Here is a 72,089-nt window from a genome sequence, read left to right on the forward strand (position 1 = left end):
TGGCCACCCAGAGTTGTGTTGGAAACTCTCAGTCCTTGTAGGCCCAGCAGGAATCTCCTGGTGTGTAGACTGTAAAGACCATGGCAGAAGTGCAATATCTGAACTGGAGTACCAGAGTGGATGGGAAAGTACCTGATGGCCTCCATTGTGTAGGAGGGGTATCCTCCAGCACATTGCACTTCCTGGGTGAGGCAGCGCCCCATCCTGCCTTGGTTTACCTTCTTTGGGCTACATAAACTCTCCAACCAGTCCCATTGAGATGAACCTTGTACTTTGGTTGGAAATTAGGAGATCACTCACCTTCTGCATTGCTCTCACTGGAATCTGCACTTTAGAGTTCATACTCAGCCATCTTTGCAGAAGTCCCCTTTATCATTTATAGTGATTTTTAAATCTTGAAATCTATTTTGTTTGGTATAAGTATAGTGACTTCTGCTCTTCTTTGGTTTCCATTGGCATGAAGTATCTTGTTCTGCATTTTTATTTTTAGCCTATGTGTGTCTTTATAGATAAAGTGTGTTTCTTGTAGGCAACAGATCAATGAGTCTTCTTTTTGTATCCATTTTATTTACTTTCTGTTTTTTGATTGGCGGGTTTAGTTCATTTACATATAATGTTATTATTAATAAGTAAGGACTTACTCTTGCCATATTGTAATTTGTTTTCTGGTCTTTGTTTTCTTCTTGTCTTCTACTAGTCAAGGTGATTTTCTCCAGTGATATAATTTAGTTTCTAGCTTTTTATCTTTTGTGTGTCCATTGTAGGTTTTCTGATATGAGGTTGCCATGAGACTTGGGAATACTATTTTATAACCTAGTTTTTAACCTGGTAACAACTTAATACTATGTGCATGAACAAACAAATAAGAAGAAAACTATTAATTAAAAACTCTAACTTAAAAACTGTAATTTCCCCTTTTTTAATATTTTGTTGTTTCTATTTATATCTTATTGTACTTATGTTTGAAAAGTTGTTGTAGTTATTAGTTTTGATTTGCTCATTGTTTACTTCATCTACTTATGATAAGAGTAGTTTATATACCACAGTTACAGCACTACAAAATTCTGTTTTTTGTGTACTTACTAGTGACAGTGAGTTTTATACTTTCAGGTGATTATGTATTGCTCATTAATGTCCTTTTCTTTCTGATTGAAATATAATATTTGTTGTGTGACAGGTCTGGTATTGATAAAATCCCTCAGTTTTTGTTTGTCTGGAAAATTCTTTATTTCTCTTTCATGTTTGAAGAATATTTTCACTGTTATACTATTCTAGGGTAAAACATTCTTTTTCTTTAGCACTTGAAATATATCATTTCATTATCTCCTGGCCTTTAATATTTCCACTGAAATTTCTGCTGCCAAAAATACTGGAGCACCTTTATATGTTGTTTATTTTTCTTGTTGCTTTTAGAATCTTTTCTTTATCTCTCATGTTTTGGAGTTTGATAATTCAATACATTGAGGTAGTCTTCTTTGAGTTAAATTCTCTATAATCTGTTCTTTAACTTTCTTAGACTTGAATATTTATTTATTTTTTCTAGTTTTGTCAAGCTCTCTGTTATTATCTGTTTGAATAAGGTTTCTACCACTATAATTTACTCTACTTTCTTTTTAAGGCAAAAAACTCTTAGCTTGTCCTTTTGAGAATATTTATTAATTCTATAGGCATGCTTTGTTGTATTTTATTTGTGTGTGTGTGTGTGTTCTCTGACTGTGTATTTTCGAGCAGCCTATCTGAAGGTCACAGATTCTTTTTCTGTTTGATCAGTTCTGCTACTAAAGAATTCTGATGCATTCTTTAGTGTCAATTAAATTTCTTAGCTCCAGGATTTCTGTTTGATTCTTCTTAATTATTTAAATCTGTTTGTTAAATTTATCTGACAGAATTACAAATTCCATCTTTGTGTTATCTTGAATTTATTTGAGTTTTATCACCACAACTATTTGGAATTTTTTGTATTAAAATTCATGTATCTCTGTTTCTCCAGGATTGGACTTTGGTGCCTTATTTAGTTGATTTGGTGAGGTCATGTTTTCCCGAATTGTATTTGTGCTAGTAAAGGTTCTTTGATGTCTGGGAATTGAAGAGTTAGGCACTTATTGTAGTCTTTGCTGTCTGTGCTTATTTGTAGTTGACCCTCTATGGAAGGCTTTACAGATATTTGACAAGACTTGGGTGTTGTGGTCTAAATCATATCTGCTTTAGGGAGCACCCAAAGTGCAGTAATTATGTGGTTCTTTCAGCCTGGTGAGGTATTGACTTGATGGTCTTATTATTTTGATGGTATTACCCTGACAATATCTGGGAGATGTCTATGTATTACGCTCACAGGCTCTTGTAGTCTTCACTTACTTTTTACCATACACACAAATTCCCTCTCTATGTTCTGAGCCACCTAGAGCTGGGGGTGCAGTGACAAAAGCACTTCTGTGTCCATCACCACTATAACTGCACTGGATCAGACCTGAAGCCAGCATAGCAGTGGGTCTCACCCCAAACCTGTGTTAATTACTCTTTGGCTACTGCCTATGTTTGTTCAAAGCCTTGGGGCTTTACAATTAGCAGGTGGCAAAAACAGCCAGGCCTGTGATTTTCCCTTCAGATCAATGATGTCCCCCAGGATCCAGGCACGTCCTGAAGTGCCATGAAGAAGTTCAAGTCCAGAATTCAAGACTACCTGGTGTTCTATTGTACTGCAGCTGAAATTACACTCAAATTGCAAGATGCAGATCTTTTCACTCTTTCCTCCCCTTTCCAAAGGCAGTGGAGACTGACCTCATAGCCACCACCCGCCCTGGCCATGATGAGCTTTGACAGACTACTGCTGATATTCCCTTAAAACCCATGGTCTTTTAAATCAGCTCTTGGTAAAGGTTGCCTGGCCTGGGACTCACCTTTTATGGCAATGAGCTCCCCTTTGGCTTATGGCAAATACACAAATGCCATCCAAGTGTCAATTCCTGAAATTGTAAACTTCAAGACCCTTTTTGGTGCACTACCTAAAGCCACAAAGTCTCAAAGCCTCCCTGAAGGAGCTCAATGTAGCACCTGGATAACACTGCTGGTTACTCTGGTCTCAAGTGTTCTTCAGTTAGCAGGTGATAGATGCTGCCAGGACTGGATTTTTTCTTTAAGGCAGTGGGTTCGCTTCTGGCCCAATATGTGTCTAGAGATTTTATCTGGGAGCTAGCGCCTGAAATGGAGGCCTCGTGACTCTGACTGTTAGCCTATCATGCTGTGGCTGAGTTGGTATTCTGATTTTTGGTCCTTACAAAGGTGTTTTTAATTTGTAGACAGTTGTTAACTTGTGGGTTGTTTTGGTGGGAGGAAAATTGATGGTTTTCTATGCCATAATCTTGCTCCTATCCTGTCATAAGATTCTATCATCTTCTTCCTATTCTGTGATAGAAACTTCATCAATTGTTTTCTCTTTGTCTTTTGGAACACCAAAAATTCCAATATCTATCTATCATTTATCTATCTATCTATCTATCTATCATCTATCTATCTATCTATCTATCATCTATCTATCTATCTATTATCTATCATTTATCTATCTATCTATCGATTGATCTATCTATCTATCTATCTATCTATCTATCTATCTATCTATCAATCATCATCTATCTATCTTTAGTCAAAGTCTCACTCTGTCTCCCAGGCCGAAGTGCTCTGGTGCTACCTCAGCTCACTGTAGCCTCCACCTCTGGGTTCAAGCAGCTCTTGTGCATCAGCTTCCCAGGTATCTGAGATTACAGGCTTTCACCACCACGGCTGGCTAATTTGTGTGTTTCTAGTAGAGGCAGGGTTTCACCATTTTCCCCAGGCTGGACTTGAACTCCTAAGCTTAAGCAAGCCACTCACACTGGCCCTCAAAAGTGCTGGGATTACAGGTGTGAGCCACTACATCTGGCCTGCCTTTATGTAAATTATTTGGATGAAAGAGTATCAGTGGTGTCTGTAACTTCCTCAGTGGCTTGGGGTATTGCTAGCGGAGGTCATGGTAAAGTTTTTTTCTTTTTTTTTAATTTTTTATTGGATTTTAGGTTTTGGGGTACATGAGCAGAGCATGCAAGACAGTTGCGTAGGAACACACATGGCAGTGTGCTTTTCTTTCCTTCTCCCCTTCACCCACATTTGGCATTTCTCCCCAGGCTATCCCTCCCCAACTCCCCCTCCCACTGGCCCTCCCCTTTCCCCCCCAATAGACCCCAGTGTTTAGTACTCCCCTCTCTGTGTCCATGTGCTCTCATTTTTCATCTCCCACCTATGAGTGAGAATATGCGGTGTTTCATTTTCTGTTCTTGTGTCAGTTTGCTGAGGATGACGTTCTCCAGATTCATCCATGTCCCTACAAATGACACAAACTCATCATTTCTGATTGCTGCATAATATTCCATGGTGTATATGTGCCACATTTTTCCAATCCAGTCTATCATATGGGCATTTGGGTTGATTCCAGGTCTTTGCTACTGTAAACAGTGCTGCAATGAACATTCGTGTACATGTGTCCTTATAGTAGAACGATTTATAGTCTTTTGGATATATACCCAGTAATGGGATTGCTGGGTCAAATGAAATTTCTATTTCTAAGGCCTTGAGGAATCGCCACACTGTCTTCCACAATGGTTGAACGAATTTACACTCCCACCAACAGTGTAAAAGTGTTCCTTTTTCTCCACATCCTCTCCAGCATCTGTTGTCTCCAGACTTTTTAATGATCGCCATTCTAACTGGCGTGAGATGGTATCTCAATGTGGTTTTGATTTGCATCCCTCTAATGACCAGTGACGATGACCATTTTTTCATATGATTGTTGGCCTCATATATGTCTTCTTTCGTAAAGTGTCTGTTCATATCCTTTGCCCACTTTTGAATGGGCTTGTTTGTTTTTTTCCTGTAAATCCGTTTGAGTTCTTTGTAAATTCTGGATATCAGCCCTTTGTCAGATGAGTAAACTGCAAAAATTTTTTCCCATTCTGTTGGTTGCCGATCCACTCTAGTGACTGTTTCTTTTGCCGTGCAGAAGCTGTGGAGTTTCATTAGGTCCCATTTGTCTATTATGGCTTTTGTTGCCAATGCTTTTGGTGTTTTGGTCATGAAGTCCTTGCCTACTCCTATGTCCTGGGTAGTTTTGCCTAGATTTCCTTCTAGGGTTTTTACCGTGCCAGGTGTTATGTTTAAGTCTTTAATCCATCTGGAGTTAATTTTAGTGTAAGGTGTCAGGAAGGGGTCTAGTTTCTGCATTCTGCACATGGCTAGCCAGTTTTCCCAACACCATTTGTTAAACAGGGAATCCTTTCCCCATTGCTTGTTTTTCTCAGGTTTATCAAAGATTGTATAGTTATAGATATGTTGTGTTGCCTCCGGTGCCTCTGTTTTGTTCCATTGGTCTATATCTCTGTTTTGGTACCAGTACCATGCTGTTTTGATTACTGTTGCCTTGTAGTATAGTTTGAAACCCGGTAGTGTGATGCCCCCCGCTGTGTTCTTTTTGCTTAGAATTGACTTGGCTATGCGGGCTCTCTTTTGGTTCCATATGAATTTCCAGTTCTGTGAAGAAAGTCAATGGTAGCTTGATGGGGATAGCGTTGATTCTGTAAATTACTTTGGGCAGTATAGCCATTTTCACGATATTAATTCTTCCTAACCATGAACATGGAATGTTTCTCCATCTGTTTGTGTCCTCTCTGATTTCGTTGAGCAGTGGTTTGTAGTTCTCCTTGAAGAGGTCCCTTACGTTCCTTGTGAGTTGTATTCCTAGGTATTTTATTCTTTTTGTAGCAATTGTGAATGGCAGTTCGTTCTTGATTGGGCTTTCTTTAAGTCTGTTATTGGTGTAGACAAATGCTTGTGATTTTTGCACATTGATTTTATATCCTGAGACTTTGCTGAAGTTGCTTATCAGTTTCAGGAGTTTTTGGGCTGAGGTGATGGGGTCTTCTAGGTATACTATCATGTCGTCTGCAAATAGAGACAATTTGGCTTCCACCTTTCCTATTTGAATACCCTTTATTTCTTTTTCTTGCCTGATTGCTCTGGCTAGAACTTCCAGAACTATATTGAATAGGAGTGGTGAAAGAGGGCATCCTTGTCTAGTGCCAGATTTCAAAGGGAATGCTTCCAGTTTTTGCCCATTCAGTATGATATTGGCTGTTGGTTTGTCATAAATAGCTTTTATTACTTTGAGATACGTTCCATCGATACCGAGTTTATTGAGGGTTTTTAGCATAAAGGGCTGTTGAATTTTGTCAAATGCCTTCTCTGCGTCAATTGAGATAATCATGTGGTTTTTGTATTTGGTTCTGTTTATGTGGTGAATTATGTTTATAGACTTGTGTACGTTGAACCAGCCTTGCATCCCCGGGATGAATCCTACTTGATCATGATGAATAAGTTTTTTTATTTGCTGTTGCTTTCGGCTTGCCAATATTTTATTGAAGATTTTTGCATCTATGTTCATCATGGATATTGGCCTGAAGTTTTCTTTTCTTGTTGGGTCTCTGCCGGGTTTTGGTATCAGAATGATGTCGGTCTCATAAAATGATTTGGGAAGGATTCCCTCGTTTTGGATTGTTTGAAATAGTTTTAGAAGAAATGGTACCAGCTCCTCTTTGTGTGTCTGGTAGAATTCGGCTGTGAACCCGTCTGGACCTGGGCTTTTTTTGTGCGGTAGGCTCCTAATTGCTGCCTCGACTTCTGACCTTGTTATTGGTCTATTCATAGTTTCAGCTTCCTCCTGGTTTAGGCTTGGGAGGATGCAGGAGTCCAGGAATTTATCCATTTCTTCCAGGTTTACTAGTTTATGTGCATAGAGTTGCTCGTAATATTCTCTGATGATGGTTTGAATTTCTGTGGAATCTGTGGTGATTTCCCCTTTATCATTTTTTATTGCATCTATTTGGTTGTTCTCTCTTTTCTTTTTAATCAATCGGTATAGTGGTCTGTCTATTTTCTTGATCTTTTCAAAAAACCAGCTCTTGGATTTATTGATTTTTTGAAGGGTTTTTCGTGTCTCAATCTCCTTCAGTTCAGCTCTGATCTTAGTTATTTCTTGTCTTCTGCTGGGTTTTGAGTTTTTTTGATCTTGCTCCTCTAGCTCTTTCAATTTTGACGATAGGGTGTCAATTTTGGATCTCTCCATTCTCCTCATATGGGCACTTATTGCTATATACTTTCCTCTAGAGACTGCTTTAAATGTGTCCCAGAGATTCTGGCATGTTGTGTCTTCGTTCTCATTGGTTTCGAAGAACTTGTTTATTTCTGTCTTCATTTCATTGTTTATCCAGTCAACATTCAAGAGCCTGTTGTTCAGTTTCCATGACGCTGTGCGGTTCTGGGTTGGTTTCTGAATTCTGAGTTGTAACTTGATTGCACTATGGTCTGAGAGGCTGTTTGTTATGATTTCAGTTGTTTTGCATTTGTTGAGCAGTGCTTTACTTCCAATTATGTGGTCAATTTTCGAGTAGGTGTGATGTGGTGCTGAGAAGAATGTATATTCTGTGGATTTTGGGTGGAGAGTTCTGTAAATGTCTATCAGGTTTGCTTGCTCCAGGTCTGAGTTCAAGCCCTGGATATCCTTGTTGATTTTCTGTCTGGTTGATCTTTCTAATATTGACAGTGGAGTGTTAAAGTCTCCCACTATTATTGTGTGGGAGTCTAAGTCTCTTTGTAAGTCATTAACAACTTGCCTTATGTATCTGGGTGCTCCTGTGTTGGGTCCATATATGTTTAGGATCGTTAGCTCTTCTTGTTTTATCGATCCTTTTACCATTATGTAATGGCCTTCTTCGTCTCTTTTGATCTTTGTTGCTTTAAAGTCTATTTCATCAGAGATGAGAATTGCAACTCCTGGTTTTTTTTGCTCTCCATTTGCTTGGTAAATCTTCCTCCATCCCTTTATTTTGAGCCTTTGTGTATCCTTGCATGTGAGATGGGTTTCCTGGATACAGCACACTGATGGGTTTTGGATTTTTATGCAGTTTGCAAGTCTGTGTCTTTTGATTGGTGCATTTAGTCCATTTACATTTAGGGTTAATATTGTTATTTGTGAATTTGATACTGCCATTTTGATGCTAAGTGGCTGTTTGCCTGTTAGTTGTTGTAGATTCGTCATTATGTTGATGCTCTTTAGCATTTAGTGTGATTTTGGAATGGCTGGTACTGGTTGTTCCTTTCTATATGTAGTGCCTCTTTCAGGAGCTCTTGTAAAGCAGGCCCGGTGGTGACAAAATCTCTGAGTACTTGCTTGTTCACAAAGGATTTTATTTTTCCTTCACTTATGAAGCTCAGTTTGGCTGGATATGAAATTCTTGGTTGAAAATTCTTTTCTTTAAGGATGTTGAATATTGGCCCCCACTCTCTTCTGGCTTGTAGTGTTTCTGCCGAGAGATCTGCTATGAGTCTGATGGGCTTCCCTTTGTTGGTGACCTGACCTTCTCTCTGGCTGCCCTTAGCATTTTCTCCTTTATTTCAACCTTGTTGAATCTGACGATTATGTGCCTTGGGGTTGCTCTTCTTGTGGAATATCTTTGTGGTGTTCTCTGTGTTTCCTGTAAATGAGTGTTGGCCTGTCTTGCTAGGTGGGGGAAATTTTTCTGGATAATGTACTGAAGAGTATTTTTCAGCTTGGATTCATTCTCTTTGTCCCCTTCTGGTACATCTATCAAACGTAGGTTAGGTGGCTTCACATACTCCCACATTTCTTGGAGACTTTGTTCATTTCTTTTTGTGCTTTTTTCTCTGATGTTGGTTTTTTGTTTTATTTCATTGAGTTGATCTTCGACTTCTGATATTCTTTCTTCTGCTTGGTCAATTCGGCTATTGAAACTTGTGCATGCTTCGCGAAGTTCTCATATTGTGTATTTCAGCTCTTTTAAGTTATTCATATTCCTCTCTAAGTTATCCATTCTTGTTATCATTTCCTCGAATCTTTTTTTATATTTTTTTCAAGGTTCTTAGTTTCTTTGCATTGATTTAAAACATTTTCTTTTAGCTCACAAAAGTTTCTCATTATCCATTTTCTGAAGTCTAATTCTGTCATTTCATCACAGCCGTTCTCCGTCCAGCTTTGTTCCCTTGCTGGTGAGGAGTTTTGGTCCTTTCTAGGAGGTGAGGTGTTCTGGTTTCGGGTGTTTTCCTCCTTTTTGCGCTGGTTTCTTTCCATCTTTGTGGAATTATCCACCTGTCGTCTGGGTAGTTGCTGACTTTTTGATTGGGTCTCTGAATGGACACCCAGATTGTTGATGATGAATTATTTCTGTTACTTGGTTTTCCTTCTACCAGTCTAGCCCCTTCACTGTATGACTGCTGAGGTCCACTCCAGGCCCTGCTTGTCTGGGATGCACCTATAGCAGCTGTGGAACAGTGAGGGGTGCTACCAGTTTCTTTTTCTGCTATCTTTGTCCTAGAATAATGCCTGCCAAATATCAGTCTTTTGGATATAGAGGGGTCAGGGAGCTGCTTGAGGAGACACTCTGTACTTTATATGAGCTCAATTGCTGAGCTGTGAGCTCTATTCTTCATTCAGGGCTGTTAGGCTGCTATGTTTAATTCTGATGCAACAGAACTCATAATAAAACCCTTTTTTTCCCAGCTGCTCTTTCTTAAGGGGTTGGGGCTTTATTTTTGAGTGTTTGCTGTGCTGTTCTGCCCCGCTAGGAGGCAGTCTAGTCACTATTTGCCTGCTGAGGCTCCACCCTGCTGGTGTGAGGTTCGCCCTGTTTCTGCAGGCTCTACCCTTCTGCTGCAGTCTCTGCCCTGCTGCCACAGGCTACGCCCTGTGGCAGAGTCTCTCTGTTGTATCAGGTTGCCTCGGCAATGGCAGGCTGTGTCAGCAGTGGGCGTGTACCTCAGTAGGGGCTGATTGCCTCGTAATGGCGGATGCCCCTCCCCCACGGTGCTGCGTTTTGAGGGAACCTCCTCACCGGGAGCGTTTGGAATCGCTGTTTTGTTTGTCGCACTGCGCTACCCCAAACGCTGTTTCCCTGGGATTTCCTGGGCTGGCTCACTGTCCAAGTCCCGTTCCGTCTCACATTCAGCTTTCTCAGATCTCAGTTTGCTGGTTCAACAGGGCACCCGTAACAGTGCACTTTTGTATGGAGTGCTGTCGAGCGCCTCTGTGCTCCGGCATGGGCCGCAGCTGCACCGGCTGCCGGCTACACCAGCCAAAACCTCTGCCTGGCATCCTGTGTCTCTTTTATACCTGGGAATTCCCCCGTTCTGTGAGCAACTAAGATCCATCTGGAAATGCGTCCCTGACTCACCCTCTGCGCACATCCAGCGAGAGCTTCAATCCTGGGTTGTTCTCACAGTGCCATCTTGAGTCCTCCCCCTCGTGAGTATCTATTTTTAAGCCAAGTAATTAAAGATTCCCCGGGGTTAACTGGGCAGCAAAGTATAAGAAAGTTTTAGTTTGGTGAAAAAGTCTACATAATGACAAATTAAGAAAATAAAAAGAAAGTTATTCTCTCATCCCCTTCCCCCCAGTTGCTCTATTTTTTTGTCAAGTTGTGCAACTTTATTTTTCTCTTTGATAATTATACATTATTTTAATGTAACTAGATTTTGTATCACTCCAGGCTGGAGTACAGTGGCACAATTATAGCTCACTGTAATCTCAAGTTCCTTGAGCTCATGCAATCCTCCTGCCTTAGTCTTCAAAGTAGTCGAGACTACAGGTACCTGCCACAATGCCAAAATAATCTAAAAATTTTTTTTAGTGATTGGTGTCTTGCTCAGGCTGGTCTCAGGCTGCTCTCAAGCTTCCGGCCACAATTGATCCTCTGGCCTCAGCCTCCCAAGTAGCTGGTATCATGAGTGAGAACCACTGATCCCAGCTCTATATTTTTAAAACTATTTATCTCTTTAGTTTTTTCTAAAGCATTCTCAATACCTTCACTGGAACGTTCAGGCTTTCAATTCACAGTTGATTTTATCCATGTTGCTATTCATCCTATTTATTCCATTGCTTATAGGCCTTTGTGACATATTTAATATTTTGAGTTTTAAATTCTTGCTATTTATATGTGTGTATATATTTTCGGTTATCTCTTTTGCAAGGTCTTGCATCTGCCATGCTTTCCAGAGAAGAGAATGGACTCTGCTTTTTTGAGCGAAAAAATTTTAAATTATAAGACTAAAACAAAACCTGTGGGAAATAAACAAAATAAAAAGTATTTTAATTAAAGTTTTTTAGAAATTGCAATCTGGGAGACACAAGTCTAGTAAGAAGTTGTATCATGTTCCAGTCAGGTGAGGTTAGAGAAGGGCTTATAAAGTTTTACTTCAAGTTTACACAAGTGAAGGATTTTAGTGCAGTCTATGATGGACAATGGTTGGTTGCCAGCTGAGAACGTAGCTAGGAAAGTACCAGCTTAATTGAGCACAGCTGTCTCCTCAGGTGGTTTGGATCAGGCCTGGTATAAACAATTTAAGTCAAACACAGCTGCTTTTGCATGACATCTGGGATTTTCCCAATTCAAACAGGTCAAATTCCACCTGGGCATGCATGAGGATTAATTCCACTCTTCATGCCCTCCCAGTTCGTCTTAGAGGCTTCTCATATGACTATCTCCATTTTGGATTTATTTTCATCAGAAATAAAGTGTGCAGAAATTTTCAGTGGCAAGTAACAAAGAAAAATAATGCTCACCTGTGATTTATCAGACCCCAGCCAGAAAGAAAAGGCCAATATGTGCTTGACAAAAGGGTCTGAGGACTTTCAGGTGATTTGTTCCTCCAAAAGAATTGGCTCATGCCTTTAATCCCAGCACTTTTAGAGGCTGAGGTGAGCAGATTACTGGAGGTCAGTTCAAGACCAGCCTGATCAACTTAGTGAAAGTAAAAATACAAAATTTACTAAATGTACTAAAAGTAAAAAAAAAATTAGCTGGGCATGATGGTGAGTGCCTGTAGTCCCAGCTACTCTGGAGACTGAGGCAGGAGAATCACTTGAACCCAGAAGGTGGAGATTGCAGTGAGCTGACATTGCACCAATGCACTCCAGCCTGGGTAACACAGTAAGACTCTGTCTCAAAAAAATAAAAAAGAAATTAGACAAAGAATTGCACTAATCCTGGAAATTCTGCTTCATAGATAACAAAAATGTTTACAGAATAAAGCCCGGGTGTAGCCATAATGTGGCATTATAATTCTTTTTTTCTAGATAAGAAACAAGCTGAAAAAAAGAAAGAAAATTTTAAGGTAAGAGACAAAATCTCTGGGAGGATGTACACCTAAGGTAAAGGCTCAGTCACAGGCCCCTAGAAGAAGACTGAGAATGCAGCTTCTTTCCCTCTCTGCATTCATTGTCAATAGGCTTTCCCTGGCCTCGTCCTTTTCACATTTGTCATTTTGATTATTGTATACTTTTTTCCCCACATGGACCTGATGCAATTCCAGAATTGGAAGAGAAAACTATGATGTCCTCATAGTTGTTTAAAAGAAACCTCAGCAAGTGAAGTAGAAGTTGATTTTTTTTTCTAAAATCATAGAAAGGTATTCACCCTCCTGGGTCGGGAAATGATCTCTGCAACTATTGTTTTTAAAGAAATCTATTTCTAAGGCTGTTGCTATACTCCATAAAAATACCTTCAGATTCTTAATTCTAGAAGTTTGAGGTGGCTATTTTTACTCTTTCCTTGTGTTAATACTAAAATAAACATGTGCTCTGAGAAAGATGGAATTGTGTGTCTTATCCAGCAGCCAGAAAGTATGGCTGTTTTTCTCTCCTTCCTCAAGCATCATGCTGTTGACTCATTAGAATTTTATACTTCAAGGAGAAATGTTAGAGTCTGTATCTTATTTCAGCTTACACAAGTGAAATAAAAAGAATAAAAATAACCACAACTCTGAGTTTGTAGTAGAATGAGATTTTATTTATTATTTTTTTTTCAAAAGGCAAACTCAAAGGAGACAGCAGTGACTAACTTTTAGCAATGAAAAAAAGTTTAATTAAGTTACACTGACAACCAGAGTTGGTCAATTTCGTGCCAGCCACCACGGCCATACAATTGACTCGAGTTAATAGAGCCCAGCGTAAAGACTGTTTAAGATTTAACCTACCCCAATAAAGCTAACCTATAACTAAGTCATAGAAAACCCAAGTTATAGTGAAATACTCTACGAAAGTGGCTTTAATATTCTGAACACACTATAGCTAAGACACAAACTGGGATTAGATACCCCACTATCCTTAGCCCTAAAATTCAATAACTTAATTAACAAAATTATTCGCCAGAACACTACAAGCAACAGCTTGAAATTCAAAGGACCTGGCAGTGCTTTACATCCGTCTAGAGGAGCCTGTTCTATAATCGATACACACCGATAAACCTCACCATATCTTGCCATCAGCCTGTATACCGCCGTCTTCAGCAAACTCCTTAATGATTGTAAAGTAAGCAGAAGTGTTACCATAAAAACGTTAGGTCAAGGTGCAGCCAATGACGTGGGAAGAAATGGGCTACATTTTCTAAATCAGAAAACTACACAATAACACTTATGAAATTTAAGGGCCTATGGTAGATTTAGCAGTAAACCAAGAATAGAGAGCTTGATTGAAACAAGGCCAATAAGCACGCACACACCGCCTGTCACCCTCCTCAAACATCACATAAAAGTACATTAACAATAAACCACTCCATACTGATCTAGAGGAAATAAGTCGTAACATGGTAAGCGTACTGAAAAGTGCGCTTGGACGAATCAAAATGTAGCTTAAATTAAACCATCCGGCTTACACCCGGAAGATCTCATAACAGATGATTGTTTTGAGCTAACTCTAGCCCAAACCTTATTAAAAGTGTACTACTTAACTACACCAATTAAATCATTTACCTACTACAAAAGTATAGGCGATAGAAATTGCATTTTAGGCACAATAGACATAGTACAACAAGGGAAAGGACAAAACCAATAGAGCACAAAAAAGCAAAGATAAACCCTTATACCTTCTGCATAATGAACCAACTAGAACTAACTTTATAAAGAGAACTTAATGCCCCCTGAAACCAAGTGAGCTACCCAAGGATAGCTAAAAGAGCACACCAGTCTATGTGGCAAAATAGTGGGAAAATCTATGGGTAGTGGTGACAAACCTACCAAGCCTGGTGATAGCTGGTTGTCCAAGACAGAATCTTAGTTCAACTTTAAATTTACCTACAGAATCATATAATCTTCCTGTAAATTTAATTGCTAGTCTAAAGAGGGACAGCTCTTCAGACCCTAGGAAACAACATTTTATAGAGAGTAAATAACTTAACCACCATAGTTGGCCTAAAAGCAGCCACCAAATAAGAAAGCGTTCAAGGTCAATACTTACTTACTCTTAATCCTACTAATCTTATTGAACTCCTAAAACAAATTGGACCAATCTATTATTTAATAGAAGCAATAATGTTTATATAAGTAACATGAAATCATTCTCCCTGCATAAGCTTATCTCAGACAGAAACAACTATTGTTAGTTAACAGCCTAATTACCATATGCTACAGATTAGTTTATCAATTAACCAAACTGTTAACCCAACACAGGAGTGCACTCAGGAAAGATTAAAAAAAGTAAAAGGAACTCAGCAAACTCTACCCCCGCCTGTTTACCAAAAACATCACCTCTAGCATTTCCAGTATTAGAGGCACTGCCTGCCCAGTGACACATGTTCAATGGCCGCGGTACCCTGACCGTGCAAAGGTAGCACAATCACTTGTTCTCTAAATAAGGATTTGTATGAATGGCCACACGAGAGTTTAACTGTCTCTTACTTTTAATCAGTGAAATTGACCTATCCGTGAAGAGGCGGATATGCCTAAATAAGACGAGAAGACCCTATGGAGCTTCAATTTAATGATACAAACCAGAACAATTTAAACCAATAGGCATTAACCTATTGTCAATGTATCATGAATTTTGGTTGGGGTGACCTCGGAGTACAGTATAACCCCTGAAAAATACATACTAAGACCTCACTAGTCTAAATAAAAACACAGCTGTTGACCCAATAACTTGATCAATGGACTAGGTTACCCTAGGGACAACAGCGCAATCCTATTCTAGAGTCCATATCGACAATAGGGTTTACGACCTTGATGTTGGATCAAGACATCCTAATGGTGCAGACGCTATTAAGGGTTTGTTTGTTCAACGATTAAAGTTTTACGTGTTCTGAGTTCAGACCGGAGCAATCCAGGTCGGTTTCTATCTATTAAACATTTCTCCCAGTACGAAAGGACAAAAGAAATAGGGCCTACTTCATAAAGCGCCCTTAAAATTTAGATAACCCATATCTCAATCTTGCAAACTATTATCTTACCCAAGAACAGGGTCTGTTCAGATGGCAGAGGCTGGATATTGCATAAAACTTAAAACTTTATAACCAGAGGTTCAACTCCTCTTCTTAACAACGTGTTTATAGTCAACTTACTTCTACTAGTCGAACCCACCCTGATTGCCATAGCATTCTTAACACTTATAGAACGAAAAATCTGGGGCTATATACAATTCTTAAAGGGTCCTAACATTGTAGGCCCCTATGGAACACTTCAACCAATTGCCAATGCCATAAAGCTTTTTACAAAAGAACTCTTACTACCCACCACCTCCACCACAACTTTAAGTATCCGCCCCTACCCTAGCCCTCTCCATCGCCCTCATTTTATGAACCCCACTTCCTATGCCACACCCCCTAATCAACTTAAACTTAGGCCTCTTATTTATTCTAGCAACATCAAGCCTAGCGTTTTACTCAATTTTATGATCTGGATGAGCATCCAACTCAAACTATGCACTAATTGGCACATTACAAGCCGTAACCCAAACAATCTCATATGAAGTCACCCTCGCTATCATTCTCCTATCTACCCTACTAATAAGCGACTCATTTAATTACAATCACTCATTACAACACAAGGACACTATTGACTTCTACTCCCATCATGACCCCTAGCCATAATATGATTTATCTCCACATTAGCAGAAACCAACCGAGCCCCCTTTGACCTAACAGAAGGAGAATCAGAGCTAGTTTCAGGTTTTAATATTGAATATGCCACAGGCTCATTTGCCCTATTCTTTATAGCAGAATACATAAATATTATCATAATAAATGCCCTAACCACCACCATCTTCCTAGCAACATCATATAACATGACCATATCAGAAATCTACACAATCAACTTTATAACTAAAACCCTCCTATTAACCACCCTATTCCTATGAATTCGAACAGCATACCCTCGCTTCCGCTATGACCAACTAATATCCCTCCTATGAAAAAATTTCTTACCCCTCACACTAGCACTATGCATATGATATATCTCAATGCCCATCTTAACATCTGGCATCCCACCACAAACATAAGAAATATGTCTGACAAAAGAGTTACTTTGATAAGAGTAAATTATATAGGTTTAAACTCTCTTATTTCTAGAATTATAGGAATTGAACCCGTACCTGAGAACTCAAAACACTCCGTGATACCTATTACACCATATCCTAAACAGTAAGGTCAGCTAAATAAGCTATTGGGCCCATACCCCGAAAATGTTGGTCAAACCCTTCCCATACTAATATCAACCCCCTAGCCCACCTCATTATTTCCTTAACCATCCTAACAGGAACCACAATTACAATTCTAAGCTCACACTGATTTCTAGTCTGAATAGGCCTAGAACTGCACATATTAGCCATCGTACCAATTTTAGCCTAAAACACAAACCCCTGATCCACAGAAGCATCCACAAAATATTTCCTAATTCAAGCAACAGCATCAATAATTCTCCTAATAGACATTTTCCTTAATAACTTAACTTCCGGACAATGAACAATTAACCCACCCCACAATCAAATTTTGTCCACAGTAATATTAATTGCCCTAGTAATAAAAATAGGAATAGCCCCCCTTCACTTCTGACTTCCAGAAGTAACCCAAGGAATCCCCCTGATTCCAGCCATAATCGTCCTCACATGACAAAAACTTGCCCCCATATCAATCATATTTCAAATCTTCCCATCAATAAACATGAATATCATTCTAATGATCTCAATCCTATCAATTATAATTGGCAGCTGAGGAGGACTCAACCAAACACAACTACGCAAAATTCTAGCTTACTCCTCAATTACTCACACGGGATGAATAATAGCAGTGCTGTACTACAACCCAAATATCACCATTCTAAACCTTATTATCTATATCTTCTTAACAATCTCCACATTCATAATTTTTTACCTAAACTCAAATGTAACAACTCTATCATTATCGCACACTTGAAATAAATTAACATGAATAATACCCATAATCCCACTAATAATAATATCTTTAGGAGGTTTACTCCTACTAACAGGCTTTTCCCCTAAATGAGCCATTATACAGGAACTTACAAAAAACAATAACCTAATTATTCCACTCACAATAGCCATACTAACACTAATAAACCTATACTTCTATATACGCCTAACATACTCCATCTCAATAACAATATTCCCCACATCCAACAACACAAAAATTAACTGACAACTAAAACACATAAAACCAATGCCACTCCTACCTCCACTCGTAATCTCTTCCACATTACTACTATCTTTAACCCCACTAACACTAATAATCTAGACATTTAGGTGAATGAGACCAAGAGCCTTCAAAGCCCTTAGTAAGTAAACTTTACTTAATTTCTGCACTACCATAAGGACTGCAAAACTTTATTCTGCATCAACTGAACGCAAATCAATCACTTTAATTAAGCTAAGCCCTTCCTAGATTGATGGGACTCTAACCCACAAAAATTTAGTTAACAGCTAAACAACCTAATCAACTGGCTTCAATCTACTTCTCCCGGCGTTAGGGGAAAAAAGGCGGGCGAAGCCCCGGCAGAGTTGAAGCTGCTTCTTTGAATTTGCAATTCAATATGATATATCACCTCAGAGCTGGTAAAAAGAGGGCTACTCCTCTGTCTTTAGATTTACAGTCTAATGGTTACTCAGCCATTTTACCCCTAACTATGTTCATAAATCGCTGATTATTTTCAACCAATCACAAAGAATCGGAACTCTACACTTACTATTTGGTGCATGAGCAGGAGCAGTAGGAACAGCCCTAAGCCTCCTAATCCGAGCAGAATTATGCCAACCAGGAAGCCTAATAGAAGATGATCATGTCTATAATGTTATTGTCACATCTCACGCATTTATTATAATTTTCTTCATAGTGATACCAATTATAATTGGGGGCTTTGGAAACTGACTTGTCCCCTTGATAATCGGTGCTCCCGACATAGCATTCCCTCGAATAAACAACATGAGCTTCTGACTCCTACCCCCCTCACTCCTTCTTCTACTTGCATCCTCAACCCTAGAAGCTGGTGCCGGAACTGGCTGAACAGTTTACCCACACTTAGCAGGTAACATATCATACTCAGGGGCTTCTGTAGACCTAACTATTTTTTCATTACATTTAGCAGGTGTTTCCTCTATTCTAGGGGCTATTAACTTTATTACAACAATTATTAAGATAAAACCCCCAGCCATGACCCAATACCAAACCCCCGTATGATCCGTCCTAATTATAGCGGTCCTTCTTCTACTCTCCCTTCCAGTCTTAGCTGCTGGAATTACTATATTACTAACTGATCATAATCTCAATACTACTTTCTTCGACCCTGCTGGTGGCGGAGATCCCATCCTATATCAGCATCTATTCTGGTTTTTTGGTCACCCTGAAGTGTATATTCTTATTCTGCCAGGTTTTGGAATAATTTCACACATTGTAAGGTACTATTCTAATAAAAAAGAACCATTTGGTTATATGGGCATGGTCTGAGCTATAATATCCATTGGCTTCCTAGAATTTATCATGTGAGCCCACCATATGTTCACAGTAGGTATAGATGTAGACACTCCCGCATATTGCACATCAGCTACTATAATTATCGCAATCCCTACCGGGGTAAAAGTATTTAGCTGACTAGCTACGCTACACGGCGGCAATATTAAATGATCCCCCGCAATACTATGGGCCTTAGGCTTTATCTTTCCTTTCACCGTAGGCGGATTAACAGGAATTGTACTAGCCAACTCATCATTAAACATTGTATTACACGATACATACTATGTAGTAGCACATTTTCATTACGTACTATCCATAGGGGCAGTATTTGCTATTATAGGGGGCTTTATTCACTGATTTCCACTGTTTTCAGGCTACACACTTCACCAAACCTATGCTAAAGTTCATTTTACTATTATGTTTGTAGGCGTAAGTCTAACTTTCTTACCACAGCACTTCCTTGGCCTATCCAGAATACCTCGACGATACTCAGACTATCCAGATGCATATACCACATGAAACATCGTCTCATCTGTAGGATCCTTCATCTCACTAACAGCAGTTATTCTAATAATTTTCATAATTTGAGAAGCCTTCTCCTCAAAGTGAAAAGTTTCTACCATTGAACAACTATCTACCAATCTAGAATGGCTGTACGACTTCCCTCCTCCCTATCACGCATTTGAAGAAGCTACCTATGTAAAAACCCTAAACAAAAAAGGAAGGATTTGAACCCCCCAAAATTGGTTTCAAGCCAATTCCATAGACCTTATGACTTTTTCAATAAGATATTAGTAAAATAATTACGTAACATTGTCAAAGTTAAATCATAGACTAAATATCTATATATCTTAATGGCAGCACCAGCTCAAGTAGGCTTACAAAATGCCGCATCCCCCATCATAGAAGAACTTATCGCCTTCCATGACCATGCTCTCATAATCACTTTTTTATTTAGCTCACTGGTTCTATACATTATTTCTCTAATACTTACTACAAAACTAACTCACACCAGTACCATAAATGCTCAAGAGATTGAAATAATCTGAACCATCCTGCCCGCTATAATTCTCATTATAATTGCCCTTCCATCCCTATGTATTTTATATATGACAGACGAATTTAATAAACCCTACCTAACTCTTAAAGCAATTGGCCACCAATGATACTGAAGTTATGAGTATTCCGATTATGAAGACTTAGCATTCGACTCTTATATTACACCAACATATTTCCTTGAACCTGGAGAATTTCGACTCCTTGAAGTAGACAACGGAACAACCTTACCCATAGAAGCAGATATTCGTGTGCTAATTTCATCACAGGACGTCCTACACTCATGAGCTGTGCCATCACTAGGTGTAAAAACAGATGCAATCCCTGGACGCTTAAATCAAGCCATATTAACTTCCACACGACCAGACATAGTCTATGGACAGTGTTCAGAAATTTGTGGGTCCAACCACAGCTTTATGCCCATTGTACTAGAATTTATTTATTTCCAAGATTTCAAAGTATGAGCCTCATACTTATATATCGTATCACTGTAAAGCTAAACTAGCATTAACCTTTTAAGTTAAAGATTGAGAGAACCCGTCTCTCTACAGTGAATGCCTCAACTAAACATCTCACCATGACCAATGGTGATTCTGTCAATAATTGTAACCTTGTTTTACATCACCCAATTAAAGATATTGAGTTTTACTTTCTACACTACCCCATCACCAAAATTGACTAGAACACAAAAACATAAAACAACTTGAGAACTAAAATGAACCAAAATTTATTCGCCTCCTTCAATATCCCGACAATCCTAGAAATCCCCCTAGTAATATTAATCATTATATTTCCTGCCATATTAATTATACCTCCTAATAACCTAATTAATAACCGACTCTCCTCTCTTCAACAGTGATTAGTTCAACTTAAACTAAAACAAATGATAATAACTCATACTACTAAGGGACGAACTTGGTCTCTCATGCTTCTAGCCCTGATCATTTTCATCGCATTAAATAATCTTCTCGGACTTACACCCTATGCATTTACACCAACCACTCAACTATCAATAAATCTAGATATAGCAATTCCTCTATGAGCAGCAACTGTACTCATAGGGTTACGATTTAAAAAAAAATCATCTCTCGCCCATTTCCTACCACAAGGAACACCCGTACTACTTATCCCAATGTTAATTATTATCGAGACAATCAGCCTCTTCATTCAACCAGTAGCTCTAGCTGTACGACTAACAGCCAACATCACAGCAGGTCACCTGTTAATACATCTACTTGGAGACACTACACTATCATATCCATCTACCTATCTTCCTCCACAATTACTATTATCATTATCATTCTATTAATCACCCTAGAATTAGGTGTAGCACTCATCCAAGCCTATGTATTCACACTTTTAGTAAGCTTATATCTACATGACAACTCATAATGACACACCAAACACATGCCTATCACATAGTTAACCCAAGCCCTTGACCACTAGCAGGAGCCCTATCAGCATTTTTGCTTACATCTGGCCTAATTATATGATTTCATTTCTATTACATCCCCCTCCTTACTGCAGGGCTACTAGCTAGCACAATAACAATATTTCAGTGGTGGCGCGACGTAGTACGAGAAGGCACATATCAAGGCCATCATACCACTCCCGTACAAAACGTCCTTCGATATGGGATAATCCTATTTATTATCTCAGATGTATTCTTCTTTGCTGGCTTCTTCTGAGCATTTTACCACTCCAGCTTAGCCCCAACCCCACAAACAGGAGGACATTGACCCCCTACAGGTATTTTTCCTCTTAACCCAATAGAAGTACCCCTACTAAATACAGCTGTACTACTTTCATCAGGAGTCACAATTACTTGGGCACACCACAGCCTAATAGAAGCCAATCAAAAAGAATCAGCTCAAGCACTGACCATAACTATTGCACTAGGAATCTACTTTACCTGTCTACAAATATCAGAATACTCTGAAACCTCATTTACTATCTCCGACAGAATTTATGGGTCCACATTCTTTATAGCTACAGGCTTCCATGGCCTCCACGTTATTATTGGAACTACCTTCCTCACCACCTGCTATTTTCACCAACAGCTATATCACTTCACATCCAACCACCACTTCGGATTTGAAGCCACTGCATGGTACTGACATTTCATAGATGTAGTATGACTATTCCTCTATATCTCTATCTATTGATGAGGGTCTTACTCTCTTAGCATAAACAGTACTATTGACTTCCAATCAATAAGCCTCATATAACTCGAGAGAGAGTAATAAATCTAGCACTAACCCTAACAACTAACATCCTCCTAGCCCTACTTCTAATTACCATCACATTCTGACTCCCCCAACTAAATGCATATACAGAAAAACACAACCCTTATGAATTTGGGTTTGACCCTACAACCTCTGCCCACCTGCCCTTCTCTATAAAATTCTTCTTAATTGCTATTACATTCCTCCTGTTTGACCTAGACATCACCTTACTACTACCTCTACCATGGGCAACCCAAACAAACAACTTAATACTAACAATCAACATGATTTTTGCCCTACTTATTATTCTAGTATTGGGATTGGCCTATGAATGGACCCAAAAGAAATTAGACTGAGTTGAGTGTATATAGTTTATTTAAAACAAATGATTTCGACTCATTAGATTATGAAAACTCATATTTACCAACACGTGCCTTTCATTTATATCAACGTCACACTAGCATATTTCATATCACTGTTGGGACTATTAAGTTAACCATATCACCTAATATCGTCTCTACTATGTTTGGAAGGCATAATATTATCACTATTTATTATAACTACACTCACAACTCTAAATATATATTTAATATTAATGTATATAATACCCATTACTCTTCTAGTGTTTGCCGCATGTGAGGCTGCAGTAGGCCTAGCCTTATTAATCTTAATCTCTAACCTGTACAGCTTAGACTATGTCCAAAACTTAAATCTACTCCAATGCTAAAAATTATTTTACCAACAATCATAATACTACCAACAATATGACTTTCAAAAAATCATGTAGCCCCGAGGACTCAAGATGGCGCTGTGAGAACAACCCAGGATTGGAGCTCTTCTCGTTGAATCTGCAAACGGTGAGTCAAAGCGGCATTTCCAGACTGATCTTTGTTGCCCACAGAACGGGGAAACTCCCAAGTATAAAAAAGACACGGGACGCCAGGCAGTAGGTCTGCCTGGCGAAGCCGGCAGCCGGGGTGGCGGCGGCCGGCCCTACCCAGCAATCCCCACAGGGCGCGCTTGTCCGGGTGCCCTGTTGAACTGGCAACCTGAGACTTGAGAGGGCTGGACTTGAGACTGAATGAGACTTGGACAATAGGCCAGCCCAGGGGATTGCAGGGATTGGGATACCCAGTGGGACGAACAAAACCGCGATTTCAAACTATCCCGAGCAGACGGTCCGAGACGCTCTGTGGGGGAGGGGCATCCACCACTACCGAGGCAACCCGCCCCAACTGAGATACATGCCCACTGCTGACGCAGCCAGCCGTTGCCGAGGCAACCAGCCCCAACTGAGATACACGCCCACTGCTGACGCAGCCAGCTGTTGCCGAGGCAACCTGTCCCTACTGAGATACACGCCCACTGCTGACGCAGCCTGCCGTTGCTGAGGCAACACGCTACAACGAAGAAACTCCGCCGCAGGGCGTGGCGGAGACCACAGCAGAGCCGGCAGGAACAGCGTGAATCACACAACAGCAGGGCGGAGCCTCGGCAGCCAAACAGTGGCTAGTCTGCCTTCTAGCTGGGCAGGACACCTGATCAGACATCCAAAAATAAAGCCCAAACCCCTCAACACCAAGCATTTGAGAAAAAAAAAAAGGGTTTTTTAATGAGCTCTGTTGCAGCAGAATCAAACATAGCAGCCTAACAGCCCTGAATGAACAACAGAGTGCACAGCTCAGCAATTAAACCCCTATAAAGTACAAACTGTCTCCTCAAGCAGCTCCCTGACCCCTCTATATCCAAAAGACTGACATTAGGCAGGCATCATGCTGGGACAAAGAGAGCAGAAAAAGAAACTGGTAGCATCCCTCGCTGTGCCACAGCTACTAGAGGTGCACCCCAGACAAGCAGGAGAGATGCAAATCAAAACCACATTGAGATACCATCTCACGCCAGTTAGAATGGCGATCATTAAAAAATCTGGAGACAACAGATGCTGGAGAGGATGTGGAGAAATAGGAACACTTTTACACTGTTGGTGGGAGTGTAAATTAGTTCAACCATTGTGGAAGACAGTGTGGCGATTCCTCAAGGCCTTAGAAATAGAAATTCCATTTGACCCAGCAATCCCATTACTGGGTATATATCCAAAAGACTATAAATCGTTCTACTATAAGGACACATGTACACAAATGTTCATTGCAGCACTGTTTACAATAGCAAAGACCTGGAATCAACCCAAATGCCCATTGATAATAGACTGGATTGGAAAAATGTGGCACATATACACCATGGAATATTATACAGCCATCAGAAATGATGAGTTCGTGTCGTTTGTAGAAACATGGATGAATCTGGAGAACGTCATCCTCAGCAAACTGACACAAGAACAGAAAAGGAAACACCACATATTCTCACTCATAGGTGGGTGATGAAAAATGAGAACACATGGACACAGAAAGGGGAGTACTAAACACTGGGGTCTATTGGGGGGAAAAGGGGAGGGCCAGTGGGAGGGGGAGGTGGGGAGGGATAGCCTGGGGAGAAATGCCAAATGTGGGTGAAGGGGAGAAGAAAAGCAAAGCACACTGCCATGTGTGTACCTACACAACTGTCTCGCATGCTCTGCTCGTGTACCCCAAACCTATAATCAAATAAAAAATTAAAAAAAAAAAATCATGTAATATGAGTTAATACAATAACATGCAGCCTATTAATCAGTATTTTTACCCTTCTAATATTATATATGCCAAATAACTCATGTAATCTATCACTGACTTTCTTCTCAGACCCATTAACATCACCTTTATTAATACTAACTGCCTGACTACTACCACTAATAATTTTAGCAACACAACAACACCGGTACAACAACCCCATCCCATGAAAAAAACTATATATCTCTATACTAATTTTTTAACAAATCTCCCTAATCATAACTTTTTCAGCCACCGAACTAATTTTATTTTATATTCTATTCGAGACCACCCTAATCCCCACCCTAATTATTATTACTCGCTGAGGGTACCAGCCAGAACGTCTTAATGCCGGCTCGTATTTCCTATTCTATACATTAGCTGGATCTCTTCCTCTACTAATTATGCTCCTGTACTATTTAAGCAGTTTAGGGTCCCTAAATATGCTCACAATAACTATTAACACTAAAGAAATACTACTATCCTGAACTAACAACATTATATGACTAGGGCGCATAATGGCCTTTATAGTCAAAATACCTCTATATGGACTACACCCGTGACTCCCTAAAGCCCATGTTGAAGCCCCAATCGCTGGCTCAACAGTACTCGCAGCAATTCTACTAAAACTAGGTGGCTATGGTATAATACGAATTACCCCTATACTCAACCTTCTGACAGAAAAAATAAGTTACCCCTTTCTCATCTTATCCTTACGAGGTATAGTTATAACAAGCTCCATCTGCCTGCCACAAGCAGACCTAAAATCACTCATCGCCTATTCTTCCGTTAGCCACATAGCACTTGTTATTCTAGCCATTCTTATCCAAACCCCCTGAAGCCTTACCGGCGCAATAATCCTAATAATTGCCCATGGACTTACTTCATCTCTACCATTCTGCCTAGCAAACTCTAACTATGAACAAATCCACAGCCGAACTATAATGTTCACACGAGGTCTTCAAGCACTATTCCCACTAGTAGCACTATGATGATTACTAGCTAACCTCGCCAATCTTGCCCTACCCCCAACTATTAATTTAATAGGAGAACTGCTAACAATCTTAGCCCCCTTTTCCTGATCTAATTTTACCATCATATTCACAGGATTCAACATACTAATCACAGCCCTGTACTCACTTCATATATTTACTTCAACACAACGAGGTCCATTAACATATAGCACTAGCAATGTAAAACCCCTATTTACACGAGAAAACACACTTATACTAATGCACATAGCACCAATCCTCCTACTCACCCTAAACCCTAAGGTAACCATATGTTTTACACCCTGTAGCTATAGTTTAATAAAAACATTAGATTGTGAATCTAATAATAGAATCCCACAACTTCTTAACTACCGAGAAAGCATGCAAGAACTGCTAATTCATTCAACTTGGCTTTCTCAACTTTTAAAGGATAGTAGTTATCCATTGGTCTTAGGAACCAAAAACATTGGTGCAACTCCAAATAAAAGTAAAAATACACTCTTCAATAATTCTAATAACAATAATTACACTGCTGGCGCCTATCATAATTACTCTAATTAACCCAAACAAAAACCTCCTATACCCTCACTATGTAAAATTAGCCATCATTTATGCCTTTACCATCAGCATCCTATCGATAACAATATTTATCTTTACAGGCCAAGAATCCGTAATCTCAAACTGACATTGAATAACAATCCAAACTATCAAATTATCGCTAAACTTTAAGATAGACTTCTTCTCTATTATATTTACCCCTGTAGCGCTATTTGTTACCTGATCAATCGTAGAGTTTTCAATATGATATATAAGCTCAGACCCAAACATCAACCAATTCCTCAAATACCTACTTATTTTCCTCGTAACAATACTAATTCTAATCACAGCTAATAATTTGTTCCAACTTTTCATTGGATGAGAAGGAATAGGTATTATATCATTTCTACTAATTAGCTGATGACACAGCCGAACAGACGCTAACACAGCAGCCCTACAAGCAATCCTATATAACCGCATTGGAGACATTGGCTTTATTCTAGCAATGACATGATTCTTTCTATACTCCAACTCATGAGATTTCCAACAAATATTCATTCTTGACTCCACTTCAAATTCTTTTCCCCTAATAAGCCTTCTCTTAGCGACAACAGGAAAATCTGCCCAATTCGGCCTACACTCATGACTTCCATCTGCCATGGAAGGACCTACACCAGTTTCAGCACTACTACATTCCAGCACAATAGTTGTTGCAGGAGTTTTCCTAATTATTCGTTTCCACCCCCTAATCGAAAATAACCCCCTCATCCAAACACTAACTCTATCAATAGGCGCAATCACCACTCTATTCACAGCAATCTGTGCTCTAACACAAAATGATCTAAAAAAGATCATAGCCTTCTCAACCTCAAGCCAACTAGGCCTTATAACAGTAAGAATCGGCATTAACCAACCACACCTAGCCTTCCTTCACATCTGTACCCACGCCTTCTTCAAAGCCATACTATTCCTATCTGCAGGATCTGTTATTCACAGCCTATACAACGAACAAGATATCCGCAAAATAGGAGGCTTATTTAAGACCCTACCCTTCACATCCTCCTCCCTCATTATTGGCAGCTTTGCACTTGTAGGTGTACCCTTTCTCACAGGCTTCTACTCAAAAGACCTGATCATCGAGACCTCCAACACGTTGTATACCAACGCCTGAGCCCTAACAACTACTCTCGTAGCCACCTCCCTCACAGCTATATACAGTATCCGCATTATCTTCTTTGCCTTAACAGGATACCCTCGCTTTACAACTCTCATCTTAATTAATGAAAATAACCCTATGCTAATAAACCCAATCAATCACCTATCAGTGGGTAGCATTTTCACCGGGTTTCTTATTTCTAATTGTGTTCCTCCTACCTCACACCCCCAAGTCACTATACCATGACACCTAAAACTTACAGCCTTAGGCGTAACCATGCTAGGACTACTTGTAGCAATATAACTTAGTTTGATAACTAACAATATAAAATTAAGCACCCCATTAAAAACCTTCTACTTCTCTAACATACTAGGCTTGTACTCAACCACTATACACCGACTCAACCCCCATTCAAGCCTATCCACAAGCCAAAACCTTACCTCAGCCCTATTAAACCTCTTCTGACTAGAAAAATCTATATAAAAAATAACAACACAAACTCAAATTTCGATCTCCACAACCTCATCAACTCAAAAAGGCCTAATTAAGCTTTACTTCCTATCCTTCTTCATTACACCAACACTAGCACTACTCCTAACAATTTAACCCCCACCCCGAGTAAGCTCAATTGCAATATGCATTCCCATAAACAACGCCCAACAAGTTACTAAAACTACTCAAATACCATAATTATACAAAGCAGCAGCACCTGTAGGATCCTCACGAATTAACCCTGGCCCATCACCCTCATAAATCATTCAACTTGACACAGTGTTATAATTAACCACAATCTCTACCGTTTTAACAGGATTCCCACCTAGCAAGAATACCATAATTATCTCCATCATTAAACCGAACATGAAAATACCTAAAATATCTGTACTTGACACCCACGTTTCAGGATGCTCATCAATTGCTATCACCTCAGTGTAACCAAAAACTACCATCATACCCCCCAAATAAATCAAGAAAACCACAAGCCCCATATAAGGCCCACCAAAGTATAACGTAATCACACAACCTACGGCACCACTAAAAATTAACACTAACCCACCATAAATAGGCGAAGGCTTAGAAGAAAACCCCACAAAACCTATTACTAAAATAATACTTAATGAAAATAAAGCATATGTCATTATTCCCACATGGACTATAATCATGACTAATGATATGAAAAACCATTTTTGTATTTCAACTATAAGAATACTAATGACCTCTTCCCGTAAAACCCACCCTTTAGCAAAAATCATCAACGAATCATTCATTGATCTCCCCACACCATCCAACATCTCCTCTTGATGAAATTTTGGCTCACTTCTAGGCACTTGCCTAATTATTCAGATTACCACAGGCCTATTCCTAGCAATACACTACACACCAGAAACCGCTACCCCTTTCTCTTCAGTCGCCCATATCACCCGAGACGTTAACTATGGCTGAATAATCCGCTATATACATGCTAACGGTGCATCCATATTCTTTATTTGCCTCTTCTTCCACATCGGCCGAGGCTTATATTACGTGTCATTCCTTTTTCTGAAGACTTGAAACATCGGTACAATCTTACTACTTGCAACCATAGCCACAGCATTCATAGGCTATGTACTCCCATGAGGCCAAATATCGTTTTGAGGGGCTACAGTAATTACAAACCTTTTATCAGCTATCCCATATATTGGGTCTGACTTAGTCCAATGAATCTGAGGCGGGTTTTCAGTGGATAAAGCTACCCTCACACGATTCTTTACTTTCCACTTCATTTTACCTTTCATTATTGCAGCTCTGACTACCATTCATCTTTTGTTTCTGCATGAAACAGGCTCAAGTAACCCATCAGGAATCACCTCAGAACCTGGTAAAATTTCATTTCACCCATACTATACAACTAAAGACATTCTTGAACTGATCTTCCTCTTCCTAACCCTAACAAGTTTAACCCTATTTACACCTGACCTTTTAACAGACCCAGACAACTACACACTAGCAAACCTCCTAAACACCCCACCCCACATTAAACCAGAGTGATATTTCCTATTTGCATACGCAATCCTACGACCCATCCCCAATAAACTAGGGGGCGTTCTAGCTCTACTACTATCCATCCTAATCCTAATACTCATCCCCATAATACACCTATCCAAACAACAAAGTATAGCATTCCGACCAATCACTCAAATCCTATTCTGAACGCTAGTAGCTGACCTAGTTACACTTACATGAATTGGGGGTCAACCAGTTGAACATCCATTCATCGCCATCGGCCAAACAGCATCTATCATATATTTTCTCATCATTATCACCTTAATCCCCCTCTCCGCTCTAATCGAAAACAAACTACTAAAATGATAAACGTCCTTGTAGTATAAATTAATACTCTGGTCTTGTAAACCAGAAATGGAGAACACCTACTCCCCAGGACAATCAGGGAGAGAATATCTAATTCCACCATCAACACCCAAAGCTGACATTCTAATATTAAACTACTCCCTGGATTCTAAACTTTATCTTATTGATGGCCCAACAATAAAGTACTTTGCAAGTACACACAACATTTCAAACTTTTATGTAATTAGTACATTATTGTTTTACCCCATGAATAATATCTAGTACTACAAATGCTTAACTATACATAGCACATTAACCCTAAACGTACATAAAATCCTTGACATACATGCTTACAAGCAAGAACTAATATTGTACATTGGACTATAATCCATACGATCCTTAACCCACATACCGCACTCCAAACATGGATATCACTCACCAATGTAAAACCATTCATCATACATCCGCACATTAACATATTGATTGGACATAGCACATTTAGTCAAACAGTTGACACAACCGTGAATATCCACCAAATACACTTGGTCTCTTAATCTACCAACCTCCGTGAAACCAGCGACCCACCCACATCTGCTAGTATTCTCGCTCCGGGCCCATATAGACAGGGCTTGGTTATCCTGAAACTATACCTGGCATTTGGTTCCTACCAAATGGCCTCAGGGCCATAAAACTGAGATCGCACATACATTCCCCTTAAATAAGACATCACAATGGTGTGGCGCTATCACTCTCTTGTTCTCGTGTCACTGGATGCATGGGTGCCTCTTGTAGGAAAGGAATGTTCTCATCAGCATTGTCGGGAGACTCCTGGAAAGAGGTTCCAATTATCATCCTGTAGCACCTGACTGTGATTTGCCAGACTTTATGCTATCACCGCGCCTAATATTGAATGTCTTGTCAAATGCTGGTTCAGCACACAATTGTCATAATTATTAGTCCTCTGACTTGGCCTAGATTTAGTCCTAGTAGGCTGAAAGGTTGATTCAGGTACCATTAAGTTTTCTGGTTAAAGTCATCATTGGGTTCAAATGATCTATCACCCACTCTGGAGGGCAGCACCAGCAGAGAAGCTATAAATACACTTCAAAACTGAGCCTTAGTGCTGGTTGTACCTTAACCACACACTCTACAGCCAAGAGAAATTAGCGATTGAGCAAAAAATGCAGACCAAATGCCTCTTGGAGATGGACTGAAGCAACTCCAAAGAAAGCTGTAAAAAAGTGACAGAAATTTGTTCTTCTACTTGAAGAGTGTTCGATTCAAACATGAGTCCAACGTATGCATCCTTAAGAGGACATGCTCTGCTGTTGTCTCATTTGCCAGAATATCCTTCAGTTCCAGGCTTTCAACAGGGTGTAATTGGTTCATGCTCCATGATTAGAAAGGAATTAAAGTTTGAAGGCAGAATGAATGGCCACAATGCCTGATGTTAGACTTTCATAAGTGGCCTTGTGAAAGCCTGCATCTTCTATCATCTCCTTGAACTCTTCCTGAGACAGGAACATTTGGATACTCTCTACAAGGTATTGATAGGACTTCCAGTCTCCAGAAATGACCTCTCCAGGACAGGGATGACCTGGAAGCTATATAGATCATAATGCCTGGATATGAGGGGATTGTTCACTTGGCTAAATTCCAGACACAGAAACCGTCCTCCTGGTTTCAGTACCCGATGGGCTTCCTGGAGTGCCTGATCAATGTGTGTGACATTCCGAAGCCCAAAGGCAATGGTGTAAATATCAAACTTGTCATCATCAAAGGGAAGTTCTTTGGCATCTCCTAATACCCATGGAAGTCCAGCTCTGTATCCTTGAGCCAAGGCTTTCTGCTTTCCAACCTTTAGCATCTCCTTGTTGATGTCACACACCATGACATGAGACCCACCCAAGGAATCTTCTTCATTCTGGTACTCTTTGGCAATTTCTTCCCAGGATAAACTTTGTTGGGCCCTTAACTGACTCTTCTGTTTTCTCTGATGCTGGGACTGAACATAATTTAGGAACCGGAATGCAATGTCACCTGTGCCTCCAGCAACATCAAGCAGCTGGGTCCCAGGAAGTGGATGTATATTCCAGAGCAGCAAATCCTTCCAAAGACGATGGATACCAAGACTCATCATATCATTCATCACATCATACTTCTTAGCCACACTTTCAAACACCTGATGTACTTTGCCCCACTTTTTCTCTTCTGACACAGTCTGAAACCCAAAGTGAGTTTCCGTTACCTGCTTCTCTTTGGGGCCAAGAACCACGAAGCCCGAGGAGCTGACAGCCCCGCATCACCCGCCACCACCTACGACTGCAATAGTTCCATAGAGCCAAGCTTCTGGGAGCCGCCATCTTGGTACTCGAGTTAAAAGGCTAGAATGAGATTTTAATATAATATTTAACTCTAGCATTTACTTTTTACAAAAAATAAATATTTTCCCTCCTCTCTGGATAACTAGGTTCTGGGAAATGACTATCAGGGAGATGGAGAAGGCCTGTCTTTTCTTCTGACTTTCAGTGACCTCAGGAAATGTCTCACAATATTCTTTACACTAAAGCTGCCAGAATTAAACCAGAACCCTAAGTGCCTTAGCAGAGCCCTGTGTCCGAGAAAGAGGCTGCGCTTGAGCTGGTCTCAGTTTGCTCTGTCACTGCCACAGGGCTCTGCACTGGGGCCTGGCTACTAGACGGAAGGGTTAATTATGTTGGGGCTTCCCTCAGATTTATGACACATCCTCCTACCCTATCTGCACTCTGAGCTCCAGGCACTGTGCTGAGCACTCAGTTAATTGACAGTACCCATGTATCCCTGATATGTGAGTAATCAGTTATCACTGTCCCATGCCCCATTTCACAGAGGACAAAACCAAATCCAGGGGAGGAGAGGCAACTCTGGCCACTTGCAGGACTTGTCAGTGGTGGTGCTGGAATCCCAGTGTCAGCTTTTGGGCCCCCTCTGCTAGCACTAAGTTCAAAGCTCCGCTAAGCCTTATAAAACAAATGGAAATGGATTGCCCCACTCACAGCCCTAGGGTGAAACTGGGTCAGGCTCAATGTGAAGGATACTGAGCACAGAGCAAGTCGCATGTGAGTGGGGACTACCACTGTCTCATGAGCCCCTCAGGTCTGGAGGTTTTCAGTCATGTAATGGCCGCTGGCTCAGGGTGTCTCAGAAACAGGGGCTTCCCCAGTGTTTGTTGTAACAGCCACCTGCCCCAGCCAGGACTGTTTCAAAGTCCTCCAGAAAATTTATCTGATGGCCACTCAACCGTGTGGTGTTCTAACGAGGTGGGGGTTGATAGGGGCTCAGCTCTATGCAGATGCCACACCTGGTCCTAACTGGTCCTTTGGTCACTGTGAAGATAATACTCCCCTTCCTCACCAGCTCATTATTAAAACCATGACATTTTACTACAGCCTGGCAACCCATTTGGGAACCCCCTCTGTCACAGTAGCTAGGATTTGTCCCAGACTGGGGATCCCCTCTTGTTTTCTATTTGCAGTTGCTTAAATTTTAAAAAATTCTTTTCTGAAAAAAAAAATTCAGTAACATTTCCATATGCCAACAGTAAACAATCTAAAAAAGAATTAAGAAAGTAATTCAACTTACAATAGCTACAGATAGGTTAAATAGCTAGGAATTAACTGAACCAAAAAAGTAAAAATCTCTACAATAAAAAGTATACAACATTGATAAAAGAAATTTATGACAACAAAGAAAAAATGTCCTCACACATGATACTCTGTGTTTATGGATAACAAAAATCAAAATTGTTAAAATGTCCATGCTACACAAAGCAACCTATGAATTCAATGCAATTTCTATAAAAATACCAATGATATTCTTCACACAAATAGAAAGAACAGTTCTACAAAACAGTCCTAAATTTATACAGAATCACAAAAGACCTAGAATAACCAAAGCTATCCTGAGCAAAAAGAATAAATCTGTAGGGATTCCATTATCTACCATGAAATTATACTACAGATCTATAGTAACCAAAGCAACACAGAATGGCATAAAACACCAATGCACACAGACAAACAGAACAGAGTAGAGAACCTAGAGACAAATTCATACATCTACAGTGAACTCATTTTTTCCATAGGCACCAAGAAAATACATTAAGAAAAAAAAAATCTCTTTAATAAACAGTGCTGGTAAAACTGGATATCCATATGCAGAAAAATCAAACTAGACCCTATCTTTGGCCACATGCAAAAATCAACTCAAAATAGATCAAATATTTAAATTTAAGACTGCTATGAGAAATAGATAGGCTTGAATAACCTCTGTTCTTTCTGAATTACTCCTGGCACACCCCAGTAAAGAGTCTGGCGATAATTTTGGGGTAGGATGAGAGTAGGATTAATTAGACCCGATGGAAGGGCAATGACTGGGCTTATTTTCTCCATTTGGTCTCCCTATTACCCTAAAGAATCCTTTGGATCAGGTTCAGTGGCCCATGCCTGTAATCCCAGAACTTTGGGAGGCCCAGACAGGTGAATCAAAAAGTCAGGTGATAGAAACTATCCTGAACAACATAGAGAAATCCCATCACCACTAAAACCACAAAATTAGCCAGGAGTGGGGACACATGCCTGTAATCCCAGCTACTCAGGAGGCTGAGGCAGGAGAATTGCTTGAACCCAAAGGCAGAAGTTGCAGTGAGCAGGAATCATGCCACAGCTTTCCAGCCTGGGTGACAGAGCACAACTCCATCTCAAAAAAATAAAAAATGTAAATATAAATAAAAAGAATCCTTTGGAATTATCCCAACTCTCTGAAATGTAGCCATGGATTTCTAGTGAGGAGCACACCTTCTCAGTACCCAGCTGTCTGAGGCCATAATTCAGTTGCTTCAGGTGATTGAAAACAATTACTTTTTTACTGAAAAGACTTAATGCCCCATGGTTGAGATTAAGCTGGATTTACAAAACGTTGAATTCATCTTTTATGTTCTCTGTGAGCAGGGGATCCTCCTTGTGTTTTTCTACATCTAGAGATGAATCTATATTTGCCAATATTTACATAAATCTGAGACATAGATCAGGTAAAAATCCTAGACATGGCCTTCAGGATGATCCAACTCTTGCCCATTTCTTTTCTCAATTATGTTGTCAGACAGAAATACTTAACATGAAGTCTCTCCGCAATAATTACAACATTCCACTTGTAGAGAAGCTGGTGAGACAGAGAAGGGCTCGCAGTGAGAATCAAAGCTTCTTCTCAATCTTTCCGTGTATCTGTTTGTGAATACACGGAAAAGATTCTGGAGCCAGGGAAGAGCTATTAAACAGGGTAGAATCCCTGTAGATCAGAGTACTAGGTCACATGCTCATTAGTCACCTTCTTTGGTCAAACTCTCAGGGCTAAGCCTCTGATAGGGCTTCAGAGGAAAGCATATCTGTGAAAGCCTCTAATTACATGTGAAAGGTGAAGCTCTGGCTCTGGGAGGAGGCTCCCATCTGACAGAACATCATGCTTCTCTGAGTGTGAGATTCTGTGCCCTTCCTCAGCAGGACACCACTGACTCAATAATTATTGAAGAATCATATATAAATAGGCCTTTTTTACCATGAATTTCTTAAATAATAAAACAGAGAAAACACATTTATCCACTTTCAAATTGAGTAGGAGTGTGAGAAACTTTACAGAAAATGTCACAGAAGGAATCTTAAGCTCTGTCTATTCAAAAAAAGCCTCAAAATTCTGGTACAAACTGTTGGAATAAAGCTTTTCAGAGCTTGACTTTTTGCTATATATATACATACACACACATATATACATGTAATTGGACTTTAGTTTTATATGATTTTTAAAGAATAAACCATTTTTTCCTATTTACATAATTATTTATATTTATTTACTTACTTTATTATATATATTTGTTTTATTGGGTTTCAGGTTTTGGGGTACATGTGAAAAACATGCAAGATTATTGCATAGGTACATACATGGAAATGTGGTTTGCTGTCTTCCTCCCCATCACGTATATCTGGCATTTCTCCCAATGTTATCCCTCCCCAACTCCCCACCCCCTGCTTTTCCTCCCCTAGTTCCCCCACCTCAGACCTCAGTGTGTGATGCTCCTGGCCCTGTGTCCATGTGTTCTCATTGTTCAACACCCGCCTGAGTGAGAACATGTGGTGTTTGATTTTCTGTTCTTGTGTAAGTTTGCTGAGAATGATGGTTTCCAGGTTCACCCATGTCCCTACAAAGCACATGAACTCAACGTCTTTTATGGCTGCATAGTATTCCATGGTGTATATGTGCCATATTTTCCCTCTCCAGTCTATCATCAATGGGCATTTGGGTTGGTTCCAAGTCTTTTCCATTGTAAACAGTGCTGCAATGAACATTCATGTGCATGTCTCCTTATGATAGAATGATTTATTGTTTTTTGGGTATATACCCAGTAATGGGATTGCTGGGTCGAATGGAATTTCTATTTCTAGGTCCTTGAAGAAACACCACACTGTCTTCCATAATGGCTAAACTAATTTACACTCCCACCAACAGTGTAAAAGTGTTCCTCTTTCTCCACATCCTCTCCAGCATCTGTGGTCTTCAGATTTTTTAATGATCACCATTCTAGCTTGTGTGAGATGGTATCTGAATGTAGTTTTGATTTGCATTTCTTTAATGACCAGTGATGATGAGCATTTTTTCATATGTTCGTTGGCCTCATATATGTCTTCTTTTATAAAGTGTCTGTTCATATCCTTCACCCACTTTTGAATGGGCTTCTTTGTTTTTTTTTCTTGTAAATCTGTTTTAGTTCCTTGTAGATTCTGGATATTAGCCCTTTGTCAGATGGGTAGATTGCAAAAAAATTTTTCCATTCTGGTAGTTGCTGACTCATTCTAATGACTGTTTTTTGTTTTTTTTTTTTTGTTTTGTTTTCTGTGCAGAAGCTGTGGAGTTTAATTAGGTCCCATTTCTCTATTTTTGCTTTTGATGCCAATGCTTTTGGTGTCTTAGTCGTGAAATCCTTTCCTACTCTTATGTCCTGAATGGTTTTGCCTAGATTTTCTTCTAGGGTTTTTATGATGTTAGGTCTTTTTTTTTCCTGCACTGGCCAGCCATGTGCAGAAAGCAGAAAGTGGAAATCTTCCTGACACCTTACACTAAAATTAACTTCAGATGCTTAGTATATGACTTTCTTATTATGTCTGTATTGCCATAGACTTGGGATAAAGGCTGTTTGCCCTTAACGGTATTTTGTGTGTTTCTTTTTTCTCTCCTTGCATGTTTTATGCACAGAACAACACACACATTAGAAAACTTGCTTCCTAGATTAGACATAGACTTTGAGCCACAGAGGAATCTAGATGACAGCATAGACTTTTGGGATTAGCATCTGAGCAGACAAACTTGGATCCTAACACTTACCTTTATATCTCACCAGCCATGACCTGGGATATGAGCATAAAAGATTCACCAGAGTTGCAACTTTTAATAATGTGTTCCTTCCTGTTTCCCGATGAGGGCCCTTTCATTTCCTGGTCCTAATACTTACACACACATTTGTGATGATAAGGGAATATGAGGCCGCCCTGGCAGATTTACAGAAAAAGACTTGCTTGGATGGTCCAGCTCTGGGCTCTCCTGTTTTACTTCTGGTTGCCTCTTGCCCAGTAGCTAAAAACATTGGGGGGAAAATTGAAAACAGAGACAATTTCTGCATGTTTAGAAAAGATTTAGAAACTGAGACATCTTTTGCATCTTTAGAATATTTGGCATACAGCAGAACATCTTTTTATCTTGAGAGATTCTGGCCAACTGACTGCAATAGGGGACTGTCTTTAGAACTTGAGTTTTTGGTTACTAGAGTCCTTAGTTCTGTTAGGGTCTTTCACAGAAGAAATGAGGTCACTTCTTGAAGGTTTTATTCTTCTTTCAATAAAACCTGCCTTCCTTCAATAGGACCTATGCAAAGGCTTTTCTGCACTGCTGACTGCTTACATTTCTCTCCCAGGTTATATCAGTAGCTTTGCACACTTATGCAAACACAGCACCCATGCACCAGTTCTTGAAAAACTGAATGCAGCCAGTCACAAGTTTGATAAAGTCTTTATTTTTAATATACTAATTATGTAATCCCAGATATGTCATTGTGCCTCTCAGAGGCTCCACAGTCTTACAGTCTGCACAATTGGGATTATGCTATCATCCAGCTCCAAGGGATCTCATGAGACATGTACAAAACAATATTAAGAGCAAAGTATACCACAAAAGAAAGAGTGGAAGAATAATTTTCTATTACCAATTAAATTATTCAAGAAGCACAGAATTTGCTATCTGATCTCAATAAAGCATGTGAAATTGCATTTTTATAATACTGAAATATTTTTGAATTTGCTGGTGACAAAAAATATGTGGTTCTTTGATTTCATGTCCACCACGATTTGATATTTTCGAGGTATGTCTTCACACCTTCATTTTTAATTTTACCATCATGCATAAAATCTTTATATATACAGGAGATGAATGTATAAACATTCATCTGTTGATAAACACAGGTTGTTTCAATATCAAATAAATAGAAATACCTTTTGAGATACTATTTATATCCTTTGGATATATACCCAGAACTGACACTGATGGTAGTTGTAGTTTTAAATTTTTTCAGAAACACTGTTTTCCATAAGGACTGCATCAGTTTACATGCTCACCAACAGTGTACAAATATTCTCTTTGTGCACCCTCACTAGCTCTTTTGTCTTTTGACACTTTGGTAGTATATATTATTTTTTTCTTTTGTATTTTTTTGAGAAAGAGTCTTACTGTCACCCAGGCTGGAGTCCAGTGGCTCTATCTCAGCTCACTGCAACCTCCGTCTCCCAGGTTCAAGAGATTCTCTGCCTCAGCCTCCCAAGTAGTGGGGATTAGAGGCACCCGTGACCTCACCCAGTTAATTTTTGTATTTTTAGTAGAGACAGGGTTTAACCATCTTGACCAGGCTGGTCGTGAACTCCTGTCCTCGGCCTCCCAAAGTGCTGGGATTACAGGTGTGAGGTACCGTGTCTGGTTGGTAATATGTATTCTAACAAGCTTGAATTCTAAAAGCTCATTGTAGTTTTGATTTTCATTTTTCTGATGAGTAATAATTTTGACCATCTTTTTATATTTCTGCTTGTCATTTTTATGTCCTTAAAAAAAGGCAATTTAGATCACTTGCCCAATTATTATTCCAGTAATTGGCTTTTGCTTTGTTTCCTTTTTTTGAGAGGGTGAGATTGAGTAGTATGACTTTCTAGTATATTTCGAATATTGACTCCTTATTGAATACATGGTTTACAAATATCTTCCCTTATTCCATAATATGCCTTTTTATCTTGTTGAATGTTTTCTTTTATTTTGAGCAAAACTTTATAATTTGATGTAGTCTCACTACATTATGTTTGCTATTTTGGCCTGTGCTTTTGATGTCAAATTTAAAAAATCATCACCAAAATACAGTCAAAGAGTTTTTCTCCTGCGTTTTCTTTTAGAAGATTCATCATTTTAATTCTTATCTTTAAGTCTTTAACTAATTTTAAATTAATTTTATTTTCTTATTTATTTATTTTGTGTCCTCTTCCATTTCTTTCATCAATACTTTACAGTTTTTAGTATACAAATCTTTCACCTTCTCCGTTCAATTTATTCCTAATTATTTGATTTTTTTAATGCTTTTGTAAATGAAATGTTTTCTTTTTCAGTTACATTATTTTACTATATAGATTTTTATATAACAATATTGTATTCTGCAACTTCACTACATTAGTTCATTAGTTCTGATAGGTTATTTTTGTATAATGGTGAGTACTCTGAACCCTAGTTGTACTTTAATTGATATTTGCTCTTATTACATTATAGTTCTTAAAAGTGTAACCTGATGGATGTCTGCTGAATAAATTCAGTGGCACTCAAATCTTCTCATTTAATGTACTTTTTTTTTTTGAGACGAAGTTTCGCTCTTGTTACCCAGGCTGGAGTGCAATGACGTGATCTCGGCTCACCGCAACCTCCACCTCCTGGGTTCAGGCAATTCTCCTGCCTCAGCCTCCTGAGTAGCTGAGATTAGAGGCATGCGCCACCATGCCCAGCTAATTTTTTTATTTTTAATAGAGACAGGGTTTCATCATGTTGACCAGGTTGGTCTCGATCCCTTGACATCGTGATCCACCCGCCTTGGCCTCCCAAAGTGCTGGGATTACAGGCGTGAGCCACCGCACTTGGCCTAATATACTTTTATTTGATATTGTAAAATCAATTACTGGCTGATCTGCAATTACTGGTCAAAATGCTTTTATTTATATGGTTATTAGTCAAAATTTCTAATAAAGTTATGTAGCATTATTTATGTTCACTTATTTGTATGATGTTGTGAATTGGAGTATAAATAAATTCATTACCAAGGTAGAGAGCACACTAACCTATTGACAGTTTTTATTAATCTGTATTTCCTTCCTCCTCTCTCCTTGTTTTTTTTGGGTTTTTGTTTGTTTGTTTGTTTGTTTCTGAGATGGAGTTTTGCTCTGTCGCCCAGGCTGGAGTGACGTGGTGTAATTTTGGCTTACTGCAATCTCCACCTCTTGGGTTCAAGGGATTCTCCTGACTCAGCATCCTGAGTAGCTGGGATAACAGGCACCAGCCACCATGCCCAGCTAATTTTTGTGTATTAGTAGAGGCAGTATTTTACCATGTTGGTCAGGTTGGTCTCGAACTCCTGACCTCAGGTGATCCACCTGCCTCAGCCTCCCAAAGTGCTGGAATTACAGGCTTGAGCCATTGTGCCTGGCCCCTCCCCACTCTTTGTATTATAGCCATATGTACCCAGCATTTAGCTCCCACTTATGGGTGAGAACATGCTGTATTTGGTTTTCTATTTTTGCATCAGTTTGCTGAGAACAATGCCCTCATGTTGCTTTAAATGGCATAATTTTTGTTTTTTAATGGCTGTATAGTATTCCATGGGTCTTTATCCAGAACACCACTGATGGGCACCTGGATTAAGTCTATATCCTTGCTATCGTGAATACTGCTGTGATAAAAATATAGCTACATCTGTCTTTTTTTGTCAGATATTTATTTTCTTTTGAGTATATACCCATTAATGGAATTACTGGGTTAAATGGTAGTTCAACTCTCAGTTCTTTAAGAAATCCTGCAGCCTGCTTCACACAGTGGCTGAACTAATTTACATTCCCTCAGAAAATGTGTAAGTTTTCTCTTTTCTCTAGAGCTTCACCCATATGTGTTTTTTGTTTCTTTTTTTGACTTTTCAACAAAAGCCATTCTGACTGTTGTGAAATGGTTTTTCATTTTGGTTTGGGTTTGCATTTCTCTAATAACTAATGATAATGAGCACTTTTACGTATCTTTTTTGAGTGCTTGTATCCATGTCTTCTTTTGAGAAGTGTCTCTTCATGTCCTTTACCCATTTTTAAATAAAGTCACTTACTGCTTGCTTGTTGATTTGTTTAGGTTCCTTATAGAATCTGAATAATAGATGTCAGATGCCTAGTTTGTAAATCTTTTCTCTTATTCTGTGGGTTATCTGTTTACTCCCTTGATAGTTTCTCTTACTGTGCAGAGGCTTTAATTTTAATTAAATCCCACTTGTCAAATCTTGTTTTAGTTGCAATTGCTTTAGAGGACTTAGACCTAAATTATTTGACATAAATTATTATTATCAAGAAGGGTATTTTCTAAGTTATTTTTAGTTTTTTATAGCTTGAGATTTTACATTTAACTCTTTAATCCATGTTAAGTTAATTTTTGTAAGTGGTGAAATACGGGGAGTCAGTTATATTCTTTTGCATATGACTAGCCATTTATCCCTGCATTATTTGTTAAATAAAAAGTCGTTTTCCCATTCCTTACCTTGGTCAACTGTATTAACAATGAGGTGGTTTCAGGCATGTGGCTGTAGTTCCTTGCTCTCTATTCTGTTTCATTGGTCTGTTTGTTTTACTACCAACACCATGTTGTTTGGATTACTTTAGTCTTCTACTATAGTTTGAAGTCATGTGATATAATGTCTCCAAATTTTAGATTTTTCTTCTATCCTGTGAAAAATGACACTAGAAGTTTGATAGGAAAAGCACTGAATCTGTAAATTGCTTTGGCCAGTATACTCATCTGCACATATCCCAATGTGTGTTCTGTGGTTGATGAGTGGTGTTTTGTAGGTCCAATTGGTCAAGCACTGAATATAAACGCAGAGTTTAAAATTAGTTTTCTGCTTCAATGGTGTGTCTAATATGTTACTGGGGTATTAAAGTGACTTACTATTATTGTGTGGCTATTTAAGATCTTCTCAGAGGTCTAAAAGTAGTTGTTTTAAAAATCCATGTGCTCCAATATTGGGTGCATATATATTTAGAATAATTTAGTCTTTTATTGAGTTGGATCCTTTGTCATTATGTCATTCCCTTCTTTGTTTTTACAGATGTTAAAGTCTGTTTTACCTGCTCTAAGAACAGCGATTTTTGCTTTTCTTTATCTGCACTATAGATCTTTCTCTAACCCTTTACTTTGATCTAATAGGTGTCATTACACATGAGATAAGTATCTTAAGGACAGCAATAAGTGCACCTTGTTTTGTGGTTTGTTTTTTTTTGAGACAGGGTCTCTTTCTGGCACTGAGGCTGAAGTGCAGTAATGTAAACTCGGCTTGCTGCACCCTCTCCCTCCCTGGCTCAAGCAATTCTCATGGCTCAACCTCCCAAGTAACTGGGATTACAGGCATGTGCCACTGCAAACTATGGCTAACTTCTTTGTATTTTTGGCAGTTACAGGGTTTTGCCACGTTGACCAAGCTGGTCTTGAACTTCTGGCATCAAGTGATCCACCTGCCTCAGCCTCTCAAAATGCTGGGATTGCAGGTGTGAGCTACCTTGCCCAGCTGCATCTTGAATTTTTTTTAACCAACTTGCAACTCTGTTCTTTTTAATGAGTGTAGTATTTAGACGATTTACATTCAAGGTAAATATTGATATGTGAGATTTTTATCCTATCATAAAGTTGTCAGCTTATTGCTTCGTAGTTTCTGTTGTGTGGGTTTATTGTAGTCTGTGTGGGCACTTTACCTAAGTGTGTTTTTTGTGGTAGCAGGCTTTTGTTTGTTTCTTTCCATGTTTAGAGCTTCTTGTTTAGAACATTTAGAACTTGGTTAGAATTGAAGATTCTAACGAAGTATTTCTTATTCTGTCAAATACTGTATATCTTTTCATATCCTGTTAAAGATTGGTTTCTTTCAGAATGCTGAAATTGGGTCCCCAATCTCTCCTAGCTTATAAAGTTATTGCTGAGAAGTCCCCTGTTAGCCTAATGGGGTTCTCTTTGTGATCTGACCTTCTTCTCTAGCTGCCTTTGTAATTTTATTTTTAATGTTGTTATTGGAGAGTTTGGTGACTTTATGCCTTCATTATGTTTATTTTGTATAGTAACTTGCAGGTATTCTCCGTGTTTTTTATATCTGCATGAGTACCTCTGTAGAAGGTTAGAAAACATTTCTCAAATTATTTCCTAAAATGTGTTTTCCACATTGTTTACTTTTTCTCCTGCTCTCCCAGAAATGCCAATAATTCATAGGTTTTAGTTGCTTTACATAATCTCATATTTTGCAAAGACTTTGTTCATTTTGTAAAATTCTTTTTTGTTTAATTTTGTCTGACTAGGTTAGTTTGAAAGACCAAAATTTTGAGTTCTGAATTTTTTCTTCTGCTTGGTCCAGTCTATTGATAAGTTTATACACACACACACACACACACACACACACACACACACACACACACACACACACATCTATATAGATTTTATTGTGTCTTAGGTTTTGGGGTACATGTGAAGAACAGGCGAGATTGTTGCATAGGTACATGCACAGCAATGTGGTTTGCTACCTTCCTCTCCATCACCTATATCTGGCATTTTTCCCCAAGTTATCCCTCCCCAACTCCTCAACCCCCCACGGTCCCTCCCTTGGCCACCACCAACAGACCCCAGTGTGTAATGATCCCCTCCCTGTGTCCTTGTGTTCTCATTGTTCATCACCTGCCTATGAGTGAGAACATGTGGTGTCTGATTTTCTGTTCTTGTGTCAGTTTGCTGAGAATGATGATTTCCAGGTTCATACACCTCCATACAAAGGACACAAACTCATCAATTTTTATGGCTGCATAGCATTCCATGGTGTACATGTGCCACGTTTTCCTTGTCCAGTCTATCACCAATGGGTGTTTTGGTTGGTTCCAGATCTTTGCTGTTGTAAACAGTGCCACTATGAACATACGTGTGCATGTGTCTTTATAATAGAATGATTTGTAATGCTTTGGGTATATACCCAGTAATGGGATTGTGGGGTCAAATTGAATCTCTTTCTAGGTCCTTGAGGAAGTGCCACACTGCCTTCCACAATGGTTAAACTAGTTTACAGTCCCACCAAGAGTGTAAAAGTGTTTCCGTTTCTCCACATCCTCTCCTGCATCTGTTGTCTCCAGATGTTTTGACTATCACCATTCTAACTGGCATGAGGTGGTTTTGATTTGCATTTCTCTAATAATCAGTGATGGTGAACATTTTATCATATGTTTGTTATTGACCTCATTTATGTCTTCTTTTGAAAAGTGTCTGTTCATATCCTTTGACAACTTTTATATGGGTTTGTTTTTGTTTTTTTTTGTTGTAAATCTGTTTTGGTTCTTTGTAGATTCTGGATATTAGCCATTTGTCAGATGGGTAGATTGCAAAAAGTTTATTCCCATTCTGTTGGTTTCCAGTTCACTGTAATGATTGTTTCTTTTGCTGTGCAAAAACTCCAGAGTTTAATTAGGCTCCATTTGTCTATTTTGGCTTTTGTTGCCATTGCTTTTGGTGTTTTAGTCATGAAGTCCTTGCCTATGCCTATGTCCTGAATGGTTTTATTTAGGTTTTCTTCTAGGGTTTTTATGGTGTTAGGTCTTATGTTTAAGTCTTTAACCCATCTGGAGTTAATTTTAGTGTAAGGTTTCAGGAAGCGGTCCAGTTTCTGCTTTCTGCACATAGCTAGCCAGTTTTCCCAACACCATTTATTAAACAGGGTATCCTTTCCCCATTGTTTGTTTTTGTCAGGTTCATCAATGATCAGATAATTGTAGATGTATGGTGTTGCCCCCACGCCTCTGTTCTGTTCCATTGGTCTATATCTCTGTTTTGGTACCAGTACCATGCTGTTTTGATTACTGTAGCCTTGTAGTATAGTTCAAAATCAGTTAGCGTGATGCCTCTGGCTTTGTTCTTCTTGCTTAGGATTGTCTTGGCTATGCAGGCTCTTTTTTGGTTCCAAATGAAGTTAAGGTGGTTTTTTCCAGTTCTATGAAAAAGTCATTAGTAGCTTGATGAAGATAGTGTTGAATCTATGTATTAATTTGGGCAGTGTGGCCATTTTCACGATATTAGTCTGCTTTTGGTGTATGAAAATGCTTGTGATTTCTCCACATTGATTCTGCATCCTGAGATTTTGCTGAGGTTGCTTATCAGTTTTAGGAGATTTGGGGCTGAGATGATAGATTTTCTCAACATACAATCATGTCATCTGCAAATAGAGACAATTTGACTTCCTTTTTTCCTTATCGAATACTGTTTATTTCTTTTTCTTGCCTGATTGCTCTGGTTAGAACTTCCAATACTATATTGAATAGGAGTTGCAAGAGAGGGCATCCTTGTCTATTGCTGGATTCCAAAGGGAATGCTTCCAGTTTTTGCCCATTCAGTATGATATTGGCTGTGAGTTTGTCATGAATAGCTTTTATTGTTTTGAGATATGTTCCTTTGATACCTAGGTTATTGAGAGCTTTTAGCTTAAAGGGCTGTGGCATTTTGTTGAAGGCCTTCTCTGCATCTATTGAGATAATCTTTTATTTTTTCTCTTTCATTCTGTTTATGTGGAAGAATACGTTTATAGACTTGTTTATGTTGAACCAGCCTTGCATCCCTGGAATGAAGTCCATTTGATCATGATCGATAAGCTTTAAGATATACTGTTGCAATCGGTTTCCAGGTACTTTATAGAAGTTATTTGCATCAATGTTCATCATGGATGTTGGCCTGAAGTTTTCTTTTTTCATTGAGTCTCTGCTGGGTTTTGGTGTCAGGAGGATATTGGTCTCATAAAATGATTTGGGAAGGAGTCCCTCTTTTTGGATTGTTTGGAATAGTTTCAGAAGGAATGGTACCAGCTCCTCTTTGTATGTCTGGTAGAATTCAGCTGTGAACCCGTGTGGACCTGGACTTTTTTTGGTTGGTAGGCTATTAATTGCTGCCTCAACTTCAGCCCTTTTTATTGGTCTATTCAAGGTTTCAACTTCTTCCTGGTTTGGCCTTGGGAGGGTGCAAGTGCCTAGGAATTTATCCATTTCTTCCAGATTTTCTGGTTTATGTGCATTGAGTTGTTTGTAGTAATCTCTAATTGTAGTTTATATTCCTGTGGAATCAGTGGTGATATCGCCTTGATCGTTTTTTATTGCATCTATTTGATTCTTCACATTTTCTTTTTTTATTTTTATTTTATCTTTTTTTAAAAATTTTTATTGCATTTTAGGTTTTGGGGTACATGAGCAGAACATGCAAGACAGTTGCATAGGTACACACATGGCAGTGTGTTTTGCTTCCGTTCTCCCCATCACCCAAATTTGGCATTTCTCCCCAGGCTATCCCTCCCCAGTTCCCCCTCCCACTGGCCCTCACCTTTTCCCCCCAGTAGACCCCAGTGTTTAATACTCCCCTCCCTGTGTCCACGTGTTCTCATTTTTCATCACCTGCCTATGAGTGAGAATACACGGTGTTTCATTTTCTGTTCTTGTGTCAGTTTGCTGAGAATGACGCTCTCCAGATTCATCCATGTTCCTACAAATGACACGAACTCATCATCTCTGATTGCTGCATAATATTCCATGGTGTATATGTGCCACATTTTCCCAATCCAGTCTATCATCAATGGGCATTTGAGTTGGTTCCAGGTCTTTGCTATTGTAAAAGTGCTGCAATGAACATTCGTGTACATGTGTCCTTATAGTAGAACGATTTATAGTCTTTTGGATATATACCCAGTAATGGGATTGCTGGGTCAAATGGAATTTCTATTTCTAAGGCCTTTAGGAATCGCCACACTGTCTTCCACAATGGTTGAACGAATTTACACTCCCACCAACAGTGTAAACGTGTTCCTTTTTCTCCACATCCTCTCCAGCATCTGTTGTCTCCAGATTTTTTAATGATCGCCATTCTAACTGGCGTGAGATGGTATCTCAATGTGGTTTTGATTTGCATCTCTCAAATGCAAATCATGCAGATGACCAGTGACGATGAGCATTTTTTTATATGATAGTTGGCCTCATATATGTCTTTTTTTGCAAAGTGTCTGTTCATATCCTTTGCCCACTTTTGAATGGGCTTGTTTGTTTTTTTCCTGTAAATTTGTTTGAGTTCTTTGTAAATTCTGGATATCAGCCCTTTGTCAGATGGGTAAACTGCAACAATTTTTTCCCATTCTGTTGGTTGCTGATACACTCTAGTGCCTGTTTCTTTTGCTGTGTAGAAGGTGTGGAGTTTGATGAGGTCTCATTTGTCTATTTTGGCTTTTGTTGCCAATGCTTTTGGTGTTTTGTTCATGAAGTTCATGCCTACTCCTATGTCCTAGATAGTTTTGCCTAGATTTCCTTCTAGGGTTTTTATGGTGCCAGGTCTTATGTGTAAGTCTTTAATCCATCTGGAGTTAATTGTAGTGTAAGGTGTCAGGAAGGGGTCCAGTTTCTGCTTTCTGCACATGGCTAGCCAGTTTTCCCAACACCATTTGTTAAATAGAGAATCCTTTCCCCATTGCTTGTTTTTGTCAGGTTTATCAAAGATTGTATAGTTGTAGATATGTTGTGTTGCCTCCGATGCCTCTGTTTTGTTCCATTGGTCTATATCTCTGTTTTGGTACCAGTACCATGCTGTTTTGATTACTGTAGCCTTGTAGTATAGTTTGACATCCGGTAGTGTGATGCCCCCCGCTGTGTTCTTTTTGCTTAGAATTGACTTGGCTATGTGGGCTCTCTTTTGGTTCCATATGAAGTTCATAGTGGGTTTTTCCAGTTCTGTGAAGAAAGTCAGTGGTAGCTTGATGTGGATAGCGTTGATTCTGTAAATTACTTTGGGCAGTATAGCCATTTTTGCGATATTAATTCTTCCTAACCATGAACATGTAATGTTTCTCCATCTGTTTGTGCCCTCTCTGATTTCGTTGAGCAGTGGTTTGTAGTTCTCCATGAAGAGGTCCCTTACGTTCCTTGTGAGTTGTATTCCAAGGTATTTTATTCTTTTTGTAGCAATTGTGAATGGCAGTTCGTTCTTGATTTGGCTCTCTTTAAGTCTGTTATTGGTGTAGACGAATGCTTGTGATTTTTTCACATTGATTTTATATCCTGAGACTTTGCTGAAGTTGCTTATCAGTTTCAGGAGTTTTTGGGCTGAGGCCATGGGGTCTTCTAGGTATACTATCATGTCGTCTGCAAATAGAGACAATCTGGCTTCCACCTTTCCTATTTAAATATCCTTTATTTCTTTTTCTTGCCTGATTGCTGTGGCTAGAACTTCCAGTACTATATTGAATAGGAGTGGTGACAGAGAGCATCCTTGTCTAGTGCCGGATTTCAAAGGGAATGCTTCCAGTTTTTGCCCATTCAGTATAATATTGGCTGTTGGTTTGTCATAAATAGCTTTTATTACTTTGAGATACATTCCATCAATACCGAGTATATTGAGGGTTTTTAGCATAAAGGGCTGTTGAATTTTGTCAAATGCCTTCTCTGCGTCAATTGAGATAATCCTGTGGTTTTTGTTTTTGGTTCTGTTTATGTGGTGAATTACGTTTATAGACTTGTGTATGTTGAACCAGCCTTGCATCCCCGGGATGAATTCTACTTGATCATGATGGATAAGTTTTTTGATTTGCTGTTGCAATCGGCTTGCCAATATTTTATTGAAGATTTTTGCATCTATGTTCATCATGGATATTGGCCTGAAGTTTTTTTTTCTTGTTGGGTCTCTGCCGAATTTTGGTATAAGGATGATGTTGGTCTCATAAAATGATTTGGGAAGGAGTTCTTCATTTTGGATTGTTTGGAATAGTTTTAGAAGAAATGGTACCAGCTCCTCTTTGTGTGTCTGGTAGAATTCGGCTGTGAATCCGTCTGGACCTGGGCTTTTTTTGAGTGGTAGGATCTTAATTGCTGCCTCGACTTCTGACCTTGTTATTGGTCTATTCATAGTTTCAGCTTCCTCCTGGTTTAGGCTTGGGAGGACACAGGAGTCCAGGAATTTATCCATTTCTTCCAGGTTTACTAGTTTATGTGCATATAGTTGTTTGTAATATTCTCTGATGATGGTTTAAATTTCTGTGGAATCTGTGGTGATTTCCCCTTTATCATTTTTTATTGCATCTATTTGGTTGTTCTCTCTTTTCTTTTTAATCAATCTGGCTAGTGGCCTGTCTATTTTGTTGATCTTTTCAAAAAAAACCAGCTCTTGAATTTATTGATTTTTTGAAGGGTTTTTCGTGTCTCAATCTCCTTCGGTTCAGCTCTGATCTTAGTTATTTCTTGTCTTCTGCTGGGTTTTGAGTTTTTTTGATCTTGCTCCTCTAGCTCTTTCAATTTTGACGATAGGGTGTAAATTTTGGATCTCTTCATTCTCCTCATATGGGCACTTATTGCTATATCCTTTCCTCTAGACACTGCTTTAAATGTGTCCCAGAGATTCTGGCATGTTGTGACTTCGTTCTCATTGGTTTCGAAGAACTTCTTTATTTCTGCCTTCATTTTATTGTTTACCCAGTCAACATTCAGGAGCCAGTTGTTCAGTTTCCATGAAGCTGTGCGGTTCTGGGTTGGTTTATGAATTCTGCGTTCTAACTTGATTGCACTATGGTCTGAGAGGCTGTTTGTTATGATTTCAGTTGTTTTGCATTTGCTGAGGAGTGCTTTACTTCCAATTATTTGGTCAATTTTAGAGTAGATGTGATGTGGTGCTGAGAAGAATGTATATTCTGTGGATTTGGGGTGGAGAGTTCTCTAAATGTCTATTAGGTTGGCTTGCTTCAGGTCTGAGTTCAAGCCCTGGATATCCTTGTTGATTTTCTGTCTGGTTGATCTGTCTAATATTGAGAGTGGAGTGTTAAAGTCTCCCACTATTATTGTGTGTGAGTCTAAGTCTTTTTGTAAGTCATTAAGAACTTGCCTTATATATCTGGGTTCTCCTGCATTGGGTCCATATATGTTTAGAATCGTTAGCTCTTCTTGTTTTATCGATCCTTTTACCATTATGTAATGGCCTTCTTTGTCTCTTTTGATCTTTGTTGCTTTAACGTGTATTTTATCCGAGATGAGAATTGCAACTCCTGCTTTTTTTTTGCTCTCCATTTGCTTGGTAAATCTTTCTCCATCCCTTTATTTTGAGCCTTTGTGTATCCTTGCATGTGAGATGGGTTTCCTGGATGCAGCACACTGATGGGTTTTGGATTTTTATCCAATTTGCCAGTCTGTGTCTTTTGATTGGTGCATTTAGTCCATTTACATTTAGGGTTAATATTGTTATGTGTGAATTTGATACTGCCATTTTGATGCTAAGTGGCTGTTTTGCACTTTAATTGTTGTAGATTCTTCATTATGTTGATGCTCTTTAGCATTCAGTGTGATTTTGGAATGGCTGGTACTGGTTGTTCCTTTCTATGTGTAGTGCCTCTTTTTAGAAGCTCTTGTAAAGCAGGCCTGGTGGCGACAAAATCTCTGAGTACTTGCTTGTTCGCAAAGGATTTTATTTTTCCTTCACTTCTGAAGCTCAGTTTGGCTGGATATGAAATTCTGGGTTGAAAGTTCTTTTCTTTAAGAATGTTGAATATTGGCCCCCACTCTCTTCTGGCCTGTAGTGTTTCTGCCGAGAGATCTGCTGTGAGTCTGATGGGCTTCCCTTTGTGGGTGACCCGACCTTTCTTTCTGGCTGCTCCCAGTTTTTTCTTCTTTATTTCAACCTTGTTGAATCTGACGATTATGTGCCTTGGGGTTGCTCTTCCTGCGGAATATCCCTGTGGTGTTCTTTGTATATTCGGCATTTGAGTGTTGGCCTGTCTTGCTAGGTGGGGGAAATTTTTCTGGATAATGTCCTGAAGAGTACCTTGCAGCTTGGATTCATTCTCTTCGTCCCCTTCTGGTACACCCATGAAACATCGGTTAGGTCTCTTCACATAGTCCCACATTTCTTGGAGACTTTGTTCCTTCTTTTTTGTGCTTTTTTCTCTTATCTTGGTTTCTCGTTTTATTTCAATGAGTTGGTCTTCTACTTCAGATATTCTTTCTTCTGCTGGGTCAGTTTGGCTATTGAAACTTGTGCATGCTTTGCGAAGTTTCGTATTGTGTTTTTCAGCTCCTTTAATTCATTCATATTCCTCTCTAAATTATCCATTCTTGTTATCATTTCCTCGAATCTTTTTTCATATCTTTTTTCAAGGTTCTTAGCTTCTTTGCATTGATTTAAAACATGTTCTTTTAGCTCACAAAAGTTTCTCATTATCCACCTTCTGAAGTCTAATTCTGTCATTTCATCACAGTCATTCTCCATCCAGCTTTGTTTCCTTGCTGGTGAGGAGTTTTGGTCCTTTGTAGGAGGCGATGTGTTCTGGTTTCGGGTTTTTCCTCCTTATTGTGCTGGTTTCTTCACATCTTTGTGGATTTATCCACCTGTCATCTGCGTAGTTGCTGACTTTTCGATTGGGTCTCTGAGTGGACACCCAGATTGTTGGTGATGAAGTATTTCTGTTACTTGGTTTTCCTTCTACCAGTCTAGCCCCTTTGCTGTACAACTGGTGAGGTCCACTCCAGGCCCTGCTTGTCTGGGTTGCACCTATAGCAGCTGCGGAACCGTGAGGGATGCTACCAGTTTCTTTTTCTGCTATCTTTGTCCCAGGATGATGCCTGCCAAATGTCAGTCTTTTGGATATAGAGGGGTCAGGGAGCTGCTTGAGGAGACAGTCTGTACTTTATAGGAGCTCAATTGCTGAGCTGTGAGCTCTGTTGTTCATTCAGGGCTGTTAGGCTGCTATGTTTAATTCTGCTGCAACAGAGCTCATTACAAAACCCTTTTTTTCTCAGATACTCTGTCTTGGGGCGTTGGGGCTTTATATTTGGATGTCCGTTGAGGTGTCCTGCCCAGCTTTGAGGCAGTCTAGTCTCTATTTGCCTGCTGAGGCTCCGCCCTGCTGGTGTGAGGTTTGCCCTGTTGCTTCAGGCTCTGCCCTTCTGCTGCCGTCTCCGCCCTGCTGCCATGGGCTACGCCCTGCGGCGTTGTCTCTCTGTCGTATTGGGTTGCCTCGGCAACGGCAGGCTGTGTCAGCAGTGGGTGTGTATCTCAGTAGGGGCGGATTGCCTCGGTAATGGTGGACGCCCCTTCCCCATGGAGCGTCTCAGGGAACATCTTCACAGGGAGCATTTGGAATCGTTGTTTTGTCTGTCCCACTGCGCTACCCGAAACACTGTGTCTCTGCAATCCCCTGGGCTGGCCCACTGTCCAAGTGCTGTTCAGTCTCACGTTCAGCCCTCTCAAGTCTCAGGTTGCCAGTTCAACAGGGCACTCGGACAAGCGCGCCCTGTGTGGAGCACTGTGTGTGGCCGGCCGTCACCACCCCGGCTGCCGGCTGCTCCAGCCAAAACCTCTGCCTGGCATCCCACGTCTTTTTTATATCTGGGAATTTCCCCGTTCTGTGGGCAACAAAGATCATTCTGGAAATGCAGCTCTGACTCATCTCTCCGCACATTCACCAAGAGCTTCAATCCTGGGTTGTTCTCACAGCGCCATCTTGAGTCCTCCCCCCCGCCCATTTTCTGTTTTATTAATTTGGCTAGTGGTCTATTTTGTTGATCTTTTAAAAAAAAACAGCTCCTGGATTTATTGATTTTTTGAATGGTTTCTTGTGTCTCTGTCTCCTTCAGTTCTGCTCTAATCTTACTTATTTCTTGTCTTCTGCTAGCTTTTGAAGTTTTTTTTTTAGATCTTTTTTTAGATCTTGCTCTTCTAGCTCTTTCAATCTTGACGATAGGATGTCGATTTTAGATCTTTCCTGGCTTCTCATATGGGCATTTATTGCTACAAATTTTCCTCTAGACACTGCTTTAAGTGTGCCCCAGAGATTCTGGTATGTTGTGTCTTTATTCTCATTGGCTTTATAGAACATCTTTATTTCTGCCTTCATTTCATTGTTTATCCAGTTGACATTCAGAAGCCAGTTGTTCAGTTTCCATGATGTTGTGCAGTTTTGAGTGAGTTTTTAAATCCTGATTTCTAATTTGATTGCACTTATGTGAAACTGTTTGTTATAATTTCTGTTTTTTTATGTTTGCTCCGGAGTGATTTACTTTCAATTATGTGGTCAATTTTAGAGTAAGTGTGATGTGGTGCTGAGAAGAATGCATATTCTGAGAATTTTAGGTGGAGAGTTCTGTAGTTGTCTATTAGGGCTGCTTCATCCAGATCTGCATTCAAGTCCAGGATATCCTTGTTGATTTTCTATCTCATTGATCTGTCTAATATTGACAGTGGAGTGTTAAAGTTGCCCACTGTTATTGTGTGGAAGTGTAAGTCTCTTTCTAGGTTAAGAACTTGATTTATGTTTCTGGGTGCTCTTGTATTGCGTGAATATGTATTCAGGATAGTTAACTCTTCTTGTTGTATTGATTTTTTTACCTTTATGTAATGCCCTTTGTTGTCTCTTTTGATCTTTGTTGGTTTAAAGTCCATTTTATCACAGACTAAGTTTGCAACCTCTGCTTTTCTTTTTGCTCTCCATTTGCTTGGTAAACATTCTTCCATTCCTGTGTTTTATTTTTTTGAGTATTTGTGTGTCTTTGCTTGTGAGATGAGTTTCCTGAATACAGCACATTGATGCATCTTGACTTTTAATACAATTTGCCAATCTGTGTCTTTTGATTGGGGCATTTAGTCTGTTTACATTTAACATGAATATTGTTTTTTGTGAATCTGATCCTGCCATTTTTCTTACTGGCTGTTTGTTCTGCCCATTAGTTGATTCAATTTATTCACTGCATCATCGGTCTTTACCATTTGATACATTTTTGCAATGGTTGGTACTGGTTTTTCCTTTTCGTGTTTAGTGCTTCCTTCAGAAGTTCTCATAAGGCAGGTCTGGTGGTGATGAAATCTCTCAATAATTGCTTGTCTGCAAAGGATTTTGTTTTTCCTTTTCTTATGAAGCTTAATTTGGCTGGATATGAAATTCCGGGTTGAAAGTTTTTTGCTTTAAGAATGTTGAATATTGGCTTCCATTCTCTTCTGGCTTGTAGGGTTTCTGCCAAGAGATCTGCTGTGAGTCTGATGGGCTTCCCTTTGTGAGTAACCTGACCTTTCCTTCTGGCTGCACTTATAATTTTTTTCCTTCATTTCAACCCTGGTAAATCTGATGATTATGTGCTTTGGGGTTGCTCTTCTTGAGAAGTAACTTTGTGGTGTTCTCTGTATTTCCTGTATTTGAATGTTGGCCTCCCTTGCTAGGTTGAAAAATTTCTCCTGGATAATATTCTGAAGAGTGTTTTCCCAGTTTGGATTCATTCTCCCCATCACCTTCAGGCACACCAATCAAGCACATCTTAGGTCTTTTAACATAATCCCCTATTTCTTTCAGATTTTGTTTCTTTCCACTCTTTTTTCTCTCCTTCTCATTTTATTTCATTGAGTTGATCTTCAATCTCTCATATCCTTTTTTCTGCTTGGCCAATTCAGCTATTAAAACTTGTGTATGCTTTGCAAGTTCCTGTGCTGTGTCTTTCAGCTCCATCTAGTCATTTGTGTTCTTCTCTAAGCTGCTTATTCTCATTAGCATTTCATCTAACCTTATCTTTCAAGGCTTTAATTTCTTTGTTTTGGGTTAGAACTTGTTCCTTTTGCCCAGAGAAGTTTGTTATTACCCACGTTCTGAAGCCTGTCTTCTGTCATTTCATCAAACTCATTCTCCATCCTGTTTTGTTTCCTTGCATTTGAGGAGTTGTGATCACTTGCAGGAGTGTTCTGGTCTTTGATGATTTCATCTTTTCTGCACTGGTTTCTTCTCATCTTTATGGGTTTATCTACCTTTGATCTTTATAGTTGGTGATTTTGGATGTGGTCTCTGAGTGGACATCCTTTCTGTTAATGTTGAAGCTATTTCTTTCTGTTTTTTGATTTTCATTCTAACAGTCCATCCCCTTTGGTGTACGAGGCCTTTTTTTTTTTTTTTTTTTTTTGTTATACAGGGCACAGGTTGCGGCTTGAGGAGGCAATCTGTCCTTTGTCTGCCTGCAGAGGAGCTGCTGAGCTATCTCCGACTCAGCCCAGCGGCTGTGTAGGCTTCCTTTCACTTTGTTTACACAGGTGAGATTAGACCCGCCTTCCCAGTGATGGATGTCCTTCCCCCTACCGAGCTCGATCGTCCTGGGTCCAGCTCAATCTGATGTACTGGCTGGGAACCTCTCAAGCTAGAGGGCTGTAGTTTGCTGGTTTTTGTGGGGGTGGGATCTGCCAAGCCATATAACCTATCTCCCTGCTTTCAGCTCTTTCTCATTCTGGGGGGTGGGTAGATCTGTCCCACAGGTGCTCTCAGTGCTAACTAAAACCTCCACCCAGTTCTGTGTCTACAACTCATGGCACACCACTTGCCAGAGATGTTGCTCAGATCTGCACTGGCAACTCATGGCATTTCTCAGCCTGGTGGCATTCTCCCTGACTGTGGGAGGGAATGGGAGAAGCACAGTATCTGAACCGGACTGCTGAGGGGGCAAAGTCACCTATCCTCCAGTCAGTTGCATTTCCAAGATTGGTCAACACCCTGCCCTGCCTGAGTTTACCCTCCCTGGGATAAACCCCTGTGAACCTGGTACCTCGGTTGGAAACGCAGAGATCACTCGTCTTCTGCATCTCTCTCACTAGGAGCTGTGATCTGGAGCTGTTCCTGTTAGGCCATCTTGGTGGAGTCTCTTCTTTATTATTTTTTTCATGATATTTGGCACACATATTTTTTTCAGCAGTGTATTAGCAATCTTGACTTCATCTACAACCATTTCTTTGCAATAAATTTTAACATATTCCAGTATCTGAGAATTAGCATTTAAATTTTTTCTTAAGACAAGTGTATTTTTTTACTTACCCAAACCCATTTTACATATGGAAAAATTATATCTTCAGTATTCATTACTAAATTAGAAAAAGTGGATATTGAAAAGTTTCGACATTGGTAATAAGGCTTCAATTATTTATTCATTAGCTGATGATGAAACAAACCAAAATGGTTCTGAACAAAGATTATGGTTAATAATGAAGATGAAGACGATGTTGTTAACACTGCAAAAAAGTGCCTATAGATGACCTGGTGAAAACGTGTGCTTAAAATGTGTGATTGACCTCTTAGAAAACTAGAGTGACTACATTCATAACAGAAAAAAATCATGCCAGTTTACAAAATTGAGGAGAAACTTTTAGGCAAATCTCATTGATAATAAGGTGAATAACTCTGAAGGAAAAATTTAACATAGTCATCAAGTAGAATGCCTCCTCATTTTTAAAGGACTCATCTCTTTGTCCCTTAACTGTTTCTGATGTTTCTTTTCATCTAGAAAGTGCAGTGTACAGTAAACATTTAATTAAAATAGAGCGTTTTAGTCTTATACATGAAGACTGAAGTTCTGCTATTGTTTGATTTAGCTGTTGCTTAACAACTAATGTAGGTATTCTCGTAATTCTACTGTGCAGCTTAGTTACCATGAACACATTAGTTTTCACCGTAATAGTGTTATGTTATACTTTTTATTGTTTATTATACATGTGTTAATAAGTTTAAGGAAATGACTGCTTATTACTTGTATATAAATTCAGAGTCAGGAATAATGATGATGCAAAAAAAACAAAACAGAGATTGTCCAAATGGGTGGTTAAAATAGTAATATCTTTGCTTTCCTAGGGTTTTATGTACACAAATTTTGCTTTATAAAAATTTAAAATATACGAAGTTGACTTCAGTCTGTGTGTACAAGGTGTATATAAAATATAAATAATTCCTTAAATTTTGACTTGAATCTTGCTCATAACTTATTATGTGCATAAAATATTCTAAAATTCAAAAATGTTTAAACTCAAAACACTTTAGTCCCAACCGTTTCGGTAAGAGATACTCAATCTGTATATAGTAATAAATTATCTTACAGAAATATGCCCAGTAACAGGTACTCACAAGAAATAGAACGATACAAACTCTCATGAGGCCCCCTCATATTCTCCTCTCAAATTATTGTCCTTCCTTCCAAAATAATAACAAACATTCTAACATAATTTTTTGTGTTTATAAACTTTATTTAAATAGAAATATAAATAATGTACCAATTTATTTTAGTCTAGTTGTTTCTTTTTTTTTTTTTTTTTAGAAGTTCAACCTTTGTTTTTGATTCAGGAAGTACATGCAGGTTTGTTGCATGGATGTGTTGTGTGATGCTGATGTTTGAAATATAATCGATTCTACCCCCAGGCAGTGAGCAGAGTGCCAAACAGGTAGCTTTTCAGCCCTTGCACCTCCCCTGGCCTCCCACTCTAGAACTGACCAGTACTCAAAGATTTTTCCACCATTTTGTTATCTGTTTCCAATATTTATCTCCCACTTATACATGAAAACATGTGATAGTTGGTTTTCTGTTTTTGTATTTGTTCACTTAGGATCATGGCCTCCAGCTACATCCATGTTGCTGCAGAAAATATAATTTTGTTTTTATACTTGTGTAGTCATTCATAGTACATATATGTCAGAAGTTAAAAATTCAATTTACTGATGGTCACCTAGATTGATTCTACGTCAATTTCATTCACTATGTCATTCCAGCTCACTATTCCTATTGTGAATTGTGCTGCAATAAACATGCAAGGCAATGTGAAGTATTGGATGCGAGATTGAAATAATCACTAAGACAAAAGTATGCCAAATTGCAGGGTCTTTATTGCCGGCGACCACGGAGGACTCATGTCTCTCCAACCCGTGGCCCTGAACTCAGGGGGAGCAGGGTATTTAAGCCGAAAAACCACATAGTGGATGCAGGGCAAGCAACCTTACAAATGCTTATTTTGGTAACTACTGATAAGCAAAAGGTTTATTCTTTAGAGCAAGGTAGCAGGTTTGTTTACAGAAGCCAAGGTCAGCAGTTATTGCAAGAAGAATGGGGCAGATTTTTGGAAAAGCAGCTTTGTCTTATAAAATGGCGTTGCTCTGGTTCTAACTCTAGGCCCGCTATAGCACAGATGTTAGGTTTTTTAATGATTTATTTTCCTTTGGGTGGGTACCAAGTAATAGAATTGCTGGGCTTAATATTTAAGCCCTTTAAAAGTCTTCAAACTGCTTTTCACAGTAAATGAACTAATTTACATTCCCACCAGCAGTGTGTAAATGTGCCCTTTTGTCTGTGGCCTTACCTGCATACATTATCTTTTTAAAACTATTATTAAAAATCCGTTCTGACTAGTGTGAGATGGCATTTTACTTTAGTTTTGATTTCCATTGGAACAGGACTATTCGTCACTCATGGCAAGGCCTTAGGACAGAGCCCAGGGAGTTTCCATATTTGAGTCTGGGTCCTGGGTCTGTCCTGGTCTTCTTGAGTTTCTGTCTGCAGAGATTCCTATGTGGCTGCTCTCACCACAGCCCAGTGGTGGCTGTGGTTGCTGATGTAGTGCACCTGCTCTTTTTCCAAAGAGAGGGAGGAGTTTGTTCCATCAAACACCTCCTCCTTGTTCTGAATGAAACTCTGTAAAAAGTGCCTAGAAGCCACGCAAAGAAAAATCAGTGGCCTGACTTGTTTTCAGCATAGTTGATTCTATAGTCCACAACAGCTGGAAGAAAGCACTAAGCAAGTATATGTAAAAGAAAAGAGCAAGTGCTATAATATAAAGCAGAGTGTTGAGAAGAAGAGCTGGAAAATTATTTCATGGGGGGACCCAAAGCCTTCACTCAGGTGACTTTTAATCCGTGATCAGAATGACAACACGGAGACATCCCTGCACAAGAATGTGTCAGGGAGAAGCCACCCTTAGTAAAGAGACTCACAGGTGTGAGTTTGGCAGGAGTTAGAAAGGGACCAGTTAGGCTGCAGACAGCCCAAAGAAGAGATACGCAAATGAATTGAGAATCCTGGGGCCTGGAGGATAAAGCTAGATATTTGCTCCTTTCTGACAACGTTGCCCTAAATCTTAGCACCATTCAACAACATATACTATCTCAAAATTTGTGTGGACCAGAATTTGGAAACAGTTCACTTGGCTACCTCTGCCTTCAGGTCTTTTATGAGATTGGGACTGTGGCCTCAACTGAAGCTGGACTAGGAAAGCATCAGCCTTTACGCTCACTCATGTTAAAATTGGCAGGGTTTAGTGTGGACTGAGAGCCTGACTTTTCTTCTGTCTACTGACCTAAGCACTTCCTCAGGTCTTTGTTATGTGGGTCTGTACATAGAGCATCTGGCAGCATTGGAGTTTGCTTCCTCTGTTTGAGGAATACGATAGAGAGATAGAATTAGACAAACAGGCTCACAGAGTGGCAGAGAGAGAAAGATTGAGGGAGCAAATAGAAAAAACCCAGTAGAATAAAAACGACAGATTAAAAACAAATCTTGTCTTAGTGCAATTTGTCACATGTGTAATTCCAGCACATTGAGAGGCTGAGACATGTGGATCACCTAAGGTCAGAGGTTCAAAACCAGCCTTGCCAACATGATGAAACATTGCTTCTTCTGAAAATACAAAATTAGCTGGGAGTGGTGGCACATGCCTGTAATCCCAGCTACTAGGGAGACTGAGGCAGGAGAATTGCTTGAACCTGGGAGATGGAGGCTGCAGTGAGCCGAGATTATGCCACTGCACTCCAGCCTGGGCAACAAAAGCAAAACCCCATCTCAAAGAAAAAAAAATCTTGAGAGTTACAATAATCCTCTTTCGATATTTGTGTTAAGATTTTCACCCCCAGTGAAATGGTATAAGGGAGTAGAAGTTAGTTAAGTCCTGAGAGTGGGGCCCTCATAATGGCGATTACTGATTTTATACAACAAACCACAGAGGTCTCTTTTCCTCCTTTTGCCAAATGAAGATAAAACCTGACGTGTGCAGTCTGAAATTCAGAAGAGAGTCATCACCAGAGCTCAACCATGCTGACACCCTGATCTCAAATTTCCAGCCCCTAGAAGTGTGAGGAATTAAGTCCTTTGTCTATAAGCTGCCTTGTTTGGGGGTCCTTGGTACAGCAGTTCTGAACAAATACATAAGTGATACCCTATTCTGTACTCCACTGGACAGAAGCTGAATTTATGCCTCTAAACTGTTAAAAAATGACTTAAAAATTGGGTTTTGGGAATGAAGATAAAATATATTATAATAGAGACAGGTTCTCCCTCTGTCACCCAACTTGAAGCACAGTGGTAGAGTGGTGTAATTGCAGCCTCAAACTGTTGGGCTCAAATAATCCCCCCACCTCAGACTCCTTTGCCACCATGCCTGGCTGAATGATTTTAACTTTTTTTATAGAGAAGGGGCCTCGTTATGCTGCCCAGACTGGTCTCAAGCTCCTGGGCCCAAGCAATTTCCTCAACTCAGCCTCCCAAAGCACTGGGATTAAAGGATAAGCCTCTGTGGTGGTGAGCTGTGCCTACTCTAAAAGACTGAAAATAGAAAAGTAATAACTCTTTGCCAAATTAAAAAACAAACAAACCCAAAAACCCAATAGTTTCCAGGTCTTAGATAAAGACAATTCTGTGTCACAAAGAATGACAAAAGATTATTTAGCTGTTCAAATGATTTGCATATGTTTAAAAGAAGCAGAGGCAAAAGGTACATATAGAAGTTTTCCAGGCCATGCATTGTGGCTCATACCTGTAATCCCAGCATTTGGGTAGGCCAAGGCAGTAGGATCTGTTGAAGTCAAAGGTTTGAGTGAAGTACAGGCGACATGGTGAGACCCTGTCACTACAAAAACTAAAAATAAAGTTGGCCAGGCACTGTGGCACACGTCTTTAATCTCGGCACTTTGAAAAACTGAAGTGGTAAGATAACAAAGTCAGAAGTTCAAGATCACCCTGGACAACATAGTGAAACCCTGTCTCTACTACTATTACTGCTAATGAATTTGCTGGGTTTGATGGCATATGCCTGTAATCTCAGCTACTTGGGAGGCTTGGCAGGAGAATTGCTTGAATCTGGTAGGAAGAGGTTGCAGTGAACCGAGATTATGCCACTGTACTGCAGCCTGGGCCACAGAGCAAGACTCTGTCTCAAAAAAACAAAAACAAAACCAAAATAAAGTTATGCTAGCATAGTGGTGAATGCCAATAATTATAGGTAATTGAGAGTGAGGCAGGAGGACTGCTCAGCCAAAGAGTTTAAGGTTACAGTGAGTAATGATTATGCCATTGTACTTCAGGCTAAGCAAAAGAGTGAAACTCTGTCTTACAAAGTTAATAATAAAAGTTTTCTAAATTATATTGTTTAAGAAAGGAGAAAAGAAAAAAATCTTTTCTTATTTTCAAGTGGGATACTAGAGCCTCTCATTTGTAATTTGTATTTGCTTCTGCAAAATCTGTCTAGATTCGTGGTCTTGAACTATGGGACATCTGAATTCTAGTAGGTGCTGGATTCAGGCAACTGAGGGGTAGCCCTGGGCACACTGTGTGCATGTGAAAAAAAGGGTTTGTGGGGAACTAAAAGGCAAAAGAGCGGAAAGTGCCATTAAGAACTCACAAGTGGGAGACAGTACAGGGTTGGTGGAATGACTGGTTCATGCTACAGATACTGACCCAGGTGAGACTTTGCTCTGACTTATTTCTGTGTCCATGAAGGAAAATGAGATTACAATCTTCTCAACCCAGAAGCCTGGGTTGATTAAAAAAAACAAAAATAGGTTGCCCCTACATATTTGGTGTCTGAGGTAGAGAAAATGCCAGGAGTCACGTAGGCTCATGTGTGGGTTTTCGGTCAGGAGGTCCTGTTAGGAATGCCTGTTAAGAGGCTAAGCTCCCTAAGCTGTGAGAGCTCTAATCAGCACGTGTAGACTTTTCAGAAGGGAGATATAAGGCAGGCATTCTGAACCTGAAACTGCATGACATTTTGTTTCATCTCACGAGGTTTGACAGGCTGTTTTGGAACATGTCTGGAAGGTGAACTCTGAAGAAGAGTGTGTACTTTGATGTGACTCAGATGAGGCCTTTTGTGGGAACCAGGAATTCAATGCCCAGTATCAGAGCTGGTGTCTTTAAGCTCAGTAGGTTGCCTCTTTGTATTAAGTCCATTGTTACCAGGGTGTAGGCTGGAGATTCCAAATGGCTTCCAGAATCCTTCTCTGATTCTCTTTGGGAGATGGGGTCTGAAAAAGACAAAGTCAGTATTTTTAGGAAATTCCTGAAAGTCTGGTTGGAAACCTGGTAAGACCTCTTGCCTGATGCCTAAATGCTCAGTTCTGAGCTCTAGCTATATAGATGCTTGGTAGGCATAGAGCTGGGTTTGCATTTATATCAGCACAACGTATGTCAGAGTTGAAGAAGTAGCCAGGACAAAGTGTCTTGGTTGCGGGCTGGGGAACATCTTAAAAGCAAACTAGTCTGCTGACTTTCATCTTGGCAATGAGTGTTGGGTTCTAGCCAAAGGGCTTGAATGCAGCATGAGTCCAATCCATAGATACACCTTGTAATGGAGAAATGTTTGTGTATTTTCAGTTCGATGCAATCAAGGTGAAATTACCATGCTATTGGTTCATTAACTTTTTATTATTTAATATCAAATCTAAGACAAAACGCATTAAATGCTTATAGACATATGTATTTGTTCTTCACCAGGCCCATAGTATCTGCCTAGTTTTAAACTTTCTTCCATTTTGTAGGTTTCAACTTATTTTATTGTGGAATATTAAATCTAATACAGACATTGTCCTTTTACATATAATTTCCTTTTATTTAATATGTTTTTAATTGGCATTTTACCTTAAGTTATGGACTATTTTATCATATAAATAGCTTCATTTCTATTTCAAAGATAAAATTATTTGGGTTTCTTGTCTTGAAATTTTTATATTACTTAGTAATGAGATAAACATTAATGTTTTCAAGGTATTTTAAATTTTAGATAATTACTCATTATATCCATGTGAAGCTTGTTTTTACTGCATGTGTGGGTTGGACAGTTGTTTTCACTTCTGTTTCATCTTTACTCTGATATCCCTAGAACTCATAACTCTTGTAGTTGAGAAATAATAGGTTATCATTCCAATAAATGGGAAAAATTCAATAATACCACACTACAAATGAGTTTCAAAGCAGGACATGCCTTCAAAGCATAAACAACATGAGCCTACATATGTACAACAATAGTAACGTGTAAGTTACAGTTTGGATGAAAAATAAAAGCACAGAAAATTTGTTAAATAAATTAAAATGGACATCAGGTCTCAAGAATTTCTGAGCAGACAAAATAAGTTAGGTTTCATAAGTTATCTCAGCCTTGCTGGATTTGCAAATATAAGCAAAACTTAAATTATTTCTCATAGATGCCTATTTAAAAAACATAAATGAAGCTAAACCAATCAGGAGTAGCCAGCAACCTTATATAAATAGAAACTGTCCAATAAGAAAATAAAAAAAAGAAAAAACCAACCATACAAGAAAGAATAAAAAATGTTGTACTACCACTAATCAAATGATTTGTTTCTACATTTTTCCTCTGAATACTTGCTTCTTACACTGTAAATGAAACACTGTCTTTCAGCTGATGTTCTGCAGTTTATCAATTGCTCTTACTCAAATAAACAGTTTACAATTTCATTGTGTCTCAAATTACTTTTTAGAAGGATAAATAAACTATCTCGGAATAAACATTACAAAAATGTGTACAGAATATGAGAAAAACCATAGAAAGTTTTAAAATACATGAATGTAGACACAAGCAAATAGAAAATTTGTATCGTATTCTTAGGCAGAAAAACTCAATCTTATCAATGTAAATTGTCCTTAGAGGAAGTTATAAATTCAATTTAGTTTCAATACAAATACCAGATACCATTAGATATTGGAAGTAGGCGTGTTACTACTAAATGTTATACAAATGAAAACACAAATAAAAATAACCAAGAAAACTAAAAAAAAAAAAAAAAAAGGAGACTGGCCAGCCCTGTGAGAAATCTTGATTGATTAAAAGAACTCATAGATAATTGGAACTAAAAATTCAGAAAGAGACCAAAGGGCCTATGAAAGTGTCATAGTGCATCCAGGCTGCTACACCAAAATATCTTAGACAGAGTGAAAATGAACAACAGAAATATATTTTTCACAGTTCTGGAGGCTGAACGTGCAAGATCAAAGCAGCAGCAAATTTGGTGTTTGGTGAGAGCCCTGTTCCCCATAGATGGTACCTTCTTGCACAAGGGACAAAGGCATCCCCTTTAACCTTCTTTGAAAAGGCGTTTATTCCATTTATGAAGATGAAGCACTCTTGGCTTAATCACTCTCTCAAAGGCCAGATGCCTGATACTCTCCACATATGAATTTGAAAGGGGACCTAAACATTCAGGCCAGAGCAACAATTTAGTAAGCAATAGAAGCAACGTGGAGAATGGCATCAGTAATACTTGAGATGTAAAAATGTGATGCTCTTAACACAAAAATGATTTATTATTCATGACATATAACAAAATAAAGGTCCAATGAAATTATATTTTTCATAAATATAAATATGTACGGCAAAAAATTAATTGTTGATAAGGTTAATTCTACAGGTGGTATCAGGATTTCCTAGGTTTCTGGGGATGGGCAAGGCTCCAGAGTTTTCTTCTGTGATGTTTTCCTGGAAGTTGCCAATGCTCTTATTCAATTTGAAAGCAGATTAAAATGTTTGTTTCTATTTCAACATTTACTAAATTTAAAATAATAAGACCAATTTATGCATAATTCTGAAACAATTATTCATCAGTGGTGCTGTGCTGAGGAAGACACAGACTCTCACACGCAAACACGGGTGCTTTTCAGTCAAATAGATTTTTCCCCATGCCAGAGTCACATAGCTTACACTTGATGAGAGGCCTTCACAGGCAAGCATTGCTCTGCAGCCCTACCACAGACTTTAACCCTGAAAATCTGACCCAGAGAGTAATGGATAAACACCCATCCTAGTGTTCTGACTTACAGGAATCATTTCTTAAGAATCCCTTACAGGGATCTGGAATCTTTTCTGAATTCATCAGCCACACACAGATAGACTTGAAAATTTGGAAGAAAGGTTTTATTCTCACTGGGACTCCTGCCCTGTCCTGCCAGCTTCTCTAGAAGTACACTTTTCTAATCACTCCTGAGAAATTCTAAGGAGTTATCTCTTTGTGTCAACATTATTGATCTCATAAAGTGGGATGAGAAATAGTTTAGAATCCAGCTATGCTGGGGCCTGTGTCCAGGATTCCTTACCTGACATGTTTCTGATTTACCTAAATATTGATAAATACAGATTCATCTCTAAAAGGTAGAAAAACTGAAGAAGAAATCACTCCTTTCAAATGCATATGTAGACTTCTCCAGGATGGGTTGTATATTAGATCTAAAATTGAATCAATAACAGAAGAAAAACTAGAAAATTTGCAAACTTGTATAAATTTAACAACATACTCTTAAACAACCAGTTCAAAGAGAAAGACCTAATTGTTTCCAGATTGGGTCAAACTTAGTTTGACAGGAGTTCTGTGGCAAGCTCTTAGCTGACTTTAAAATCAGTGTAACCAGTAATAGTGTCAAGATGGCTATGAGTCCAAAAACCAAAAGAATAGCTCTAGGTGGAGGCTAATCCTTTACTGAAGGCTCTAAATGTCAAAATCTAGATTTGATGGGCCTCAGGATGAATTGTACAATGCAAATCTCCCCAAATATTTTTACTAAACCTTAACTGGAAAGTAAGACTCCAGATTGTTTAACCCTGACAAAAAAATAAATTTCTGATCTTTTCACCTGGGATCTATGTGTGTGTGCTGGAGCCACCTTTACCAACAGGCATGAAGTTACAACTTCCCTAGTGCCTCTACTTTGTACTTGTGCAGACTTTCAAATACAGAGGTAAGAGCTTAGGGTTTCCTGGTCTTTTGTGAAGCATGACCCTGAGCATCCCCATTTTCTTCTATTACTAGGACTATAAGTAGGGTCCTAATTCCCAGCAGCTTATTCTCCTAGAGCTTTTCAGTACGATTATTTTCAGGCCCAGTTGATACCTTTGTTCCTGGGGCACTGTGTAGTTCATTTCAAAGTAAATGCTTTTACAAACCTCTCAACCTATTAATTTAAGTTTTCTCTGCTTTTTAAATGAAGTAATTCTGCTGTTAGCTGTCCTTATAACTTGAGAGTTATAAAAAAAGAAAGTATAAATACTTCATACAAATATTTAAAATACAAATAGCATAAAAAGAGACTGGGGATGACTATATTAATAGCAGACAAAATACACTAAAAATTACAAGAGAAAATAAGACATTATATAGTCATAAAATGTTCACTTGGTCAGAAGATAGTAATATTTTAAACAATTACATACCTAATAACAAAACATTAAGATATAGAAAGGGTAAGTTCATAGAATTGAAGGCACAAATAGACAGTTCTAAAATAATAGCTGAAGATGTTAATACTCCACTCAGAGTAGTGAATAGAATAATGAGACAGATGATAAATTAGAAAACAGAGAGCCTGACTAACATAACAAACCAAACTGATCTCACAGATATATACAAGATGCTCCCTCCAACAAAAGGGTACACACTCTTCTCAAATGCATATGTGGCATTCTTCAGGATGGGTTGTATATTAGATCTCAAATTAAATCAATAATAGAAAAAAACTAGAATATTTGCAAACTTGTATAAATTTAACAACAAACTCTTAACCAATAAGTAAAAGAATAAATCACAAGGGAAGTAGAAAAATACAGAGGAAGAAAATGAAAGCACAACATATCAAAAGTTATGGGAAGCAGCAAAAACAGTGCTAGGATAAGAAGTCTGCAGCCACAAAACCTTTAAAAAGTACAAAGACATTAAATCAATAATAACTCTGTCATTATTAATTTCTATCAATTCAGAAAATTAATACCAAATTAGATTCAAAGAAAAAGTAAAATAATAAAACTTTTAGCAGAGATAAATGAAATAGAGATTATACAAACAACAGAATACCAAGAAACCAAAGCTAGTTCTCAGTTCTTCAAAAAAGAATTAACAATTGGCAAATCTTCAGTTACACTAAAATAAATCAGAGTATTTACATAACAAAAAGAGAAATAAATATGAGACATTAATATAATCTCTAAAGGGTTAGAATGCTTTAAAAAGTGTACTATAAAGTATGAGAGGACAATAAATTGAAAAATCGAGATTAAATGGGCAGATTTCCATGTATACAAGACTTGATTACAAAGAATTACAAAATCTGAATATACCTACAACTATTAAGGAAATGGAATCAGTCATTAAAAAGTTGATGAAGAAAAGCCTTTGATTGTTGGCTTCACTAGTGAATTATATCAAGCATTTATAGAACAAAAATTCTTTCCAAACTCTACCAAAACTACTCAGCCAAATCCTAGCTAGCCACATTAAGCAGCATACTGGCAAGATTTCACCCCATGACCCAGGAGAATTTATTATTGGAATGCAGGAAAGTTTTAGCATATGACTGGTTTCTGTGCAGTGCTGTTTATAACTGATTGATTGCAACCAGTTACAAATTTCTTTACTCCTTCTCCACTCCCACTGCTTCACTTAGCTAGCCTTTCTTAACAAACATTTCAGCATATAAAAATTAATCAATGCATACACCACATTAACAAATGTTTTTATAAAAATCTCATTAATACAGAAAAAGTAGTTTACAAAATTCAAAATATTTTTATAATAAATTAGGAATTTATTGTGTTTAAAGAAATAAAAGGAAACCATCTTTGTAAAATTCACATATAAAAACCCACAGCAAACAACATATTCCAAAGGGAAAGACCGAAAGGCTTTTCTCTAAGCTCAGAAGCAAGGCAAGAATGTCTGCTCTTGCCACTTTTATTCAACACAGTTTTGGAAGTTTTAATCAGAGAAATTAAAACAGAGAAATAAATAAACTGCATCAAAATATGGACAGAAAATATATCCTTATATGTAGAAAATCTTAAAGATTCCACACAAAAACTATTACAATTAACAAATTCGGCAGAGTAGAGCATTTAAAATCGACATAGAAAAATAAATTGTATTTTTAGTTGGCAACATAAATAATCTGAGAAGTAAACTATAAAAATAATTTAATTTACAATAGCATGAAAATAAGAAAGTACTTAGGAAGTAACCAAAAAGTAAAATTCCAATGACTTAGTGTGGACATTAAAAACAAATCAATTTTTAAGTTTCTGTGAAATCTCAAGGGACCCTAAATTGCCAAAGTAATTTTGAAAAAAAATTCCAAAGTTAGAGAAGTTACACTTACTGATTTCAGAACTCAGTATAAAAGTCTAAAATAGTATACTACAAATAGACCAACAGAATAACATGGAAAGCCAACATAAATAAACATGCTAAAGTGCAATGAAATATATATTACAAAAAAATTAAATATTTTAACATGTTTTTTAAAAAATTAAAAAATAAAAATGAACACGCATATATATGGTCAAATGATTTTTATGAGAAAGGAACTGTCCTTACAACTGGTGCTAGGAAATTGGGTACCCACATGTAAAAGAATGAAGCTGAACCCTAAGAAAAAAATTAACTAAGTTGATTAGAAACTTAAACATAAGAGCTAAAACCACATAATTCTTAGAATACAATATAGGTAAAACATGTTATAACATTGGATTTGGCAGTGATTTTTTTAACAGGACACCCAAAACACAAGAAAAAACAAACAAAAAATAGACAAATAGAACTTTATCCAGAATACACAAAGAAAAATTCAGCAACCATGAAACGAACTACTTGTTTAAAATATAGGAAAAAAAGTTAAACAGACATTTCTCTAAAAATTATGTAAACTGGCTAATAAGCGCTGAAAAAACACAAATGTAATCCCAAATGACATATCACTTAATACCCATCAGCACAGCTACTACCAAAGGAAAAAGAAGCAAACAAACAACCGAATCACAAGTGTTGGTGAGGATGTGGCGCAATTGGAACATTTGTACACTGTTGGCAGAAATGTAAAATGCTGCAGCTGCTATAAAATAACAGCATAGTAGTTACTAAAAAAGTTTACACATAAAATTACCGTATGACCCAGAAATTTTACACCTGGGTATGTAGTAAAATATATGAAAGCAGAGACACAAAATAATACACGTACACCTAGATTTATTGCAGCATGACTCACATCACCCAAAAGGTGGAAGCAACCCAAATGTTATTTGAAACATCATTAAGAACAAACAGAAAAAATGGGACTTATACATGCAGTGGAATATTATTCAGTTAAGTAAAGTAAGGAAATTCTGACACACGGTATATCATGCATAAACCTTAAGGAAATTGTGCAAAGTGGCATGAGCCAGTTATAAGGGACAAATACTGTATAATTCCACTTATGAGACACTTGGAGCAGTTAAATTCCAGAAACCCAAGTAGAAGAGCTGTTCCTAGGAGCTAGAGGAGGAGTAACAGGGAGCTGTTATTTAATGGATATAGAGTTTTGGTTTTGCAAGTTGAAAGAATGTCCTTATGCATGGGAATGATAGTTGTAATACAATGTGGATATACTTATTTTTTCTGAGATGCACACCTAAAATAGTTAAAATGGTTAATTTTATGTATACTTTACCATAATGTGAAAAATAATTTTTTATTATACTTTAAGTTCTGGGGTACATGTGCAGAATGTGCAGGTTTACTACATAGGTATACATGTGCCATGGTGGTTTGCTGCACCCATCGACCTTTCATTCTACATTAGGTATTTTTCCTAATACTATCTTTTCCCTAGTTCCCATTCCCCTGCCAACAGGCCCTAGAGTGTGATGTTCCCCTCCCTGTGCCCATGTGTTCTCATTGTTCAACTCCCACTTATGAGTGAGAACATGCAGTGTTGGTTTTCTGTTCTTGGGTTAGTTTGCTGAGATTGATGGTCTCCCGCTTCATCCATGTCCCTGCCAAAGACATAAACTCATTCTTTTTTTATAGCTGCATAGTATTCTATGGTGTATATGTGCCACATTTTCTGTATCCAGTTTATCATTGACGGGCTTTGGATTTGTTCCACGTCTTTACTATTGTGAACAGTGCCACAATAGACATATATGTGCATGTGTATTTATAGTAGAAAAATTTAATGTCCTTTGGGTATATAGCCAGTAATGAATTTGTGGGGTCAAATGGTATTTTTGTTTCTAGATCCCTGAGAAATTGCCACACTGTCTTCCACAATGGTTTAACTAATTTACACTCCACCAAAAGTGTACAAGCATTTCTATTTCTCCACATCATCTTCAGCATCTGTTGTTTCCTGACTTTTTAATGATCACCATTCTAACAGGCATGAGATGGTATCTCACTGTGGTTTTCATTTGCATTTCTCTAATGACCAGTGATAATAATCTCTTTTTTGTTATATATTTGTTGGCTGCATAAATGTTTTCCTTTTAAAAGTATCTGTTCATATCCTTGGCCCACTTCTTGATGGGGTTGGTTTTTTCTTGTAAATTTAAGCCCTTTGTAGATTCTGGATATTAGCCCTTTGTCAGATGGATAGAATGCAAAATTTTTCTCCCATTCTGTAGGTTGCCTGTTCACTCTGATGATAGCTTTTTTTTTTTCTGTGCAGAAGCTCCTTAGTTTTCTTAGATCCCATTTGTCAATTTTGACTTTTGTTGCCATCGCTTTTGGTGTCTAGTCATAAAGTATTTGCCCATGCCTATGGCTTTAATAATATTGCCTAGGTTTTCTTCTAGGGTTTTAATAATTTTAGATCTTACATTTAAGTCGTTAATTCATCTTGAGTTAATTTTTGTATAAAGTGTAAGGAAGGGATTCAGTTTCAGTTTTCTGCAAATGGCTAGCTAGATTCTGAACACTGTTTGTACATAGGGAATCCTTTCCCCATTGCTTGCTTTTGTCTGGTTTGTCAAATATTAGATGTTTGTAGATGTGTGGTGTTATTTCTGAGTCCTCTGTTTGGTTTCATTGGTCTATAAACACCTCTATGCAAATAAACTAGAAAATCTAGAAGAAATGGATAAATTCCTGGACATATACACCCTCTCAAGTCTAAACAAGGAAGAAGTTGAATCCCTGAATAGACCAATAACAAAATTGAGGCAGTCATTCTAAAATTGAGGCAGTAATTAATAACCTAGCAACAGAAAACAGTTAGGGACCAGATGGGTTCACACCTGAATTCTACCAGAGGTACAAAGAGGAGGTGGTACCATTCCTTCTGAAACTCTTCCAAACAATAGAAAAAGAGGGACTCCTTTTCTATCTCATTTTATGAGGCCAGCATCATCCTGATACCAAAATATAACAGAGACACCACCACAACAACAAAAATTTCAGGCCAATATCACTGATAAATGTCTATGCGAAAATCCTCAATGAAATTCTGGCACACTGAATCCTGCAGCAAATCAAAAAGCTTATCCATCTCGATCAAGTCTACTTTATCTCTGGGATACAAACCTGGTTCAACATATGCAAATCAATAAATGTAATCAATCACATAAACAGAACCAATGACAAAAACCACAGGATTATCTCAATAGATGCAGAAAAGGCCTTCAAGAAGATTCAACAGCCCTTCATGCTAAAAACTCCCAATAAACTAGGTATTCATGGAACATATCTCAAAATAATAAGCTCTATTTCTAACAAACTGAATGGGCAAAAATTTCAATATCATACTGAATGGGCAAAAACTGAAAGCATTTTCTTTGAAAATTGGCACAAGACAAGGATGCCCTCTCTCACCACTCCTATTCAACAAAATATTGGAAATTCTGGCCAGGGCGATTAGGCAAGACAAAGAAATAAACTGTATTCAAATAGAAAGAGAGGAAGTCAAATTGTCTCTGTTTGCAGATCACATGATTTTATATTTAGAAAACCCCATTATCTCAGCCCCAAACCTCTGGAAGCTGATGAGAAACTTCAGAAGTTTCAGGATTTAAAATCGATGTGGAAAAATTACAAGCATTTCTATACAACAATAACAGACAGAGAGCCAAATTATGAGCGAACTCCCATTCACAATTGCTATGAAGAC

The 72,089-nt window shown here is 38.6% G+C and overlaps 1 non-coding gene and 2 pseudogenes across 1 annotated transcript; 2 read left to right on the plus strand and 1 right to left on the minus strand.

Annotated features, from left to right (window-relative positions):
• Positions 1–13,242: 13,242 nt before the first annotated feature.
• On the plus strand, positions 13,243–13,704 carry LOC144579658 (18S ribosomal RNA). The gene has a single exon (XR_013527789.1). It is a non-coding gene; the product is annotated as an 18S ribosomal RNA (ribosomal RNA).
• Positions 13,705–22,825: 9,121 nt separating this feature from the next.
• LOC144579459 (NADH-ubiquinone oxidoreductase chain 4 pseudogene) lies at positions 22,826–27,447 on the plus strand (annotated as a pseudogene).
• Positions 27,448–31,166: 3,719 nt separating this feature from the next.
• LOC118151246 (2-methoxy-6-polyprenyl-1,4-benzoquinol methylase, mitochondrial pseudogene) lies at positions 31,167–32,130 on the minus strand (annotated as a pseudogene).
• Positions 32,131–72,089: the final 39,959 nt, after the last annotated feature.

This window comes from Callithrix jacchus, chromosome 15 (genome assembly GCF_049354715.1).
Source record: "Callithrix jacchus isolate 240 chromosome 15, calJac240_pri, whole genome shotgun sequence".
In the NCBI taxonomy this organism is placed as follows: Eukaryota; Metazoa; Chordata; class Mammalia; order Primates; family Cebidae; genus Callithrix; species Callithrix jacchus.